At 35.1% G+C, this 60,948-nt stretch overlaps 7 protein-coding genes across 7 annotated transcripts; 5 read left to right on the top strand and 2 right to left on the bottom strand.

Annotated features, from left to right (window-relative positions):
* Positions 1–10,144: 10,144 nt before the first annotated feature.
* LOC130940320 (aspartic proteinase nepenthesin-1-like) lies at positions 10,145–12,892 on the top strand. Its single transcript, XM_057868433.1, has one exon. The coding sequence runs from the start codon at positions 10,517–10,519 to the stop codon at positions 12,176–12,178; it is 1,662 nt and encodes a 553-aa protein (XP_057724416.1). The 5' UTR covers positions 10,145–10,516; the 3' UTR covers positions 12,179–12,892.
* A 9,666-nt stretch (positions 12,893–22,558) lies between these two features.
* Positions 22,559–24,794, top strand: LOC130940321 (60S ribosomal protein L18a). Its single transcript, XM_057868434.1, has 4 exons — positions 22,559–22,794; positions 22,884–22,999; positions 23,514–23,577; positions 24,184–24,794. The coding sequence occupies exons 1-4, from the start codon at positions 22,780–22,782 to the stop codon at positions 24,523–24,525; spliced, it is 537 nt and encodes a 178-aa protein (XP_057724417.1). The 5' UTR covers positions 22,559–22,779; the 3' UTR covers positions 24,526–24,794.
* An 887-nt stretch (positions 24,795–25,681) lies between these two features.
* Positions 25,682–28,206, top strand: LOC130939126 (cytochrome b561 domain-containing protein At4g18260-like). Its single transcript, XM_057867221.1, has 3 exons — positions 25,682–26,401; positions 27,210–27,358; positions 27,855–28,206. Exons 1-3 carry the CDS (start codon positions 26,198–26,200, stop codon positions 28,165–28,167), a joined length of 666 nt encoding a protein of 221 aa, XP_057723204.1. The 5' UTR covers positions 25,682–26,197; the 3' UTR covers positions 28,168–28,206.
* Positions 28,207–28,982: 776 nt separating this feature from the next.
* Positions 28,983–30,519, bottom strand: LOC130941821 (uncharacterized). The gene is made up of 3 exons (XM_057870422.1): positions 30,257–30,519; positions 30,000–30,074; positions 28,983–29,355 (listed from the first exon to the last, which is right to left on the bottom strand). Exons 1-3 carry the CDS (start codon positions 30,435–30,437, stop codon positions 29,057–29,059), a joined length of 555 nt encoding a protein of 184 aa, XP_057726405.1. The 5' UTR covers positions 30,438–30,519; the 3' UTR covers positions 28,983–29,056.
* Positions 30,520–35,542: 5,023 nt separating this feature from the next.
* LOC130939132 (GDSL esterase/lipase At4g10955-like) lies at positions 35,543–37,828 on the top strand. The gene is made up of 2 exons (XM_057867228.1): positions 35,543–35,924; positions 36,615–37,828. The coding sequence occupies exons 1-2, from the start codon at positions 35,824–35,826 to the stop codon at positions 37,666–37,668; spliced, it is 1,155 nt and encodes a 384-aa protein (XP_057723211.1). The 5' UTR covers positions 35,543–35,823; the 3' UTR covers positions 37,669–37,828.
* Positions 37,829–39,756: 1,928 nt separating this feature from the next.
* LOC130939131 (uncharacterized) lies at positions 39,757–42,466 on the top strand. The gene is made up of 2 exons (XM_057867227.1): positions 39,757–39,888; positions 40,261–42,466. Exons 1-2 carry the CDS (start codon positions 39,794–39,796, stop codon positions 42,434–42,436), a joined length of 2,271 nt encoding a protein of 756 aa, XP_057723210.1. The 5' UTR covers positions 39,757–39,793; the 3' UTR covers positions 42,437–42,466.
* Positions 42,467–44,311: 1,845 nt separating this feature from the next.
* On the bottom strand, positions 44,312–45,250 carry LOC130939244 (uncharacterized). The gene has a single exon (XM_057867364.1). The coding sequence runs from the start codon at positions 45,248–45,250 to the stop codon at positions 44,312–44,314; it is 939 nt and encodes a 312-aa protein (XP_057723347.1).
* Positions 45,251–60,948: the final 15,698 nt, after the last annotated feature.

Below are 60,948 nucleotides of genomic sequence, written 5' to 3'. Positions count from 1 at the left end.
GATATGCAACACTGAAAGGCTGCCACCCCCAAGACCTATTAAAAACAAAAAAGGGGGAAGTCGCAGCGAGTATTGTGAGTACCATAAAATATATGGTCACTCCACCAACGACTGTTACGACCTCAAAAATGTGATAGAAAAGTTGGCTAGAGAAGGCCGGCTTGATAGATATCTCATGGAGAGGTCGGACATCCATGGAAAGAGAAAGCGGGATGACATGGACAGGAGAGATCCGCCACCACAAACCCCAGAGAGACATATCCACATGATCTCAGGAGGATTTGCGGGAGGTGGGATCACCAAATCTTCTCGCAAAAGACATCTCAAAAGAGTCTATCAGGTCGGGGATGAGACACCCGACCTCCCCACTATCTCATTCACGAAAGAAGATGGGCAAGGGATAATCCCCGGGCATGATGACCCGTGGTGATAACTATGATCCTAGCCAACGCCCATCTCCACAGAACCCTAGTAGACCAAGGAAGCTCGGCGGACATCCTTTTCAAGCCCGCCTTCGACAAACTAGGGTTAGATGAAAAAGAACTGAGAGCTTACCCCGACACTCTATATGGGTTAGGGGATACGCCAATAAAGCCACTGGGATTTTTACCCCTTCACACCACCTTTGGAAAAGGGGAAAAATCAAGGACTCTGAGTATAGACTTTATAGTCATCGATGAAGGGTCAGCCTACAATGCCTTAATTGGCAGAACTACCCTTAATCGACTTGGAGCAGTAGTGTCAACTCCTCACCTCTGCATGAAATTCCCGACTCCAGGAGGAATAGCAACGGTGAGGGGAGACCAAAAATTGGCAAGGAAGTGCTACAACGAAAGCCTGAATCTGAGAGGAAAGGGCAAAGAAGTCCACACCATAGAGTTAGGTGGGACAAGGACAAGAGAAGAGCTACGACCCCAGCCGGGTGGAAAAACCGAGGAGATACAAGTCGGTAAAGAGGAAGGAAAAACGACTTACATAGGAGCCAACCTAGGGGAAACCCTGAAACAAAGGTTGGGTGAACTCCTAAAAGCTAATTCCGACCTCTTCGCCTGGAAGGCTTCCGACATGCCCGGGATTGATCCCGAGCTCATGTCTCATAGGCTCTCGGTTTACCCAGGGTCCCGACCTGTACAGCAAAGGAGACGCAAACTCGGCCCAGAGAGGGCCTCCATAGTAGAAGAGCAAGTACAGGCGCTCCTGGAAGCCGGCTTCATCAGAGAGGTCAAATACCCAACATGGCTAGCCAATGTAGTGCTAGTCAAAAAACAAAACGGTAAATGGAGGATGTGCGTCGACTATACCGACCTGAATAAGGCCTGTCCTAAGGACCCTTATCCCTTACCAAGTATTGATACCCTAGTAGACTCCAGCTCAGGGTACCAATACCTATCATTCATGGACGCCTACTCGGGATATAACCAAATCCCGATGCACGAGCCCGACCAAGAAAAACATCGTTCATCACACCAAAAGCCAACTATTGCTACGTGGTCATGCCATTCGGACTGAAGAATGCAGGAGCCACGTACCAAAGGCTGATGAACAAAGTATTTTCCCCCCATTTAGGGAGCTTAATGGAGGTATACGTCGACGACATGTTAGTAAAAACCAAGCAAGAAGTCGACCCCTTAACCGACCTCTCACAAGTCTTCAACACTATAAGGTCGCATGGGATGAGACTAAATCCCGCAAAATGCGCCTTCGCAGTAGAAGCAGGGAAATTTCTAGGCTTCATGCTAACACAAAGAGGGATTGAGGCCAATCCCGACAAATGCAGAGCCATCCTAGAAATGAAGAGCCCGACTTGTTTAAGAGAGGTTCAACAGCTCAATGGCCGACTTGCAGCCCTCTCCAGATTTTTGGCAGGATCGGCACTAAAATCCCTTCCATTATTCTCCTTGTTAAGGAAGAGATGCCAGTTTGAATGGACTCCAGAATGTGAGGAGGCGTTCCAAGAGTTCAAAAAATTCTTAAGCCAACCTCCTATCTTAACCCGACCAATACCGGGAAAAGACCTCGTCCTATACCTATCCGTGGCAAACAGGGCTGTCTCCTCAGCCCTGGTCCGAGAAGACGAGGTCGGTCAACACCCGGTCTATTTTACCAGTAAGGTTCTACAAGGCCCTGAGCTAAGGTACCACAAACTAGAGAAGTTTGCCTACTCCTTAGTGATAGCCTCACGAAGACTACGACCTTACTTTCAGGCTCATACAATAAGAGTCCGTACGAACCAACCCATGAAGCAAATCCTCCAAAAGACGGATGTTGCAGGGAGAATGGTTCAATGGGCAATAGAACTCTCCGAGTTCGATTTGAAATATGAAACTCGGACAGCAATCAAAGCCCAGTGCCTTGCCGACTTTATTGCAGAGTATGCAGGAGAACAAGAGGAGAAACCGACTACATGGGAACTCTATGTAGACGGATCATCCAATAAAACAGGGAGCGGCGCAGGCATAATATTGGTAGACGGAAAAGGAACCCAGATAGAGGTCTCCTTAAAATTTGAATTTCCGGCTTCAAACAATCAGGCAGAATACGAAGCCTTGATTGCCGGATTAAAGTTAGCAGAAGAAGTTGGCGCTACAAAGGTGATGATCTATAGTGACTCACAAGTGGTGACTTCCCAAATAAGTGGAGAATATCAGGCGAAGGATCCCAACATGAAGAAATACTTGGAAAAAACCTTGGAACACCTAGGGCACTTTGCGGAAATCGAGGTCAAGCATATAACTCGGGATCTAAATAGCAGAACCGACGCCCTATCCAAGTTAGCAAGTACCAAACCTGGAGGGAACAACAGAAGCCTGATTCAAGAAACTCTCCAAGAACCCTCGGTAACAAAAACGGAAGATGAACAAGAGGTACTTGAGGTAGTCGGCCTAAACCTCGGATGGATGAATCCCTTAGTCGAATACCTGAAATTCGACATCCTCCCTAAAGAGGAGAAAGAGGCTAAAAAGATCCGAAGGGAAGCACAACATTATACATTGGTGAAAAATGTCCTTTACAGAAGAGGGATATCAACACCATTACTGAAGTGCGTACCGACCTCAAGAACCACCGAGGTGTTAGAGGAAGTACATAGTGGAATCTGCGGAAATCATCTCGGAGCAAGATCGTTGGCCAGGAAAGTAATCCGAGCAGGATTCTATTGGCCGACCTTGCAGAAAGATGCTACAGACTTTGTGAAAAAATGCCAGCCATGCCAGATGCATGCGAATTTCCACGTGGCTCCACCAGAAGAGCTCATTAGTATAACTTCCCCTTGGCCTTTCGCAAAATGGGGAATGGACTTGTTAGGTCCTTTTCCCCAAGCACCAGGACAAGTCAAATACTTGATCGTGGGAATAGATTACTTCACAAAGTGGATAGAAGCAGAACCACTAGCCACCATCACAGCTCAAAGAAGTCGCAGGTTCCTCTACAAAAACATTATCACAAGGTATGGAATACCTTATTCCATCACCACTGATAATGGGACCCAGTTCACCGACGCCACCTTCAGAAGTTTGGTTGCCAGCATGAAAATCAAACATCAATTCACCTCGGTAGAACACCCACAAGCCAATGGGCAAGCCGAGGCAGCTAACAAAGTCATACTGGTAGGACTAAAGAAAAGATTACAGGAAGCAAAGGGAGTTTGGGCTGACGAGCTCCCCCAAGTGCTATGGGCTTATAGGACGACCCCCCAATCCGCCACAGGAGAAACACCCTTCCGATTAGTCTACGGCGTAGAAGCCATGATTCCTATAGAAATCAGTGAGCAAAGCCCAAGGGTAATTCTCCACGATGAGGTCGGAAATGTACAGGGGCACAAAGAGGAGCTTGACTTGCTCCCCGAAGTCCGTGAAAACGCCCAGATCAGAGAAGCAGCACTAAAGCAAAGGATGACTACCAGGTACAACAAGAAAGTCATTCGAAGAACATTTGCCTTAGATGACTTGGTCCTAATCAGAAACGACATTGGAGCCAACAAATCGGGAGATGGAAAGCTCGCCGCAAATTGGAAAGGGCCATACAAAATCAAGGAAGTGTTAGGAAAAGGTTATTATAAAATAACCGACCTGGATGGCGTTGAACTACCGAGGTCGTGGCATGCTTGTAATTTAAAAAGGTACTATAGTTAAAAGCGAACTCTGCTCCCTGGTGTACTCTTTTCCCAACTTCATGATTTTTTCCCAAAAGGGTTTTTTCTGGAGAAGGGTTTTTAACGAGGCATCATAGTAGAGGCTAAGGGAAAATATGCTATCAAAACCCTTAGTAGCAAAAAGTACCTTCTCGATTAATAAAGATCTTTTTCATTTCATAATATCTCTTATAATATCCTCCTTTATTTTTCTAAGTCTTTCTACGAAACGCGCCGACTTAAGCTCGACAAAACGTGAAAATCCCATGAACCGACCTAGATGGTCGTCAGGATAAAACGACGAGGTACAAGTCGGTGTAAAGAGGTTATACAAGTCGGTCGTAAAAGCTCGGTAACTAACCCAACTCATAAGTCGGAAAGAGATCCCGAGTAGGAAAACTTGGAAAAACTTTGATCCGCAGATCGGAGTATAACACCAAGTAGAAGAAAAACGCATGGCAAAAATAACCTAAGTCATAAAAACTCACTAAAGCAAAGTCGAGTATAAAGGATAACAAAAGGGATATGACAACCTGAAAAGTTTAAAGCTTGCATACAAGCCTTTCCACGAAAGAGGCTCGAAAAAATAATGCAAGCTAACAGAAGGTTTTTCGAAAAGATCAAACATATTTCAAAAAAGAAAAGCATGTGCACGCGTAAAGTAACGTAAACCCTTATCCAAAAAGGGCACCTACTTCGATTAGATAACCCTTATCCAAAAAAGGGCATTTATTTCGTTTAAAACCCTTATCCAAAAAAGGGCAACAAACAGAATATTTTGTTTACGGCCTCAAAAGGCCAAGAAGCAAATTGTTCAACACCACCAGAAAATAAATAGAAGTTTAAAAAAGGGGGGACCCACAGGCCGGGCCCCCATATAGCCATAAAATTAAAGAAGTTATTTTTTGGAATCACCACCACCATGAGGAACATCACCAGGGCTGGAAGGAGGAGCCAAAGAAGAAGTCGGAGCAGGAGCTGAAGAACTCGGTGCATCTTTAGAATGAGGAGGAGACTCTATAATTCTCTGCCCCCGAGTCTTTAGGTCTGACTCGGAAAGGACCTCGGGAGCAGGAGGATCAACAATGACGCCATCAATCACCACTTTGTCAGGATGTAATGGAGAAAGATCCAAGTCGGGGGCTATAACCCTGACCTGCTCTAGGAAAATTCTCCAAGACTCCTCGGCACCATCGGCAATAGAGTCCTCCAACTCGGCGTATGCGTTCCGAGAATTCAGCAAGTCCTTCCTCACGGCCACAATATCTTGAAATAAGCTGTGGTAGCTGTCTTGCGCCGTTTTCCTCAGATTCGCCTCCAAGGTGCATTGGGCCCGCAGCTTACCCTCCTCCTCCTTCAGGTGATCCCTCTCCTTCCTCAATTTATCCCTCTCCTCCTTCAACTCCTTCTCATGCTTTTCATAAATAAGAATCCTCCCCTCTAACTCCTCAACCCTCGAGGATGCCCCCAAAGAGCTGAGGGGAGCCTTCTCAAAAATGTCCAAAAGTTTGCCACAAACACCCGCCGCCCTAAAACTCTCCTCAGCCATGGTAGTGAGGTGGTTTCGAACAGAAACATCATCCATACTGATAAAAGGATAGATGTTCTTTCGGACGAATGCCATAGCATCCGCCTTAACCCCACCATCGAAGGAAGAAGAGCCAGACTCTAAAGTCTTGCGCTTCTTCTTCTCGGGCTCGGAGAGAATTTGGGCTGAAGGGGGTGGTCGGGGCAAACTCGAGGAAGAAATTACAATGGGTTGAGAAGGAGTGCCAGTGTTCTTAGGAGGAGGAGGTGGAGGAGGAGGAGAGGTGATCGCCCCGGACCTAGCCCGGGACTTCGCCTTGGCCTCTCGGACCCTTTGGTAGGCCTCCTGAGCGTTCTTTTTTGCCATATCTACAAAAGAAACAACAAAGTTACAAGTCGGTAAAATATAAGTCGGCGGAAACTACTCGGAAATAAAGAATGCATGCACTACCTAGTTGAGATTGAACGAAAGTCGGTGTTCCCTGAAGAATTTTTCTGGTATCCAAGTACGGGGACCTCCCCCACGCTTCTCGGAAAAACCCTACAATGGCCGCCTCCACCTCATCCAGGTCATCGGGACCGTATTTTTCACAAGAGGAAGGCGGCGACCAATAAAGGGGGAAGCGGGGGGAGGAATGCTCATCCAGAAAAAAGGGATGGTGACCCTCTACAGCTTGAACCTTGAAGAAGAAGTTTTTGAAATCGTGGAAGGACTCGTCAAAAAGGGTGAAAATCCTCCGACCTTGAATGGCTCGGAAGGACACCCATTGTTGCTTGTTGTTTAGCCCACTGAAGGGCTTAGTCATATGGAAAAGATAGAAGAAGATTCTCAAGGAAGTCGGAAAGTCCAAAGCGTGGCTTATAAACTGGTAAATCTTCAAAAAACCCCATGAATTGGGGTGGAGTTGAGTAGGGGCAACCTTACAGTGGTGCAAGACGGATATCTCGAAATCAGAGAAAGGAAGAAAAACACCCAAACGGGTGATCATACATTCATACATGAAGAAAAAATGAGGGGCCGCCTCATTAGCCCTTCCAAAACAGACCCGGTCTTCAAGACCGGGATTATCAGTTCATATTTGGGCTCGTTCTCGTCCGAAGTACAGAGCCTATGGTGGGTACGAAGGTGGGTGATAAACTCAGCGTCAACCAACGGTTCCTCCCCAAGGACCGTATCGTCAACCCACTGAGAAAGAATGTCTACAGAGGCCATTTTTTATAAAGAAGAAAGTGGCAGAAAACCTACAAAAAGGAAAAAGAAAAAGAAAATCAAAAATTACGGCCACTAAAGAAGAGAGATTCGAAACTAGAATCTACAGGTCAACCTATCTACTCGCGAAACATGCAAACATAAAGCATGGCATGAATAAAACAAAACTAACCTTTATCCGAAAATGGAGGTTGGAGAAGAACGGAAGTCTTCGAACGCAAGGATACAGTACGAACAAGATAAGGAGAAAGTTTGAAAGATTGCAGAAACGGAAAATGGAAAGAGAGGAAAAGTATTTATAAAAAAGGCTAAGGGGCATAATGGTAAAAACGAGGCAGTCATTAATGAGACTGCACCGTTACCAAAGCCCTCAAATCCCTAAATAAACCCTCAACGGACACGACGCTTGAATTGACGTAACTGTCAGAAACCAAAAGTTGCGAAAATCACGTCGGTTTCCAAGATCCGTGTTCTTTCAAACAAGTCGACTACGAACCCGAGTTAAATACTTGAACCCAAACTTTAAAAGATTTGGGCTCAAGTAGGGGCACTGTTCATACCCTGGCCCAATGTTAAGGGCCCAGGACCAATCGAAAGGCCTGATCCACTAGGTTAAGCCTATCAAAGCACCCACCTCCATCCAAGAGGTCGGTGTTAACCCCGACTTGGTATGAAGAAGTCGGTTGCGAGATTAGCTGGCAGATAAATACTCATTCAAATGAGTAACCGCCCCTGAAATCTCTCCAACCGCTTCATAAAGCCATATCTTAACCTCCCTAAGATAATGGGACGGTTATTATCCTAAAGATACGGCACTACTCCAACGGTGGTTATTGGCTCACCACTATAAGTACACTGACACGCCTCAGGTATTCCTAAGTCCAATACTCTCTAAGACCCGCTCACACCCTTGCTAACTTAGGCATCGGAGTGTCTTTGCAGGTACCACCCCCCATTCACGCGCGAGCACAAGTCGGACGGAGCCTCCCGAGTTGCGGACCCACACGGAGTCCTCCTCCATCATACACTTGGGCCGCCGAACGCCATCCATTGGACTAATCTCCGGTTACCCATCGTAACACTCTTAAAATTTTCTGATATTATAATTTTAAAACGAATCTATCGATTTTATAAAATTTGCACTAAATCTGACGATTTTACGATTTAAATTTTATTAAGATTTTATATTTTATGTTTTATGTTTTTAATTTACTTTTTCGATTTTACGTAATATTAGTGTAAAATTGTCACCGTAAGTTAAGTTTTTAGTTAAATAATTTATTTGTTATTTAACAAAATGTACACAAATAACCAATAATGTAAGTTTATAGGCTGTGAAAAGAAAAAGAAAAAAAAATATATGAAACAGTATTTTCCAAATTAAAGAAAAATGTATGAGGCAGCAGTATGATAGCCGCCTATGAAAAGGTGATAACATAAAATTGAATTCAAACATATATTTTATCAAATCTTTTTGTTGGTAGGGTTAGGTGGAAACTGTTTGTTATTTAGTATACTGTACTACCCATATTAACATATTATTAATGTACAAACTTTAAAATTGACATGCCGTCGTATGTTTAATCAAGTTGTGTCCAAAACAGTTATAATAAACTAATTAAGTGATGCATAACTCAGTTGCGTAAATTTTACATATGAAACAGTCAATCGATTTTTTTTATGTTTTTATTTTTGACTAGTTAATTAATTAGTTGGTGAAAATTCAAGTGCAGTCAACTTCACGTGAAGTTGATAGATGAGAGCCGTTAGATAAAAATTTAATCAAATCAGTCATATCATCTAACGATTCTCAATTATCAATTTTAGGTGAAGTCGATTGCATCTGAGTTTCCACCTAATTAGTTATCTGCTTAAAAATATTATTAATATGTAAAACTGGAATTTTTTTTCATTGTTTTGATAGAATTTCTACGGAATACTCTATGGCCCGTAACCTAGGGATAATATGTTTTGATCTTATTTTTAAATATGACAAATTCTTGATTTCTTCTAATTGAATAAAAGTATACTTTGCATAACTAATAAATTAAAACTCTCTTGAGTGAGTTATCTGTATTTGGTGCAATTCATTATTTTAAAAGTTACAATGAATTACGCGCAAATTATACACAAAATATAATTGATAAATTATTACTAAAGATATAATATCATAAACTATGATTTGATTATGTTTTTATTTGTAAAAGTTTTAAGATTATTTTTCATATACTGAGTCAATATACATAATAAATGAGTCAATATACATAATAAATGAGAAATAATATTTATACACCTTATATATTGTATGCAAATTTGACATTCTATTTAATATAATAATAAAAGCATATTATTAACTCAATTTATATATGAGATAAAATTAACAAAATAAAATATTTGAATTTCCATTTATTAGTATTAATAACACTGTAGCAGAAGGAACAAGACTTATTCAAACCAAAACCTTTGACCAGAGACCAGAGTGAGTTATTAACTTATTATATCATCACTTTGCACTGTTGCAAATGGGTATTAGTGACAATGTGTTTCGTTGCTTTTGACTTTTGGTAGCTGCATTTTCATTTGCCCAAATCTCCCAATATTATTACAAATAGTAATATTACTTTTCTATCAAAATTGCTCTAATTTATAATAATAATAATAATAATAATAATAATAATAATATAAATTTTAGAAATATGATTTTATTTATTTATTTGCAAAAACTTAGATTAGTTGACAGAATAAAAATTTGTGATTCATATTCACATATTTTAAATTATAACCCAAAGTTATTCAATAGCTTAAAATTGTAGAAATAATATTAGAAATTCTATATTCTTATTACTATAATTCTACAAGAGGCTATGACCCAGGAAGCAGATAGGAAAAATCCCCTATAAGAACAAGACCAGGTATACTTTTTAATTATTTATTGTTATTACTAATTAATTAATTTAACTATTGCCCTCACATTGATCATTTTGCAATAAATATATGATTTCAAAAGCCTCATGAAATTAAAAAATTTATTATTATTATTAAAATTTATTTCAGACTCTAAAATATTACAACTTTTTTTTAGTTACTCCCAGTATATATCGATCCAACAGGTTTAAAACTTATTCGTAGTTAATCAGAGCTTTATTTAAGAGTTCGTCACTAACTAATATAAGTTGCCTTATGTTGAAAAAGAAATTCAAATTCCAAATTTTTGTTTATGCAAACTAATGAATTAACTACTAAATCAACCAACCGGATACTAAAAGGATTACAACTTTATTGTGAATCAAACCGCGTTTTTGGGCACTGGACTTGACATTTGTATTTCCAGGTCTTTGTTTCCAATTTTCAATTCTCATTGCTACTAATAAAGTCACACAAACTCAACCTTTTGAACCATCTTCTTCTTCTTGTTCTTCCTCTTCTCAGAAGAATAGAAAGAAAAAAAGCTTTGGGGTTTTCAAAAGTTCACATTTTTTTGGTTTTGGTTAGATTTCCCATTTTTTTCAAATCCTTGCCAAGCTCAGAAAGTTTGATAAAGTTCTGCTCTTTCTGGGTTTTTTATTGCGTCCCAGATTTTCATCTCTGAAATTCTGTGTCTGTAAGGTGTTTGATGTTGTGACTTTCTCAAGGGTGAAGCTCTGATTACTATGGTTTTGAAGAAAGTTTCTTTGGTTCTGGTTCTACTTGTCATATGCAACTCTGTTGTAGAATCCTTTTCAAGTAGGAACCATGATCTCATCAACAAGAATGGTTCCTCTCTTGCAGCCATAAAGTTCCCTAATCATCCAAGCTTCAATGCTGTGACTTCTTCTGGGGACACAGGGTGTAGCTTCACAACTTCTGCCATGAATTTAGGTGAAGAAACCAATGATGATGATGGTGATAGTGATGATGAAGGTGAGGCTTTTCTAGAAGCAAAGCCAAACAAGGAAATGGTGAAGCTTCATTTGAGACACTCAATGAACAAAGATGATGATGATTTCACATCAAGGGATTTGACCAGAATTCAAACCCTGCATAGAAGGGCCATGGAGAAGAAGAACCAAAACACCTTCTCAAGGCTGCAAAAGGCACAGGAGAAATCCAGACCAAAGACAAAGCATCACCACAAGCCGGAGAAGTCTCCGGCCGCAGCGGCTGCGCCACCGGATTATCTTGCAAACCAGCTTGTGGCAACCTTGGAATCTGGTGTCAGTCTTGGCTCTGGAGAGTACTTCATGGATGTGTTTATTGGTACACCTCCTAAGCATTTCTCTCTAATACTAGATACTGGTAGTGACCTTAATTGGATTCAATGTGTTCCTTGTTTAGCATGTTTTGATCAAACTGGTCCTTATTATGATCCTAGAGAATCTAGTTCCTTTAAGAACATTAGCTGTAGTGATCCGCGCTGCCAATTAGTAACCTCGCCGGATCCACCTAGGCCTTGCAAGGGTAAGGATCAGAGTTGTCCATACTTCTATTGGTATGGAGATAGCTCGAATACAACCGGTGATTTCGCCCTCGAGACCTTTACAGTTAACCTCACCACACCTTCAGGGAAATCCGAGCTAAAGCATGTGGAGAATGTGATGTTTGGCTGTGGACATTGGAATAGAGGATTGTTTCATGGGGCTGCAGGGTTGTTAGGATTGGGGAGAGGGCCATTGTCATTTGCATCTCAGCTTCAATCCCTTTATGGCCATTCATTTTCCTATTGCCTTGTGGATAGGAATAGCAATTCTAGTGTTAGCAGCAAATTGATATTTGGTGAGGATAAGGAGCTTTTAGGCCACCCTAATTTGAACTACACTTCATTTGTTGGTGGCAAAGAGAATTCAGTTGATACATTTTACTATGTTCAGGTCAAATCTTTGATGGTTGATGGTGAGGTGTTGGATATTCCTGAGGAAACTTGGAATTTATCAGCACAAGGTGCTGGTGGAACAATCATTGATTCTGGCACCACTTTAACTTATTTTGCTGATCCTGCTTATGAGATCATTAAGGATGCATTTGTGAAGAAAATTAAGGGATATCCAATTGTTGAAGGGCTGCCACCTTTAAAGCCATGTTACAATGTGTCTGGGATTGATCAGATGGAGCTGCCAGATTTTGGGATCTTGTTTTCAGATGGAGCAGTTTGGAACTTCCCTGTGGAGAATTACTTCATCCAGATTGATCCAGATGTCGTTTGTCTGGCGATCTTAGGGACTCCCCGGCACGCCCTTTCGATCATCGGAAACTATCAGCAGCAGAATTTCCATATCCTCTATGATATGAAGAAATCAAGGCTTGGTTATGCACCAAGGAAGTGTGCTGATGTGTGAACTTTTGCTTGTGTTGGAAGGTAAAGAAATGAAGAACAATTGTAAACATGGCAATTTAGGAGAGGTAGATTCTGTAGATGGAAAATTGGATAGTGGTATATACAGAAAAACAAAAGAAGAAAATTAGAAAAGAAAGAAATAAAAGAAAGATCAGGTTTTGATTTTTCAGATTATTTATAGAATTAGGAATCAGGTAAGCAATTACAGAGGGAAAAAAAAAAAGGGTCATGACATTGTTTTGTACACATTTTTTTAACCGCTTCAATTTTTGTTGTTTAATTTTAGTTATAATATTTTGTTCTTTCAATTCTATATGGTGTTCCCTTGGACTAATTATCATGTTTGGTTCTTATTCTGGTTTATATATTCTCAAATCTCAAAAGGAAAATTGCAAGCTCAGAATCCTGACTAATATTTTTTATTATTTTTTTTAATTTTTGGTTCCTGTTCTTTAGATTGAAGTCTGAAGACATGATCAAATAATGGCTCTGGTTATTTTCATTATGTGGCATAAATATATTATTCAATTCAAAGGCCAATTTGTTAGGTACACTGCAAAATTTATTTAATAAAAAATGAGTAACACATGGATTCCAAGAAAGAATGGGTCAACCATATTGTTCTATGATTTTATATCATACAAGTCTGCCATTATTTTTCTATTGTCTCCGATAATTTAATCATATTATAAAATAATTCGTTCATTCTCTCAAACTTTACTCAATATATTCTTGCACTTTTTCGTCTCTTCTTGAATAGACTTTATTTATTCTTACTTATTATACTATATATTTTGGTTTAGTGGTAATACTAAAAGAAAGTTTCAAAGGAGAAAATAGCTCTAACCATATAAAATTCTGATTCAAAATTATATGGTATATTATTAAACTTTGCAATTTTTCTAAGATAAATAATTTATTTTATTCTATTTATTAGAACTAGCATATGGCCATGTTTGTGTGTTTATGGATCAGATCCGATTCGCATGTCTGTGGTGTTTATCCGAATTCGATTCGAAAATTGTGGATATAGATTCGATCTGCAAGGCTATCGGATTGGATTACGCATTTTGTGTAGCTATCTGTATATCTGCGTGTCTACAAAAATAAAGAAATAAATAAGTAAATATTCTTTTTATGTTTGATTTTAACTAATAATTATCATATATATTGTATTATTTTAATTTATTATTTAAAAAAAGTATATTTAATATTATTTTAAGAGTAAACATATTTAAAAGAATAGAAAAAATGAATTTTATTGATATTCTTTTAACAAAAATAAGCTTTTAAAAATATTTTTGTATTTTGCGGATATGTTCTGATTCAACCCGCACGGATCCAAATTTAAAAACGGATATTGAATCCGATCCAATAATTTTAACATAGATCAAATAAAAATTTTGGATATATCCAATCCGATCCGATTCGATCCGCGTTTACTCTATGGACATGTTCCTCATGTAGACAACAAGAATATGGTTAATTCAAACTTAGGCCATATCAAATAACTATTTAAGTATTTATAATTCAATTTAAGACCTCTGTCCCAAAAAGTAACAGAAAATAAATGAGGAACCATCTTCCCCATAAAACTATTGACTTCATTTATATTAGAGAATTCCTTAAATAATAATTTTCTTCTTAGGTTAAGTTTTAAAATTTATCATCATCATAATAATTGGCTGTCAAATTTAAAGCTTAATCTGTAGTGTAGTGTATCTAGTTTACAAAACGAAAATGGTGGATGCTACGGCAAAATTGCCAATTTCATCTTTTTGTAAAGACGTTTTTTATTTTGTGGTTGTTATTGATTTAAAAGTGTATTATTAAAAGTGTTGTTTAAAGAGAAAGTGTTACCCTTAATCGTTAACTTGGCTCTGATACCAATTTTCAATTTTGACTTTTCTTTTAATTCCTTTTTCGAAATTTCTACTAACTCTTCATATTTTGCTTCGAATAAGTTTAACTTTTCTTTTAATTCCTTTTTCGAAATTTCTACTAACTCTTCATATTTTGTTTCGAATAAGTTTATAATTTCTTAAATCCTCAAAAACTTCTTTTATTTTTACACTTTCTCTTATTTCTAATTATCAACAGTTTTAATTCTTTTAAATTGTAATATGGTTTTCCAGACATTTATAAATTTCCTAGATTTAATTCTAACTTGTTTATATTTATTCTTATTTCTATCATTTTTATTATAAGGTCATCAATTTCGATCTGAAGATTGTTTGATTCTCTTTTATACTCCTCTATCTTATTTTTTTATTTTTTCGCTCTTTTTCTTTTTATTTTATTTTCTGATTTTTCAATCTTTTTATGCTTCATAAATTAGGTAATCTTATTATAATTCCTACAATAGTTTTGTTTATCATTATTTATTTTAGAATTTTTGCAAACTCTATCATTGATTCATCACTATTTTTTAGAGATTCTATTAATTTTTCTAGCTCTTCAACTTCTCTTTTTAACTTGTTATAGATTACTTTTAGAGCTTTAAATGCTCTTTGATTTATTTCAGAAAACTGCAAATAATTCAAACGATTTTCTCTTTCAAAGAGCTCTTGTTTCTTATCTTGATAAGTTACATATATTTCTTCCTTATTTATTGTCATAATTTAGTATTTAGAGTTTCATTTAATTTTTCGACCTTTTTTGTTAATTTTTTTTTATTTCAGAGTTTTCTTCTTTAATTTTTAATTTAGATAAATTTAAAGGACTGCTGATTTTAGATTCTCTTATTTGAAAATTTGATGAAACCGATCTTTTTTATGGTCTTTTAATAATAGAACTGAGTTTTCAATAACTTTATATTTTGGTATTTCTGTTTTTACAATTTTCTGAAATAATTCATTAATATAAATTCTTTCTCTATTTTTAAATATTATACTATGATGGCTATTTTTTAAAGAATAATTTATTGCATATGTAATTAAAAATGGTTCATCATCTTGTTCCATTAAACTTTTTCTATGAAATTTATAAGCTAAACTTATAGATCTACCAAGATTTTCAGTTGATAAAGGTATGGCATATCCAAGATGGGCATTAAATTTAACATTTATATTTGCCAAATTTCCATGAACAATTCCAATTATTTAATCTATTGGGTCATCAGTAATTCTTTTATCACAGATTGCTAAACTTATTAGTGAATTAATTCCTTTCATATATGTAGATTCAATTAAAACTTGTATGGTACTAATATGAATCCATCCAATTTTAGATCTTTTCTGTTGATCCTTAATTTTCTTAATCTGTTTACTTAATTCTTCATCATTTATCAAAGCTATTTCAAATTCTCCATTAGCAGATTTTATTTTTACAGGAGCTTTAAGTTGAATTTTTTCATAGTATATTATATTTTTTCTATTAAAAACTTCTTTTAAAAGACTTTGTTTATTAAAATTTTTATTTGATTTGAGATTTAGTTTTGTTTTTAGAACAGCCTATTTTTCATTATCTAATAAAGCAATTAATCTATAATAATCAAATTCTTCCATTAATTATAAGCTTTCTAAATAATTCATAACTAAGAGATTAGGATAAAGGCGTACCTTTCTGGAGAAAAACTTCCTTTATTTAGTATATTTTACATAATGTGTTTTTATCTCCAGAGAGGAGATTGTAGATATTAACTCCAGAGGGGAGTTTAAAACTATTTTTTCCTAAGAGAATTCTTTTGTCAGACTACAGAATCGCCTCGGCAGCTTCCTCCTTGCTCTCCTAGCATATGAGTACTCTTAGCCTTCTGCTTTCTGTTTTCTGATGCCTTCTACAATTACCTAAGCAATCTATTTATAATGGTTGGGTCTGATGGACAATTCTCATCCTTACCCTTCTTATGACGTCATTACTTACGTCATTGTTTATTATCTTACACCAGTTACATTGTTGGTACTCTATGACCTAAGCGCTTACGTCATTATACAATAATATTGAGGGATGCTTCAGATGCACTGTCCTCTTCTTTTATCATGTGGGTGGATGCCATTTCATTATTGCTTTCTTCAGATATTTCCGAAGCACATAGCTGGCACTTGTGGTCTTCTCTGTCTTTTATCAAATAGCAGAGATTCCTTTTTATCCCTTCAGGGAGCTTTTCTAAGAGTCCGGATAAATTGTAGAATGCAGATTCAAATTCCACCAAGAGTCTCATCTCTCTTTCTTCAATTTCATTTCTTTTGCTGGATACAAGCAGCGTATTTCTGCTTTTATAATTAATTCTTGTGTGAGATTCCCTTGTTATTTTTTGAGTTCTTTCAAAAACCCTTGCTAATGTGCTGGCTAGTCTTCCTTCATGACTGTAGATTGTTAAATCTTGAATTTGATCAATTGGTTGAAAGTTTCCTGGGAAGACGAACATGAATATTACTTGGTGTGCTGGAACTAAGCATTCTTCTTCTTCACTAAAAATAGGTTGACTATTTGTAAATTTTAAGGATATATCCCTTGGATTTACATTCTCAATCATATTTTTAAATCTCTTTACTGCATCAACGAATCTTGCAAGAAACTCACTAATAATTTTTAGATCATTAAAAATTAAAATTGTATCAATTAATCCATACTGAAAAAACTGATAAGTGTCAGATGGGGAAGCCTCTGGAAAAATAACCAGCTTTGTTAGCTGTTCTTTGGCAATAGGATAGTATCCCAAACTTGCCCTTTTTTCTTCAGTCCAATTCAGGACTATATTAAGGGTTTATCTGAGATTTGATCTACAGACTCTTTTCTTTTCCTTGATTTCAGTCCTTGTAGGAATGTTTCTCATTATTCCTGTTCTTTGGGCTTGAATTGGAGCTTTATCTGCTCTTTTTAGGGTTTGCTTTGAAGAGCTTCATATTCCCTAAAGGATTCCTTTGCCTCTTCTAGTGTTAAAAGTCCTCCTTTATGAACTATCTTTGATTGATGTGTGAATGGTGCTGCTTTTTCTCAGGCATCATATACTCCTTTCATGGGGCCATTATAAATTACATAATATTTTTTTATCTTGTGTGAATTTTTTAATAATTTCAGCAATTATTTTATTTTCTGAAATTTTTTCTTCACCTGGTTTGTCCACCATGCTTAGCTGGCTGAACTCTGATGGTTTTGCTTGTTGTGTTGATTTCATTGCTTCAATGACTTTCTTGAGGTATTGGATCTGTGCCTTTATTTGCAGACAATGCTTGCATTTTTCGAGTTCTTGCTAATATTTTTGAATTTCTTGATTTAATGCGTTGTAAACGAACTCCATTCTCTTGTCAATGTATCTGCAATAATATTTTTGTCACCCTTAATATATTCAATTTTTATTGGATATTGTAACAAAAATAATTGCCATCTTACCAATCTCCCATGATTATAATCAACTTTTAAATTATATCGAATGAAACCTATTAGGTAACTTGAATCTGTCCTTAATGTAAATTCTTTGGGTAGTAAATCAATTTTCCATTTTTTAAGAGATTTGATTGCTGCTAGAGTTTCCTTTTCATGAGTAGTATATCTCTGTTCTATTGGAGTAAAAGTCTCTGAAATATACCTGCAAAGTAATTCCCTTGGAGAATATTTAGAATCTAGTGATTTTTTTTCTTGTTCTAAACTTTTTATAGCTTTCTTAGCTCTTAGACATCCTGACCAGGTTATGTCTGAAGCATTTGTTTCTACTATTAAGTAGTCATTTTCTACTGGAATATGAAGTTTCAGAAGCTTTTCACATAATTCTTTGATTCTTTGAATTTGCATACTATCTTTTTCTTCCCATTTCCATTCTTTTTTAGTACTTATTTTTGGAAATAAGTTTTTTGTGTATTCTGTTATATTCTTTAAAAATCCTTGATCAGAAATATAATTTATACACCCTAAAAATCTTTGTAATTATTTTCTATCTTCTATTTTATTAGGAAATAAATTTACCTTTTCTAAAATATTTGATTGAAGTTTTAGCTTTCCTTTAGTAGATAAAATTAACCCAAGAAACTCTATTTCTTGTCTTGCTATTTTTGCTTTCTTTTTGCTAAGAACTAATCCTTTTTCTTTACATCTTTCTAAAACTATTAATAATTTTTGAAGATGATCTTCTTTATCTTGTTTTGTAAAAATTAATATATCATCAATGTAAACTAGAATAAATTCATTTAACTCTTTTAGATTTTCTTCCATAAATCTTTGATAGATACTTGGGGCTTGTTTTAATCCAAATGGTAAAACATTCCATTCATAGAGCAACACACTTGTTGATTCTTTTGTTGGGCAAGTAAAATCAGTTAATTTCTTTGTTTCTTCGTCTAAACGAAGTTGCCAATATCCTGATTTTGCATCAAGAGATGAAAACCAAGTTGCTCCTTTGATTTTTTCCAAAATAGAATCTTTTCTTGGAAGTTTATGAGCATCACCAACAATTGCTTCATTCATTTTCTTATAATTAATTACCATTCTTCGTTTTCCCCTTTTAATTTCATTATTGTTTTCGACATAAAAGGCTGGAGCCGTATGAGGACTTTTGCTTAGTCTTATAATTCCTTTTTCCAAAAGATCTTTACATTCTAATGAGAACTCTTCTCTATCTCTTGCGGAATAAAGAATTTTATTTAGAACATTTATTTCTTTTTGTAGGATCTTTTAATTTAATGCTTACTAATTCTTTATTTGTATTTTTAACATCTAAAAGATTTTCAGCGCAAGTTTCATCCAAAAGTTCTTCTATTTTTATTTTAAGATTATCTTTTGGGATATTTATCTGAAAATATAAATTTAAATAACATGTTTCTAATATAGAAAATATTTTAAATTTTAAAATCTTATCTATGGTAGTAGTTGGTATCTTTATACGTTTTGATTTTTGATTTATTGAAGAATCGTGTGGAGCTTTTAAAACTATATATGTTAATTCTTGAATGAATGGATGATATAGCTTTAAGAAGTTATTTTCTATGATAAAATCCATCCCAGAATCTAACATATATATGGATGGAACAATGAACCTATAATTTTGAATAAATATTTCAGCTATTTCTGCTTTTTGGTCAATTTTATGTATTGATTTGTCAGCTATTCTAACTCTTAATGGTTTCTTTAATTTTTTCCAATCAAGTTTTATATTTGTACTAGCAAAGCATTGTGTTGCTCCAGTATCTATGAAAGCATTTATAAACTTTTCTGTTACTTTTATAGTAATAAATGTGGCATTATTGCTCAGTCTCTGAGTCTGTTTCTGAGACATATTCAAAAATATAGTCTAAGTTATCATCTGATTCTTCTAATGGTTCTATGAAACAAGACTTAGCAACTTCTAATTGTTTGGTAAGGTCTTTTTTATCCTTCTTTTTTGGACATTCATTTGCATAGTGTCCTTCTTCTTGACAATACCAACACTTACAATTTTCTTTTTTATTTGGGCAATAGTCATTTTTTTGTTTTTTGTTTTTATTGTTACTTCTTTTTCTAAAATACCTCTTTTTTCTCCAATTTGGATAGTATTTTCTTTTTCTAAATTGATATTTTCTTTTTCTTTGAAAATTTTTATTAAGACCATATTTTTTAGGTATTTCTTCATTATCTTGACAGCAAATTCTAATTATATTTTCAAATCTTTTTTGAGTTGTTTCTTGCATACAACGTTCTTTTATTTCCTCTCTTATTGTAGAGGTTGCTCCTCCAAAATTATTTTCAATTGTTCCGCTATTTATTTCTCTTATAAATCTTCCCATTATAAATTCATTAGCAGGGTATGGAAGTTTTGTTATATACATACTAAGATAATGGTTTTTATCTTCTTCTTTTAGTTTATAATAATGTATTCTATATTCACATATGTAAGATTCCACATTACATAAATCATATATTTGAATATTAGCTAAATGGTTTTTTGCTTCTTGATATTCTTTATTATAGACTTCTTGTCTATGATCTATAATATTTTTTCCAAAAAATTCTTTATATAGAATCATCATTATATGTAATATCTTATCGTAAACTGTTGTTTTTGTTGCTAATTCTTCTATTTTTTGGTTTTCTATTGATGTCATATAATCTCTTACAGTTCCTTTAGTATGAAATCCTATATAATTCCAGATATCTCCTCCAGATAATTCACTAAGTTTTGGATTAGTAAAGGCTTCTAATAAGAAGGAGTTCAACCAGTTCTCAAAAATTTCTTTTTCATTTTTTTTACAGTCTAAATCGAGCATTCTTTCTCCTTCCGTTTCCTGGATTTTAGGAACGTACTTTGATGGTATTTTTGTATACTTTGAATTTTTATTTATAAATCCTTTTTTAAAAGCATAATTTTCAAACCCTGTTCCCCATTTAAATTGAGATTGATTATCCTTAGATATTCCAGCTTCATTTTTTACTTGTATTGGAATTGTTGGTTCTTCATCACTTGAATAATCTAGGATGTGTTCTTCATTTTCTATATTTTCAAAATTTACTAATTCTTCTTCTATTTGAAATTCTTGTTCTATAATATTATTTTCTTGAGCCATTTTTAATTGTTTAAAAAGTATTGTAACTTCTTCTAATTTTTTTCAATATTCATAATTTTAATGGTGGTTTTACTTTTAGTTTTGTTATATTGGCTATATTTTGAATTTTTTTTTCTTTGGGATTCTCTTTCTGAAAATATTTATTTAATATTTGTTTAATTTCGTTTATATTAGGTTCCTCTTTTTTCTTATTTATTTGAAAATTTATGGATACTAATATTTTTTCAAGCATATCTACTATAGAATTTAATTGTGGGTTAAACGTATGATAGAGATGTGGGGAATAATTTCCATGTGAAATATAAGTTTTTTCAGGTTTTTGAAGTCCTTCAATAAAATTTATAGTAAAATAAAGATTTTGAAAAAAATCATTTTGTATTGATTTTAAGAATTCGGTATCATTACAATTAACATTAGTTTTTGATCTATTAATTTTGATAATTTAATTATTTCTTCTCTTAAATCTTTTAATTTACTTTTTTCTATTAGGTGACGCTTTTCTCATAAAATGTTATAGTTTTAAGTGTTATGTAGTTAAAAGTATGACTTTAAAATGTATGATTGAGGTTTTACCACATAGGCGTCTTTAAAAAAAGTTATTTTTGAGATCTTTATTTGAATGGTGCCTCACGAAAATAATCTTGTTTTACACTTTCGCCTACAAATTTTGACTTATGATCTCACATACACCAATTTCATTACATAATAATCCAATTATTTATTAATTTTATATCTTTGTAGATGCCCATAATGCTTTAAACTCTATCAAATACATGGCAAGATAAATTTTTTATAAACATAATCTCTCTCTATATATTTCATTCACACACTAATACTACTTTAGAAGAGGTTGTGTTGAATTAAGATTGGATGTATAAAAACACTACATCTATATATTTGCATTTTCATTTTTCTAAGATATGTTGGTGGAAGTGACTAGGCAGGTTCTTAGAATTAATATTTAAATTTGAATAGGATTCAAAGTTGTTGTTTGCCACTTTGCATACGTTGGACGTGAATCAAGTGTGGAATGTTCCTCTTCTCCACTTCCACTATTCCATGTTCAAAGTTGAAAAATCTCGATGCAAGTTCTTGAATAAGAGTTTTAATTTTTAACCGTGTAAAATTTGTTAAATAGTCATTCAATTATGTTTGTTTATTCAGATAATTAATTATGAAGTAAATAAGAATAATAGTTATTTTTAATCATGCAATAATACATGATTGAATACACATTAAAAGTTTTTTTATACTAAAAATACTTTAAAATTAAATTCTTTTGAATAATATCTATTTTACAAAAATATATACATAATAAATATAGGAAAAATTCTTATTTTTTATACATTTTAAAAAGATGACTATTCACATAAAGTAAAGCTAATATTTGAGAATCATTAGATAGTATGATATATTTAAATAAATTATTTAAAATAACACTTTTTAATATATTAATTATCATCCTTAGTTAAATTTTGGTTTAATTACTCTGTCGATCCTTATAGTTTCACTAAATTTTCAATTAGATCGTTATATTTTTTTTTTCTTTTTGATCAAGTCCCTATATTATATCAGGTTTTGTAATTAAGTTTCCGTTGTGACAAAAACACTGGAATTAACGGAATATTCTGTTAAACAAAATGGATATGTCTAACACTTAACACTTGACTTAATTACAACATCTGATGTAATATAAGAATTTAATTAAATAGAATAAAAATATAAAGACCTAACTATAGAGACTACAAAATAATTAAACCTTAAACTTTTTATATATTTATTTATTTTGGACAGGCTTAAATTTTTTATTTGAGTAGGATCTTTAGCTTGTGTTTTTGGTCAGAGGATCTTTAGCTATCTTTTAAAAATGGGGAAGAACTCCTCCGATATAAAATAATTGGGCCAAAGTGCAATTGGTCCAACGTAACACTTATTGGGCCTTGAATTGGGCCACACAAGCGGGTTTTGAATGGCCCAAGACTCCACCAGTGTTAGGGTTTTTCGTACGCTTTGTATATCTCTCTCTTCTTCGTTTTATAGTTGAGGCTAAAACCTAATTGGGACTCCGTACGCGCCGGTTCGTGATTCAACACTGCTGCTCACTCAGCTTCTCCCTCCGGCGCTGAAAATGGTTACTTTCAGGGTCCGTAATTCTAATTATCATTTCAATTTCACCTTTATTTTTTTGCAATGTTGAATTTGTACTGAATTTGAGGAATTGCTGGGTTGCAGTTTCACCAATACCAGGTGGTGGGTAGGGCTCTTCCCACAGAGAAAGATGAGCATCCTAAGATCTACCGCATGAAGCTTTGGGCCACCAATGAGGTTCGTGCCAAATCCAAGTTCTGGTATGTGATCTCTGTGTTCTGATTTTTCACACTTTTGCATCTCCAATATTTTCTGCTTTTAATTTTAAATGCTAAAGTTAGTACTTAAATCACATATTCTCTATATCAAGCTGTTGAGGTTAGTAGAGTGATCACAAATGATGAAAGTTATAAATTCAATGGTGATTGACTCTCTCACTGTATCACTTTACCAATCTCTCACATTAGAAAATCTTTTTCCAGAGATTCTTGACATAAATTGAGTCATCTAATGTATGTTTATGCACCAATTTGATTGTTAACTTGGTGAATATTTTGTATTACTAAAGTTTCAAATTGATTTTAAAATGTCTTTGAAGAACTATTTTGATGTCTTGTTTTCAATCTTTATGGGAGAAGCAATTTGTACATTTAAGCTTTAATTTTGATATGCTATTATGTGTAGATGACATGCAAATGTTGTTTTAGATGTTTTCCATTTCTCCAGGAATAACCAGTTATATTGCTTCTTTATTTTCATGTTAATTTCTTTTAGGTACTTTTTGAGAAAGCTAAAGAAGGTCAAGAAGAGCAATGGGCAAGTGCTGGCCATCAATGAGGTATGCACTTATGAGTTAAGAGGAATGCTAGAGGGCCAAGAAAATTTATTATTTTTGGCTAGTAGTTAGCCATCAATGTTTAAAAATGTAGGCTAAAAATATGTTGTTGGATTACTAGACTAAATAAATTAGTTTGATGGCTAAAAGTGATGGCCAAAAACAATAAATTCTTATGACCCTTGATCATTTCTCATGAGTTAATTGTTATCCCACTTTAATAAATTACTTTGATGTTTAGTTAGCTAGTTACTTAGCTGTTAATAGGTCTCAATGGAGCATCATTTATGGTTACAAGCATTTTGGAGTTTCTGTTAAGAGCTGCTTTTATAAGAGTAAATGACAGATTATAGCTAATTTAGTTCCTAATCAGCTAAACATTAGGTTAAGCATTTATAATAGCCAAACATTTTACATGCATTTTTTAAAACCTTGCCTCCGATAGCTTGCAATTGTTTTGCTTATAAGTTATAACTGCCTAATTGAGGTGAAAGATATTTTCCTAATTTATTGGTTGGATCATGATATTTTCTTGTTTGTTAGCTTCATCTGTATTTTAGATTGCAACCCCATTTTGCATTAAATTGAAATTTTGTTTACTGATTGCAGATTTTCGAGAAAAATCCTACCAAGATTAACAACTATGGAATCTGGCTCCGATATCAGAGTCGCACCGGTTATCACAATATGTACAAGGAATACCGAGACACTACCTTAAACGGTGCTGTTGAACAAATGTACAATGAGATGGCGTCCCGTCATAGGGTCAGATTTCCTTGCATCCAGATCATCAAAACGGCAACCGTCCCCGCCAAGATGTGCAAAAGGGAGAGCACCAAGCAGTTCCACAACTCTAAGATCAAGTTCCCATTGGTGTTCAAGAAGGTGAGGCCCCCAACCAGGAAGCTGAAGACAACCTACAAAGCAACCAGACCCAACCTGTTCATGTGATTCGAGTTGATTTGTTTTCTGTGCTTGTCATTTTGAGGCTGTTGGATTCATCAGTAAAACATAGGGATCACTTAGAGAAGGGTAATTAAGCAGTAACAAACCTGATTACCTGGAATCGCAGACATAGTTTTCTTCTCATTAACTCTCAGAGTGTGGTTTCTTTTGACAATTTTGTTTTGCATTTTTCTCACCCGGAGTACTCTATTTTTCCATTCCTGATGTATTTGTTTAAGGTTGGTTTCCAATTTAGTAATTACGTTTTGTTTGAATGTTGACTTATCGTTTACAATACAATAATGAGACTAGCCAGAACTACAAACAAATCAAATTGTTAATCTCTCCTGAAATTCAACCTTGGAGTAAGATTAACAATACTTAAGTTTTTGTGTAATATTAAATCTGAACAAAGTTTACTCTGAAAACTGTAACAACAATGTAGATATAGATATATGAAAAGTTATAAAACGGTAGGAAAGTGGTCATAGGGAGGTAATTTGTGAAACAGACTGTCTAGAAACTTATCTCTTGATTAAAAAGGATTCATCCCAGATGCGGAGAGAATGCACAGACTGAACTAGGTAGTTGACTGTTTATCTAAGACAGCGGCTAGCGTCCTTATACTGAATTATACTGAATTCTTAATTCCTTGTAGTGTTGGACACTGAATTCTTAATTCCTTGTAGTGTTATTGATCAGATCATTAGGAAGTAGATGATATCTCCATCTTAGTTGCTCTTTGTTTCTTCTTTTATCAGACACAAAAAAAAAAGTATTCTGCATCTTTATTATTGGTTTGCGTTCTGCATACTCTCTAGATTATTCAAACCAATATCTGAATCCAAATCAAATCATTGCTTAAACAGCTAAGTTTTTTTCAATTAAAATAAGCTTACCATGTAACTTAAACCGTGCATGTTTTAATAAAGAAATTTGTAGCAAGCAAATGAGCAATGAAGAACAGCATTGGATTATGTGCTCTCTTAGCTTAGAGATTCCAAATGTATACAGCAATATGGTATTTTCCAAGAAGGAGAACCACATGTGCTTTCAACAAGGCACTCTTGGATCTACTCATAAAGACAACCTTATTGGCCTCTGTTCACTCTTTACTCATTCTATTCTTTAATTTTGGCAAGTGCAAGTGGGGATATAATTGTAAATTTTGAATGCACTACATAACATAGATATGAGTTATGTCTCTCTGTTGTGTTTTCCATAGCCTATCATCCTAGCTTGTCACCTACCACTGCCAAGAATATGTGATGTATAAATATAGGAAGTAAAAAACAGTAAAACAAATTTTAAACATAGGTGAAAATATCAAGTGTAGTTAGTAGTAAAAGCAACATCAAATGAAAAGAGATGAACTAGAAGCTTATGTCTATGTGATAGAGAGTTTTCAATCTTTGATCCAGGCTGAACTTTAATGTTTATCAAGAAAGTCTATTTCTTTGCCATTCTATATATATATATACTAGAAAAGGCTGCAAATGCTTAACCCCACATGTTTATTTTATGCCATTATGCATAATATATATTAACTTAAGCTCAAATTGTATCTACCTTCTCCCTTCCCTCACATTAATCTCATTCTCTCTGAATTGGTGACAACTTTTTAGTGATTGTGTCATCTGTGACAAGGGAAAAGTAGAATATTTAGCTTGGTCAACTTATGGGGAATGACACACAATCTTCAGAATGGAAAATGTTCATATTCTCAACAAAAGAAAGGGGAATCAGAGTTCAGCAAAAGCTCATTGATTTGCTCTTCCAAGCAAGTCTTGTGTTCATCATGTTTCCACTTGTTGGCTCAGAACAAGATCACAAGAAAATCAGAGGCATTCATGCAAGCAACAACAGAGGCCACAACATTAAGGTAAAATCCATTATTCCTAGTTCATGTTCTTCTTATAGTCCTTAAATTTTTATCAATCAAGTTGGTAGTGTCTTCTTCTTATAGTCCTGAGTACTGAAAAAATTGGTGTTTAGAGGGCAATGCGCCTTATCGAATCTCGAATACTCGAACAAAGTATGTGAAGCTAACATGTTTTATTTTGGTTGCTTAGCATATGAAGATGAATCCTAGACTTGAGTTTGAAATCAAATTGCATGGATTTCTTCTGTGGAGTTCTATGGCATTCTTGATGCCTCTTGGTATAGTAGCAATTAGATTCTCAAACAGACAAAGAAGTCAAAGGAGGCTTAGAATTACATTCTATGTTCATGCAATTTTGCAGGCAAGTGTATTCTGAACTTCTGTTACATCATAATTTTCAAATGCAAGATTTTGCATGTGCATTTTTTGTTAGCTTATTTTCTTTTCCCTTTACTTGAAAAACAATAAGAATAACAACTATTTTTCTTGTTCTAAAATTAGTTTTCAAGGGTCAATTATCCCACTAATTAACCTCTTTGTGTGGTGGCTAAATTAGTTTATTTTTCTTAATGCTTGTTAGTTACTTCATAAGATCAAGGGAGGGATATTGCCTAGTTGGTTATTGAAGAGTATCATAATGAATACTTTGAATTCAAGAATTAGTGCATGTGAAGAGAATAATATTGCAATTATGACATTAACTAAAATCTCTGCTCAGGAAAGTTAATTCCATAAGTGAATATAGTTAACCCCATCATTAACAAAATTAACATAGTTTTTTTTTTTTTTTTAAATTTCTGTTTAGCAGAAGGCTGCTGTACTTATTGCCACAGCAGGGGCAATCATGTCCATAAAGAATTTCAACAATTCCTTTAACAACAACCATCAAAGACTAGGGCTTGCATTATATGGTGCTGTCTGGCTCCAAGTCATAGTTGGTATTTTTAGGCCACAAAGGTATTTTATACATCAAAGTATTTCCTTTTATTAAAAGTGTACAATAATTTCATCTGAAATTTAAGTTACATGATACTCAATTTTCTTGTATTTTATAGGGTAAATCACCAAAAAATACATTCAAATTATTTTGTTGTTGACAAAAATGCCCCCAAATTTTGTTATTGATAAAACACCATCAAATAATTTGAAACGTGCCAAAAATGCACACCCGTGAACCGAGACGTTCTAAATCAACGAAAAAGAGTGAGGGCATTTTTGTCAATAACAAAATTCAGGAACATTTTTGTCTGTGCCAAGATAATTCAAGTACATTTTTGGTGATTTACCTTATTTTATAAAGTGTGACAGTTTTAGTGAAGTCAATATAGATATAACAATTCAAAGAATATCGTATGTAATATCACCTAATTTCACAAAAGAACATTGTAATTTACCTAATTGCTTTTCTAATAAGGAATTAGTGCATTGATTATTTTCTTGTTCCTCCTCACAGGGGATCAAGAACAAGAAGCATGTGGTTCTTTGCACACTGGATAATTGGAACTGCAATGTCCTTATTAGGTGTTATAAATGTATATCTTGGTTTACAAGCCTACCAAGAAAAAACATCAAGAAGCATAACAACTTGGAACATTCTTTTCACTGTTCAGATATCTTTGATTGTTTTCTTCTACCTTGTTCAAGAAAAATGGGACTACATAAGAAAACAAGGAGTAGCCTTAGGCAATGAACTATTGGATTTGGATCCCTCTTTGCAAGAAATTGGTTCAGATAACAAGAAGGGATTCAAGGCAGAATCTGTTTAAGGAAAGATGAATCAATGCCTTACCATTGTTGATCTTCAAATTTACAAAGGATACATGTTTTTGAAACATCTTTGAGTATTGATGAATGAGAATTTATTTTTTCATTTAAGATTATTTATATTAATTCCTTTTTCATATCAATAGATAAAATTTCAACCAGAAAAATATCAAAATTCAGGTATATATCACTTAACCAACTAAACTACCAATGAGGTCTTTATATATCACTTACTCTATTAGTCCTTATAGTTTTCTTAAATTTATAATTAGGTCCTTATATATATATATATATATATATATCCTTTCTTATGGTAAAACGTTACAAAAACGTTTCTATCTATCTTACACTACTAGCGAATATGTTCAGTATATTCCGTTAAATAAAACATTTTTGGAACAGTAAGGATGTGATTATAAATTTAAAACTGGTGTAAAGATCCAATTAAAAACCTTTAAAGTGTAGACATTTGGTTATAAATTTGGTGAAACTACATTGACTAATAGAGTAATTTAACCATTTATATATAATGCTATGATAGCATGGATATGTTTATGTTCCTATTGAGTTCACTTGATTTTCTACTGCTGTAGAACTAATTCCAAAAGCAGAATATCAAAATTCAGGTTTCAAACTATTGTTTGCAGATGCTGTGTCAATGTTTATAATTCAAAACAAAACTAATTTTTACCCAAAACTTCACTCAGTATTAATTTTCAAGCATAAGGTGTATATATTATGTACTAATGACTAACAAGTGTTACTCCTAAAATCACTTGAAACAAAAATTATTCCTATGACAGACACCATATATATAGAACACTATAAAATAACTTAAAAACTAAGAATTTGGAGTAATCATCATTTATAGATTATATATATCTATATGTGTCAAGGAAAAAGCTGTACATAACCGGTTAATATAGCAATTCCTAGTATTATAAGTGGTGGGAGAAGCACAAATGCTCCTATGGTTGCAAAGAATACTGAATCATTTCTCTGAGACACTTCATTTAGGTAGTTTTGTCTCCTGATATTTCTCCTTTGTGAAATGGTTAAGAACTTTGCACTCACTTTCTTCAAGTTTTTCTTGCCTAGGAGTATGGTGAAATCATCATCCCTTTCCCCAACTAGTTGAGCAAGCTGCTCGCGGATCGTGAGCTTGCGCGAGCCGCCATCACTCTCATATCCTAGAAACCAAAAATGTTTGCATACTTGTTAAACCAACAATGCAAGGTGCTACAAATTCATGTTTTTAGCAGTGTGGCAAAACCATGGTCATTTTAAATCTTAGAACATCTCCAATACTTGGTTTCAGTTCAATTTTTATTTTGAGTTTCGCGAAATACCAGATCAGTATTTGTGGAATTATATGTCATAAAAAGTGATTTGAGACTAAATATGAGATTTGTCACTCTAACATTTGGTTTTAATTCAATTTAAACTTCATACAAGGTGACAAAATTTAATTGTTTCTCTACCAAAGTAAAATCAGTCTCTTCATATTGAGATCAGTCTCTTCATATTGAGACCAGTCTCATTTCATCAATCATCTCTAATGCAAGGTGAAACTTAAAAACCATCCACTTCCAATACATGTCAGAATTGAAACACCAAAAGCACTCCATTGAAGTTGCTCTTATGATTTCAAATGTAACACTCTTAACTTTCTGCTCAACTTCATCATCCAAAGAATATTTGAAATTTTCCACAAAAAATCTTACTTCAACATGATTTTTCAATGCAAAATTTCCAGAAATATTAAGACATTCCACTCCTCTAGTGGCATGACAATGAAGAGAATGATGAGTAATAAGTATAGTTAGTTACTTACCATTGAGAGGTATTGAGCTTGTAGATGTAAGTTGATCTAAAAGATCCAATTGTGCACGAGAAGAAGACAAAGTTCCTAAGCATTCATAACAAAAAACAGGGTTCCCCAAAAATCATATCAGCTAATTTCCCATTAATAAAAATCTAAACTTTGAAAAAATATAAGAATTTAATTTAAATACACAGTAACTATTTAAAAAAAATATAACTATACAAACATCATATTGACATAAATTTTATTAGTAATAATTGAGATACCAGAAGAAGAATCCTCCTCAGAAACTCCAGTGTCAGTTCTTTCTGATTGAGCACTTGTTCTGATTAAAGAAGAAGGATGGTAGAATTTGAGGAGGTTGTTATGTTTTCTTGTGACAAAGGAAGGTTTTGGATGAAGAGAAGCAGTGGTGGTAATATTCAAAGCCATGGAATCTTGCTTCATGAGAACTTAACAACAAACATCACTGTGTTTTGGTGAAAGTCTCATTGGTTTTTTGATGTGTGAGGTTTGCATTTTTTTAGTTAAAAGTATTTTAATTCAGCAAATGCCAAAGGGAGAGAATAACCGCCACAAATAATATTTATGGACTAAAGTAGAGGTTTCTAGTTTTTCTAGCCGTAGTTGCTCTTCATATTTCTTAAAGGTTTAAAACAACAAAAATTTGAAGTTTATTAATTATTAAGGGGAAATTAGTAAAATATCTGGCTGAATTATTTAATTGTTGACAAAATATATTCTTAATTTACGATAATGATTAAATAACAATAACATATTTAAAAATAAAAGTATTCAAATGTAAAAAAAATGTTTTTGTTAACAAAAATGACCGAAGTGATAAATGATAATATTTAAGTATTTTTAATGTTTTTTAATATTTTAAAAATATTTTTGTTGTTATCATAAATTGAAAGAGTTTTTTTTAATAGATATTTTGAAAGTGCCAAGATAATTGAAAAATATTATTAGCTAATTAATTGTCAAAAATAATAAATTTTACTAACTTTTTAATATTATTCTTTGAAAATTATTATTAATAAGAAATTTTAAATTATTTTAACAAAGGCATAACTTATACATTAAAAATTTGAATTTTGTTGTGATAAGAATGGGACGTGAATACCCATTTCTATGAGGAGCTTATTTTTTTAAGGAAGAATAATATTAAATGCACGTTGAAATTAAGTTCCCAATATATGTATAAATAGAGGCAAAGTCTTTGCCTGTGAGAGAAACACAAGCACATAATAATAATTTTCTCTCTTTCTTTGAGCAATATCTCTCTTATAATATATATATCTCTCTCACTTTTATATAATTATATACACATTACTTCATATAATATTAGTAAATACATATATGAATTATTATTGAGCTAATTATATTATATTAGAGTCTTCTATTTATACATCTTTATTTTATATTTAGTATATCTTTTATTTATTTTATAATACGTTATTAGCACGAGACTCTGATCAAATTTATAGGAAGACTCAGAAAATGGCAAGGATATGTAATGAAGATGTATGCCTTGCGGATAGTGCAAGTTCCCACACTATTCTCAAAAGTGATATATATTTTACCCATCTTGTGCCAAAAGAAGAATGTGTTAATACTATTATTGGCTCAGACAATGTGATTGAAGGCTCCGGAAGAGCTATAATTTTATTTTCCGGAGGAACAAAATTCATAATAAATAATGTACTATTGCCTACCAAGTCTCAAAGAAACTTGTTAAGCTTTAAAGATATTCGCCGAAATGGATATCATATTGAGACTATGAATGAGGGAAGTCATGAGTACTTATGTATCACAACTCATGATTCAAATAAAAAGGTTATATTAAAAAAGTTGCTCTCACTTTCATCTGGGTTATATTATACAAAGATTAGTACAATTGAATCACATGCCACTGTAAACCAGAAGTTTACTAGCACAAATGAATTTATAGCTTGGCACGACCGATTGGGTCATCTGGGAACAACCATGATGAAGAGAATTATTGAAAACTCTCATGGACATTCACTAAAAAACTAGAAGATTCTTAAACTAGTGAATTTTGTTGTGCTGCATGTTCACAGGGAAAGTTAATTTTAAGGCCATCACCAGTAAAGGTTGGATTTGAGTCCCCTGAATTCCTAGAAAGGATTCAAGGTGATATATTTCGACCTATTCATCCACCATGTGGATTTTTTAGATATTTTATGATCCTAATAGACGCATCTTTGAGATGGTCACATGTGTGCTTATTATCTTCTCGCAACCTGGCATTTGCGAGATTACTGGCTCAAATTATTCGATTAAAAGCACAATTTTCAGAAATCCAATCAAAGCAATTCGTCTTGATAATGCTAGTGAATTTACTTCCCAAGCATTTGATGCATATTGTATGGCTAATGGAATAAGTGTTGAACATCCAGTAGCTTATGTTTACACACAAAATGGGTTAGCATAATCACTTATTAAACGCCTCCAATTGATTGCTAGACCCTTACTTATGAGAACAAATCTCCCAACCTCGGTTTGGGGCATGCTATTTTACATGCCACAACACTTATTCGTTTGAGGCCAACGAGTTACCATCAGTTCTCTCCTATGCAATTAGCTTTTGGCCAGCAGCCAAATGTTTCCCATTTAAGAATATTTGGGTGTGCGATATATGTTTCCATCGCACCACCTAATCGCACCAAAATGGGACCCCAAAGAAAATTGGGGATATATGTTGGATATGATTCTCCCTCTATAGTGAGGTATCTTGAGATACAAACTGGAGATGTATTTAAAGCTCGGTTTGCGAAAAGGAACTTAATTGAAATGCATCATCCTTGATGCATTTAGATCCTCGATCAGGACAATGTGAACTAGAAGTTCAAAAGATTATACATTTGCAAAGAATAGCAAATGAATTGCCTGATGCATTTTCCGATACAAAGAGGATAACTAAATCTTATATACCAGCAGAAAATGCCCCAATTCAAATTGATATCCTAGTAGGACAAATAGCCACTGAAGCAAATACACGCCAAAAGAGTGGCAAGCCTGTCGGTTCTAAAGATAAAAATTCTCAAAAGAGAAAAGAGGTAAATACTATTCCTGTTGAAAAAGACACAGTAAAGACACCTGCAGTTGTCCAAAATTCTGATATAACGCTAGAAAACATTCAGGTATCTGAAAATTGTAAAAATGACGAGATCTCGATAAATTATGTCTTTACATGAGAGAAATGGGACCGAAATAAGACAATTGTCAATGAAATATTTGCGTATAATGTGGCATTGAATATCATGCATGAAAGTAAGGATCTTGAGCCAAGATCAGTCGAAGAATGTTGACAAAGGAATGATTGACCAAAATGGAAAGAAGCCATGAAGGCTGAATTAGACTCACTTGTAAAACGTGAAGTCTTCGGACCTGTAGTCCGTACACCAGAAGATGTAAAACCTACTGGATACAGATGGGTATTTGTGAGAAAACGAAATAAGAAAAATGAAATTGTGGTAACAGCCTATTTGTACGGCTCATTAGATCGTGATATCTATATGAAAGTCTCTGAAGGACTAAAGATATCTAAACCATCCAATGAATATTCACAAGGGTTATACTCAGTCAAATTGCAAAGATCTTTATATAGTCTAAAGCAATCTGGACGAATGTGGTATAATTGTCTTACTGAGTATCTGGCAAAAAACGGATTCAAGAATGATGATATCTGCCCCTGTGTTTTCATAAAGAAATCTACATCTACATCTGGATTCATTATAATTGCTGTGTACGTTGATGATTTAAATATTATTGGGACTCCTGAAGAGATTCCAACGATTATAAAAACTCTAAAAAGAAGAGTTTGAGATGAAAGATCTTGGAAAGACTAAATTTTGTCTCGGCCTGCAGATCGAGCATACAAAAAATGGGATATTTATTCATCAAAAAACATACACATAAAATATCTTGAAGAGATTTTATATGGATAAGTCACATCCATTAAGTACCCCAATGATTGTAAGATCTTTGGATGTGAAAAAGGATCAATTCCGTCCTAAAGAAGAGAATGAAGATATCCTTGGTCCTGAAGTGCCATATCTTAGTGCCATTGGAGCGCTAATGTATCTTGCTAATAATACGCGACCTGACATATCATTCGCGGTGAATTTACTAGCAAGGTATAGTTCCTCTCCAACCAGAAGACATTGGAGTGGAATCAAGCAAATCTTTCGATATTTTCATGAAACGGTTGATATGGGATTTTATCCCTATGGATCTAAGTCACAACTAGTTGGCTATGCAGATATTGGCTACTTGTTTGATCCACATAAAGGGAGATCTCAAACAGGATATCTGTTTACATATGGTGGAACAGCTATATCATGGAGGTCCATGAAACAGACGATTGCTACAACCTCCTCTAATCATGCTGAAATACTCGCGATACATGAAGCTAGTCGCGAGTGTTTTTGGCTCAGGAGTTTGATCCAATATATTCTGTTATCACGTAGACTGATTGATCATAAGATAGCTCAAACTGTTCTGTTTGGAAATAATACAGCATGCATTGCTCAACTTAGAGGCGGATATATCAAAAGCCATAGAACAAAGCACATTTCTCCTAAATTCTTCTTCACTCATGATCTTCAAAATCAATGGACAATTGATGTCCAACAGATCCGCTCAAATGACAATCTAGTAGATTTATTCACAAAGTCACTCCCAAAATCCTCATTTGAAAGATTGGTACATGAGATTGGGATGTACCGATTTCGAGACATTAAATGATGTCGACAAAAGGGGGAGACTGTACTCTTTTTTCCTTGGTCAGATTTTTTTTCTATTGGGTTTTTCTTGACAAGGTTTTTAATGAGACAGTCTCCATCACAAAGGATATTGTACTCATTTTTTTTTCACTAAGGTTTTTCCCACAGGATTTTCCTTTAGTAAGGTTTTAATGAGTCAATAATCCTAAATGGGCATCCAAGGAGGAGTGTTGTGATAAGAATGGGACGTGGATGCCGATTCCTATGAGGAGCTTATTTTTCCAAGGAAGAAAAATATTAAATGCATGTTGAAATTAAGCTCCCAATATATATATAAATAGAGGTCTTTGTCTCTGAGGGAAACACAAGCACACAATAATAATTCTCTCTCTTTCTAGCAATATCTCTCTCACTTTTATATAATTATATACACATTACTTCATATAATATTAGTAAATTCATATATGAATTATTATTGACCTAATTATATTAATATTAGAGTCTTCTATTTATACATCTTTATTTTATATTTAATATATCTTTTATTTATTTTATAATAAATTTAATAATTTTTCTATATAAATCTTTCACATTAGTAACCTTTAACTAACAAAAAGTCAAAAACAGTTAAAGTGATTGATATAAAAATATTGTACTTAAATTTTTGTTATTACAGGTAACTTTAACAAGTATCTTTAATAAAAAAATTCTAAAAAGAATAGATAGCGTAGCATTACATACATGCATTGAGATTTGAGAACCAACCATTCGTCATGGACCAATGGTTCGATCCGAAAGATATGATTATGAACAGTGCCTTTATATTATTCGTTAAGGAAAAATAAAAAAAAAAATGTTGAATTCGATACCAAGTTGCCAACTTTTGCCACCAAGCTTCCACATTGGAAAAGGAAAAGAAACTTGGCACCACTTTTGTTCCCCATATATGCAAGCTACTATTTCTCTCTTTTTCATTGCTAATTGTTTTTCTTCAATTTCACTGCATCATCACCATGCAAAGGTTACTACTTTAACTAAGAATCATTGAGGGTGAGTTGGTGTTCTTTTGCTACCAATTGTTGATGGCAAAACGCAGTGAAGAAGCTCACCCTTACGCCTTTCATGTTTCTGGCCCAAGAAATTTAACCACTCTTAACTGGAAGGACCTCATCAATTCTACTTGGTAAACAATAACACCAGCAACCCCATTTCAATTTTTCATGAATTTTGCTTTTTTCATTTATGGATTTGGTGATTTATTGGCTATAATTTGTTTATGTTTGAGGTTTGGTGTGAAAAGTCTGCTACTTTTTTGTTGGGCATTTGAAAGAGAACAACTTTGGTTTTTTTTTTCTTGTTTAAAGTATTGATTTTGAAGATTTTGGCACAATGGGTTGTGACATATGAGTGTAAAGTTCTGTACTTTTTACCTAATCTGTATGTAGGGTTCTTTAGGTTACTGTTTTTTTTATTGAAGGATCTAGCATGAAAATGAGATATATAGGCTAAGATAATATAGCATAGTTTATTAGCAGTGTTGATTGGATATTTAATTAGAGATCTAAATTACAGAACTTAAGGGCTTTTCCATAATCAAATTTTCTTGAATTTTAGCTGCAATGAAGGTTTTGCTTTACTAGTTGACTTGGAACTATAAATAATCTTAACTTCTTAGCTTAGGGATCCTGGGGTTGTGCAGAGCCATGATGTAGAAAAGAAAGTGTTTCCATATTATGTGGAAGCCTTCATTGTTAATTTTGACCTAACTATATTTAATTTCATATTAGCTTCATTTGCCATAATAAATCTGATGAAACTTTTTAGCACTTGTTTGATGTGTATGTTGCTGATGGATCTTATTTTTTGCATATAGGAAGGATGAGAAGTACAAGCGAACCGTCATTGCCTGCTTTATACAAGCAACTTACTTGCTTGAACTTGATAGGCAGGAAAACAGAACAAATGGAAATGCTCTAGCTCCGAATTGGTGGATTCCCTTCAAGTACAAACTCACACAAACCTTGATTGATGAAAGAGATGGGTCAATTTTCGGTGCAATATTCGAATGGGATCGATCTGCAGCACGGGCTGACTTGATTGTAATGAGACCTAGTGGTGCCCCAAGAGCTGTTTTAGCACTCAGAGGAACATTACTCAAAAGCCCCACGATGCGGCGAGACATTGAAGATGACCTCCGCTTTCTTGCTTGGGAAAACTTAAAAGGCTCTGTCAGGTTTAAGGTAGCTTTGGAGGTACTGAAATCGGTTTGTGACATGCATGGAAGAAGTAATGTATGTATTGCAGGGCATTCCTTGGGGGCTGGATTTGCTCTTCAAGTTGGAAAGATGCTAGCAAAAGAGGGGATTTATGTGGAGACACATTTATTCAATCCACCTTCTCTTTCACTAGCCATAAGTCTCAGAAATCTTGGCAACAAAGCGGAATTTGTTTGGAATAGGCTTAAATCTATGCTTCCTTTGAGCGGCGAAGCACAGGCAAGCACTGAAGGAGATAAGACTAATACAAACACAAACACAAACACATCGAGCATAGCTTCGTCAAAGGGTTGGATGCCTCGACTACCTAGTTTTGGTTCTAAGGATAGTGTTGCTGTCGGAAAATGGGTTCCAAATCTTTATATCAACAGCAATGACTATATATGTTGCTCTTATACTTACCCTGATGGCACGGCAGTGAAGATCAGCAGCAAGGAGAATCTCAGTAAAACAAATGCGCAAATCGCAGCGAAGTTGTTTGTTGTGTCAAAGGAAAAACAGAAATTTCTTGAGGCTCATGGATTGGAACAATGGTGGTCAAGTGATGCAGAACTTCAGCAAGTTATTCAGAATAGCAAAGTCATTAGCAGGCAACTTAGGTCTCTATACCATGTTACTCCTTCACAAGTAACACTGATAAAACCAGTGTAACAATCCAGATTTTAAGCTGAAGTAAATCATTTTCAATCTTAATAACAACCTGATTTTGTGTTAATTCTTAATTCAAGTTTTGTAACTTGTTCTTTTTTAACTTAGCAAAAGTTTTATAATTATACTAGATTACTACTTGAGGATATTTTAAGTTTTGTATAAGGCTCACTGCTTTTATTTTATTATTTTTTTAGCCTCCCATAATGTTAAAAATGGAGAATAATTTTGTGCAAAGATTCTACTTTCTAGAGCATATAATGCTTTTTTCAACATATTGCCATGCCACAAATAAAATGCCTTATTTATCATGAAGTATCATATGCTAAGAGCAATGGTATTTTGTTTCTAACTTTCTTTAATTTTGCGTGTTGACAAAGCTAAAAAGTGAAGGTCTAATTACCTTTTAATTAAGATAGAACTTATTTATTATGAAAAAATTATAAATTCAATAGTAATTGATTTATCACTTTATTATTGTACTAAGGTTTTCATTTTAGAGAATCTTTTTTCAATAAAGTAATATCAACACAAACAAAGGGTTTAGATATTTAATATTAATTTCTCATATCCATTAAGCATTCTTTCTAACTTAAATACCCATTTTCTAAAAATATAGTTACTAATAAAGTATGTATAGAAACAAACAATTATGAATACAGTTTATGATACATTATAGTATGCTAGTTATGAACAGGATAATTACAGAGACATTAGTGGGATTATTTGGCTATAAAACAAAGACTTTTCGGATGATCTTCCATGAAAGATGGAAAAGTCCACTCAACTAAGGTTCAATTTGGGTCAACTTAAATAATTTTTTTTTATTAATAGTAGCTTATAAATAAGTTATTTTGTATTTGAATTTTTAGCTATAAAAGTACTTATTTTAAAGTTGTAGCTTTTGGATAAATAACTCAAAAAATACAATTTTTTCCACAAAAAATAGATATTAAAACATCGATAATAACAAATACTTTCAATATTGAATGTTGATTTTCTATAACCTAATCACTAATATTACAATTGTTTAGGCAATTAATTCTTTATTTACTTTCTTATTAGTTCCATTTTTCAGGTAGAAACTGGTTCTTCTACTTCATCTTCACTCATAACGGTGTTCTTGTATGTGGTAAATAGTAATAAAATTTTAATTCACAATAATCTTGATGACAATGCCAAAGAAATTATTGTGTAGTTAGTGTTTGATGTTTTATTGTGTATGATATGGTAGATAAAAATAAAAAATAAATGTAAAATGTGTGTCAATGTATATTTTATTGCTGTTTTTATTTTTTTTTATTTCTATTAGAATTTTCTCCTCTTTTATTGGGGTCAAGAACTTGCTATAACTAATTATAAAAATAATAGCAGCTGTATAAAAATAAAATCACATGAAAAAAAATAAAATTAAAATTGAGATTTTATACCACACACAATGTTAAATACAAATTTAATAATATAAACAGAGTGGTAAAATGATAGGAAAAATTTTTTTTAAAAGAATATATGCAATAGGTGGTTCAGATGGAACATTACTTTAAAATGGTAGTGGAGGACGTGAAAATGATGGTGGAAGGCATATGTTAAAAGCATATGAAACCTTGGGTGAAAATAGTGGTGGACGGCAGTATTTTCAATAGTTTTACAGAGCCAAGAATATATATTTTTCTTTGTTTTGAGGTATTTTTTTTTGTGAATGCTATAGTGCCTAACACTTTGTACCTAAGTTACTAAAAAAGGTAAATAAATTATATTTAATAAATTTTACATGATTTGTTTTTTATTTTAAATATTTTATTTTTTATTTTAAAAAGGAAGTTAGACAATTTAAGCACCATATCAAAGGCATCATAGAACTCACATTTTTTTTACGGATAGAATGACTTATTTAGGAGAAAAAGTCATATATTTCAAAAGTCAGAAAAAGTACCTTCTGCTGCTTTCTAAATGGACTCAAGTCTAATAAAGTCTACATTCTTATTTTGCTTTTCCCTTTCCTTGCCATTTGCTGTGGTTAAGTTTCCACAATGGAAAATTAGCACTTAAAGAGGGCTTTGCCTATAGCATCACTGTGTCAGCAACTCAATCAAGTAACAAACAGTGTCTGGATTCTTAACTTCTGTTAATGGCAAACCATGAAGATCACAAATATGCTTTTCATGTCTCTGGCCCTCAGAACTTGCCTTCCCTTAATTGGAGAAACAACTTCAATTCCACTTGGTCAGTGTATAACTAACAGCCTTAGATTTGTGTGGAGAGAGAGATCTATACTAGTAGCATGCATGGTTTCTGTTTTGATGACCAGTTCATAAAATCTTAGCAGCAAACGGGTTGTGATATATGAATTTAAAGTTGCAAACTTTAACAAATGGGTTTTCAAAGTTTTTGACTTTGCATATTTTGTTACTATTTTAGCCTTTTTCTTATTTAGTTGATGTTTCTAGTTGTTTCTAATATTCATTTAATTTCCAAAGTTTTTCTTGTTTTCATTAACAAAGGGAACTTTCTTTACTCTTCATTTGTCATCCTAAATTAAAATTAATCACATTCTTACATGTAAGTATGGCGCTAATGATTGTTTTATGGACATAGGAAGGATGAATATTATAAACAAGCTGCCATATCCTGCTTTACACGGGCAGCTTACGCACTCGAAGTTGATAGACAAGATAACAAAACACAAGAGAATGCTTTGGCTCCAAAGTGGTTGATTCCCTTCAAGTACAAGCTCACAAAGACATTGATTGATGAAAGAGATGGATCCATTTTCGGAGCAATATTCGAATGGGATCGATCTGCAGCATTGGAAGACTCGGTGCTAATTAGGCCTCTTGGTAACCCCAAAGCTGTTTTAGCACTCAGAGGAACATTAACCAAAAGGCATACAATAAGGAGAGATTTCGAAGATGACCTTCGCTTTCTCTTCTTAGAAAGCTTGAAGGGCTCTTCTAGGTTCAAAGTAGCTATGGATGCATTAAGATCACTTTGTGATGAATATGGAAGCCGGAATGTGATTATTGCAGGACATTCCTTGGGTGCTGGATTTGCTCTTCAATTGGGAAAGGAACTAGCACGAGAAGGGATTTATGTTGAAGCACATTTGTTTAATCCACCTTCTGTTTCACTAGCCTTGAGTCTTGAAAATACTAGAGAATATGCAGAATATGTGTGGAACATGCTTAAATCTATGCTTGTGTCAAATAGCAAAGTTGAAATCAGCAATGATGAAGAGAAGAGTGCTAGATTACAATTGATCAGTAGGATACCTTATCTATCTGGCTTGATGGATTCCAGTTTTTGGGTGGACAAATTTGTTCCTCATCTGTATGTCAATGAAAATGACTTGATTTGCAGCTTTTATGTTGATCCTGATGATAGCATAAGAGTGAAGAACACCGAAAAGGACAATACAAACTCTGCGGATGGAGAAATTGTGGCGAAGTTGTATGTTGTTTCCAAAGAAAATCAGAAATTTCTTGAGGCTCATGGCCTAGATCAATGGTGGTCAAGTGATGCTCATAGTACTAGACTCATGAGGAGGCAACTTAGATCTTTAGATGCTGCTTCCTTTTTAAAAGTAACATGTTTACTTTATCCGAAATCTATTTCGCTATTGAGGAATAATCTTCAGTATATTGTATGCTTGGAGAATTGGACACCTCAGTTATCTTGCTTGAAGGATTCTTTCTTTTCAGTTCCTACTGAGTTTTTTGTTGTCTACAAGGAAAAACTGAAATTTCTTGTGGCTCACGGCTTGGAACAATGGTGGCCAAGTGATGCAGAACTTCAACAGGCTATTCATAATGGCAAACTCACAAGTCAGCAACTTAGATTGTTATATGCTATCTCACCCAAGGAAGTTTATCGTTTATTCGATCCATCTTCTGTTTTGCTTTCAATGAGTCTCAGTGGTATTGCAGAAAAGGCAGAATTTCTTTGGTTTTGGAATAGTATTCATCATATGTTTTGCTCGAGTGGCAAAATTCAAGTCAGCCAAATTTGGAATAGATTCAAATCATTGTTTCCTTCAAATACAAAGGCTCGAATCGCCAACAATGCAGATAAGATTCTTCTGTTGTCTGGTTTGAAGGATTATGTTTTTGGAACAGCCAAGTGGGTTCATCATCTGTATGGTGTAGGAGAGAAAATGATTTACAAGGAGACAATTGATGTTACAAATGCTCAAACGCCAGAAGATTTCTTCATTGTCTCCAAGGAGAAACTGAAATTCCTTGGGGTTCATGGAGTTGAACAGTGGTTTTCAAGTGATGCAGAATTTCAGAAATCTATCCATAGTAGCAAATTCATAAGTCAACAACTTCGGTATCTATATTCAAGTTCTTGCGAATTAGCACATTTGTTTAATCCAAGACTTCAAGACAGGAATAATGCAGAGAAGACTTCAAGTGTAAGTTCTCGAGTGGCGAAATCAGTTCCTGTCATAGAAGAGAATATGGTTGATAGGGAGAGCACTGATGATCCTTTAAATGTGCAAATCGGGACAAAGTTGTTTTTCGCCTTCAAGGAGAAACAGAAATTTCATAGGCTGGAACAATGGAGGTTAAAGGATGCAGAGAATGGGAAACTTGATGTGCAAGTAACAAATTTGTTCAATCCACCTTCTATTACCCTGGCCAAGAATCTCATAAAGGCTTGTGGCTTAGAGCAATGCTGGTCGAGTGATACAGTTCTTCGACTCGCTATCCATAACAGCAGATTCTTGAGCAAATTTAGATCTGCACAATCAACTCATGGAAAGCCATGGTAACAATGGATTTTTACTCTGATATGGTTTGTATAATGACATGTTTTAATTACCAAGAATTTCTAAAAATGAAGGTATTAAATAGCTTTATATATTATATAGTAACAATTAAGTTTTCTTGATTTTCATTTAATTGATACTAGGGGAATATAAATTTTTTAAGATTACAGTCCACTTTATTTTGATAGTATATATTATGCATGGTATAAAAGAATTATAAAATCAAACTATTTTTACAAAAAAAAAAGTCATAAGTTGACAAAAATCTTTGGCGAAGAAGACCAAGATCTCTGTAGATAAAAAAATTAAATAACAAAATTTTTTAGTTATTATTTTTATATGAAAAAGTCTAATTTTTTATTTGAATTATATTATTTTGTTAATTTTATTTTTTGTAGAACAAAAAGGTAGAAAAAATAGAGAATGAGAGAAAAGAGAGAGAGATAAAGATGAAGAATGAAAGTGAGAGTAAGAGTTTGTTAATTTTGGAAGAAAAATTTTTATTTTAACTGTAATAAAAAAATATCGGATGACATATTTTGATTTGTCAAATTACTAATATAAAATATAAATCATATATAGAGTGAAAATGGTAGAGAGAAATAGAAAGATGGAGAGAGGTATATGAGATAATTTAAGAAGGGAGTTTATTAATTTTGGAAAAAAAAATATTTTCTCTCAATTTTAATAAGAGAGTGTCATGTGACTCGTACGATTATTAAATTAGATAATATATGATACACAATATAGGTATATTTCAATTTCAATTTTAATTTGAATGTAATTAAAGAATGATATATTGCATATTTTGATAATCAAATTAGTAAATTAGTCATTGATATTGATAATGATATATAAAATAAATAGAATGGTTAGAGGAATGAAAGAGATAGAAAAATAAAAAAAAAAGAGGAGAGAACTCTTTAATTTTAGAGAAAAATATTTGATTTCAATTGTAACGAGAGAGTGACATATGGCTTAAGTACTGCAACACTCCATGGAAGATAGTAGCTTCAATTGCTGGAATTTTTCTCCTTATTCTCACTATTATTCACAGTATTTTCTATCCTCCAAGTAGTACTAGCTTAATGCATGTGCTGTGTACCTTGGATGATGATTATTATATATTCAATGCTCAATATGGTTATAGCCCATATATTATATATATAGGGCTACTCTGCAGTTGTATCAACATTTGAATATAATATTTTTTTTATTGTTACTTTCTTTACATTATTTACACGTTTATTCTGAAATTATTATTCAAATTAAACATCATGTTCTATTTTAAAGAAAACAAGAGAAGCTATTAAGTAAATAAATAATGGCGAGCCTGGTTAAACATCAAAGTAACTTTAATTTAATTTGGCAAACATATGATATGCTTCAGCAAATTAAGTAAATAAATAATATTATAGGAACTCATTTTGTTAGTTCTAAATTCTAATAAATTTAAGACAATTTTTAAGTACTTACAAAAAATTAGGAGAACATTAAAGAGAATAATATGCTTTCTTATGGAAGAGTTAATGACATAAAAGCAAATAAATCTAAAAAATTATAATTGAATAAAAATTAACATAAAAATAAGAACAATTAAAATATTATTAACAAAAAAATTAAAACATACATCAGTGTGATAAATGAGTAAGTCAAAATTTGACTGAAGCTAAAAACCAAAAGTACAGATTTCACAATTTCATCAAACTAAGATGAATTAAAAAAGAAAGTAGTTGGCTCGAGTTTGTTTTTGGTAAAGAAAATTGTGGAAAGAATAATATAGTACTTAGCAAAAGAGTTGAATCCAACACGTTGATGCCCACGTGACCTTCTTCCACTTTCTGCTTCTTCCTTTGATAACAGTTTCAGAGCTTTGTACTAAAACTTTTGGTGCACCGCTTTATTATTCATTCTTCCCCTTTTGAAGATCTTGTTCCTTCTCCTCTCTTCAGTGGACCACTTTTCCGTCAAAGCCTTCCAAGTAATTTCAAAGCTCTCACTGAATCTCCTTGCAACTCTATGAATCTGATCCCTTTGAGGGTACATGAATCCATAAGAAAACAAAAGCCTCATATCCTTTGCAAATTCATGAGGCCCTGAATACACGAATTTGTGCAGCTTTGACTCTATTTCCTCAAACCCTATTGGCTTCAACAACACACTCTCACATTTGTTACCAACAATCCCTAACTTCTTGGGATCCACAGTCTTATTGAAAGCCCAGCCGTCTCTTCCAACCATGAAGCGCTTCAAGATCACCCAACACTGCATCTTTTGATAACGATCCATTCTCTGCTCATTCCGAACCACCTTCATCTCCTCTTCCTTCTTCGAACCGGTTCTTGGGATTCTTGAACATGCATTGTGATGTTCTTCCTCTTCCTTCTTCGTGTTCTTCGAGTCAAGCACCTTAGAACCGGTTCTTGAGACTCTTGAACATGCATTGTGGTATTCTTGCACGGAAGATTTTGTGGAAACAGAAACTTCAGAAGTTGCCAACTTTCTTCTCTTTCTGCCTCCGCGAGAATCAGCACCATCATCGTCCTTCTTCTGTTTGCACTGTGCATCAGTTGACAAGGTTCTACAACCTTCTGCATGGCTCTTTCCCACTACATTCCACGAGTATTCAGTAGTACTGCAATGCTGATCTTTCTTCCTCTTCTCGCCGCATGAATCAGAAGCCATAAATTCTGGTCCACGCTTTTCAGTATCAGCATCATGCTTTAGTGTGCATTCTTCAGATGACACTGTTCTTGAACGCGGCAAACGAAGCTTAATTATGAGTCTCTTTCTTGGGGCAACCTCTGCCTCTGCCATTGAAAAACTTGGTTGTTGATGTTTCGAGTGAACAAGGGTTTCAAGACTCGATCTTTGGTAGGATTAATTACGGAAAGAAGAAACAAACAAGTTCGTGGGGGTACAATCAGTACTACAATGTGGTATAATATAGGATTAAAAGGGTTTGCTTTACCATTACTTGTTTACTTACAAAACAAGGCAAAATAACATATTGTGGTAGTTTTTTTAATATGGTTTGTTTGAGTTATCTTTTTTTGAAAGAGTTATATTCTTTTAAAAAATTTTATAAAAAAATAAAAATAATTTTATGTTTGGATATATTATATAAAAAGATTTTTTTTGTTTATTAATTATATTCAGGTATAATAATATAAAAATATATTTTTTTATTTATTATGTAAAAATTATCTTTTTTTAAAGGAAAAAGATGTTTAAAAAAAATATAAATTATAGCATTTTAAGTTATACGAAAAGATCTTTTGGATTAACTTAAATGAAAAGAATCACTTTTGTGTACACCTTTCTTTCATATAGAGTTGTTGCATCTGTTTTGTTTTCTCAAGCTCTCTTCTGCTGTTATTTGTTCTTCAAGCAAGTTATCTAGTTGGTTATCAGTTATTCTGTTGTGACTAGTCTTGGAGTTAGCAAGCTGACTCACCTTTCATTTAGCATAGCTTATATATGTTGTACTTGAGACACCTTCCATTTTCTGCACAACTCATCCCTAATGTTTATGTTTGCTATGATTTCAACCACTCTTACCTAAACACGAATTCTGGTGCTAAGTGCTATCATAGTAACACTATCATCATGGTTCTGACTTTGTTACTCCCTCTCTCCATGCCACTCTTATTCATTAAATTGGTGCCTTTCTGCTTATTTTTGTCATAATTGAGTTAAGACTGTTAATCCTTCTTATGCAGTTGTTAAGTGAGTCACCCTATTCAGCCTTGATTTCATTTCATATCTGAAACATCACTTATTTGAATGTCATTGTTATTATTATGTATCTGAATTACTTCATTGTTTTCTATATCATTCTGTATGTGAATGGATTTATAGCCATGTATGCAACCCTTGCAAGCAGAGAATTCCAGAATCACTTTTATCTTGGAGTTCATTGAAGGAAAACTTAGTAGAATAATAAAATTTAAAACCAATTCAACAACAATTTCATAAGAACAACTCACAATACAAGCAAATCAAGCATAATTTTCATGCATTATTGTTAGATTAGTCTTAATTTTTTTGAAAATTTAGCTAGTAGGGGTATATTTGATGCAAATCGAAAACTTTTAGGACAAAATTAAAACAAAATAAAACTTAGAGATATTTTTAAAATTTTTGTCAAACTTCAGGGACAAAAAGTATACTTTACCCTTTTATTAATTATCCCGTATAGTGTACGAGAACATACACTAGTTTTGGTTGTAAAATTAGTAAAGAAAAGAAGAAAATTTCTTAATGTTAGAAAGAAAAATTTGATTTCAATTACAATGAAAAAGTGAGATGTGACATATTTTGGTTGTAAAATTAGAAATATATAATAAATTTAAAATTTTAAAATTAACTTTACAACCATATAATTGTCATTTCAAATTTTCTAAATATATATGTTTATTGTTATAGTTTACTCCTTTTTAAATTAATATCATATTTCTAATTCAATATAAATGACTTTAATTTTAAAAGATTTTAATTTTTAAAATTAACTCTAAAAGGGTGTAATTATAATTTCAGGTCTTCTATTTTTTATTTTTATTTTTTTGTTTAATTGTATAATAGTAAAAAAATACCAAAATAAAAAAACTCTTAGCCCAAATATTTTTTTAAATCACTATAATATCAAATACTAACAAAAATGGCCATCCAACTTAAAATGGGTCCAAACCCAAAAAAAAAACTCTCTTATTCCTTCTTATTTATGGAGCTTCAAAACTCCAAATATATACTTTTGTAGGAGTGTGCATGGATCGGGTAAAACTGGGTTTGATGTGACTCAGACCCGACCCGAAATATGTATCGGGCTCATTTTTGAGACTCGAACCCGACCCTTGACCCGATGAAACCTATACCCTTTTAGGCCACAACTATACTAGGTGAAAATTGGGCCGTTAACATTATATTACCTTGATACCTTCTTGTAAGTTAGCAACTTAGCATATAAAAATATCCAAATTTCCAAGACTCCAACCATTATTTGACATGGTAAAATTTACTTAGAAAAATGTAACAAGAACCAACTCTTCTCTAAAATTAAAACATAACCATAATCAATACTAATATTGCCTAATAACACCAAATATTTAAATCAATACAAATAACACAATATTATGCATTAGTCTAAAGTCTTATACATTTTAAATATAAAACATTAACTTATAGTCTTATATATAATGACTAATAACACAAAATATTAAGGTTTACAATACTTAAATTCCACATAATAATAGCCATCATCCATCACTAATAATACAAAATATTTATTGTGTATGGTGACTGGGCCACGGGGCCGATTTAGGGTGACCCGAGCTATGACCCGGACCCGACCCGAAATAATGACCGGGTCAAATTTTGAGACCCTTACCCGACCCTTAACCCGTTTAAATCACACCAAATTAGCCTTTAAAGTGTTCGGAACCGTGTCGGGTCTTCGGGACGAACTGGGCCATGTTCACCCCTATACTTTTGCATTGTATTTTGTTTTTGGAGCATTGAAACTTCATTCAAGTTAGAAAGATCAAATTGGGCGCCTAGTAACTATGTTACATACCCAAAATATTATAAATAATAAATAAAGATATATTATTAAGGGTAATTTACCCAAATAAATAAATTTGTTGAAAACTTTACTCAAATACACAAAACAGATATTCCTTATATAATTGTGCATTTAACACTTTTATGTAAACCGTGGTAAGTTACCACAGTTTCTGATTATAACATAAACCGTGGCAAACTACCACGGATTATGATGTTTGTGGTTTGTGTGTAAACTGTGGCAAGCTCCCACGGTTTACGAAGAGAGAAAGATAAGCATAAACCGTGGCAAGCTCCCACGGTTCATGAAGATTGCGACGTGAACGTAAACCGCTATGGGTTACCACAGTTTACGTGTGAGTGCCTATAAATACATAATTCGCTGAAACTTCTCACGGATCATTTGTGACACAAAGCCAAATTTGGGGGTTGTTGGTTTGAGAGAATCTGTGGAAAGTAAAGAAGGTTGGAAAGAGGTTTAGTTGGTGGAGCATGAAGGATGAGGATCGCTTGTACCGATTAAATGGCGTCGCTCACGTGGCTGGATACATCGACGCCGAGGTTAGTTGTTATGATTATTATTAATATTCTTATTATTACTATTTATGTAAATATTGATATTATTATGGTTATTGTTAGTAAAATTATTTTTTTCATTTAATTTTTGTTGTTATTGTGAGTGCATAGTATTAGTAGTTTTATTGTTATTATTATTATTATTGTTAGTCCTCATTTCTGATAATGGTAGTTATTATTGTTACTCTTAGATTTTGTTAGAATTGGACCGCTTATTATTATAATCACTGTTATTGGTATAATTAGGGAATTAAGAAAAATAATGTGAGGCTTGTAATAATTTTTTATAAATTACGTCTGATGTTATTAGTAATGGTTGTATGTTGAGGGATTTTGTTGCCCACATTTTGCAGCCTGCTAGGGTGATTAGCGGCGTTAGGAGACAACAGAATATGCTCTTACACGATTGGATTATACCCTACCTGGAGACGACGGGCTTGTATCATTTGGCTAGGCTGAACAGCCAGTGGTTCTGGTTTGATGAGCCTCTCCTTAGCGCATTTATTGAGTGGTGGCGTCCTGAGACGCACACCTTCCATATGCCCTTTGGTGAGTGCAGTATTACTTTGCAAGATGTGACATATCAGCTGGGTTTGCCGATCGATGGTGAGCTCGTCAGCGGGTGCCTGACTGAGTTTGAGAATCTGATGGAGCATGGTAGACCAGCATGGGTATGGTTCCGCGAGTTGTTTGGGGAGTTACCTCCGCAGAGTAAAGTAAAGCAGATGACAGTGTGCTACACATGGTTCCATGAGAGGTTCCGAGTTCTCCTAGCAGATGCTACTGATGAGACCGTGCGTATATACGCACGTGCTTATATTCTGATCCTATTATCGTCTCAGCTGTTTGCGGACAAAAATGCAAACCGGGTCCACCTTCGTTGGTTGCCTTATTTGGCATCGTTGGACGACTTGGGCAGATATAGCTGGGGTTTGGCTGCACTGGCCTGGTTGTATAGATGTCTTTATCGTGGGACGAACAGAAATGTTGTTAACTTGGCCGGGCCGCTACAACTTTTACAGTCTTGAATTTTCTGGAGGTTTCCCACGTTGAGGCCTAGTGGGTTTGATGTATTTGGGTTTTCTCTTGCCTCCAGGTACGGTTTATTATTTTTGGTTCACAAGTTGTTCAACAATATGTGTTATTTCTAGTTATGACATGATTTCAATTAAAATTGTAGCTGGGCTACGTTTCTGCCGAGGAACGATACAGAGGATCAAAGATTAGTGTCTGCACGTCTTTCCTAGGATCGATTGCGTGTCCACGATATGAGTCATTTAGTTATTGCTCTTAGTTTCAGTGGTTTATGTTAAGTATCGTGGTCTGACGAAACCCTTACTATTTCGATACAGTTTGTGTGGGAGCCTTATTCTTCTGTCGAGGTTGGTGCTGTTATTCACCCGGAGATACTAGCTGACGAGCACCGTAGGCTATGGACGGCCGTCACTAGCTTGATATATTTTGCTGTGATTGAGTGGCATCAGGTCGACCGGGTTCTGTAATACCCGATTTAACCGAAATTGGTTAAATAATAAGTTAAATAGGAGCGAATATGGTTGGAAGATTTGGCAATTGGAATTTGATGATTTAAATATGATAGTTGGATTCAGTGAATTTTTCCGAGTCAGAAAACATAGTTTTCTGCGTAAAAGCGCGCAGTGGAACTTTGACCGGAAGTACTGGCTGAGATATGTCTGGTACTGCAGCTGAGAAAGTTGATTATGAGTAAATAAGATTAAGAAATGAGGAATTATAATTAGGGGAGGTAGAAATATTTGAAGTGCGATTTAGAGCGCTAATGTTAAAGGTTTTGGTCCAAAATTGGGCCAACGGACAAAAATAAGTGAACTGGGCCTAAGTGGGCCCAAGACCCAACATATATAAACATTAGTTATGAGCATTTCAGCTCATTTTGCCCTAAAGAAGGGGTGTTGGGCGCTGAAATTGGGAGAGAGAAGAGAAGAGAGAAAACCTAACTCTCTTTGATCTTTAAATCACCATAACTTGAGCTACGGAGCTCCGATTGACGAGCCGTTTGCGGCCACGCATCGCTCTTCTCATCCTCTACAATTCTATCTAAGTTTTGTGGTGAGTATTCCATTCATCTCTGCCCAGTTTTCGAAATTCCCCACTGTTACACGTTTTTGGGAAGTTAGTGTTGAAATCTTGTGATTTTGGGTGTTTAGGGATACTCCAACATGGATTCTAAGTGGGTTCTATCCCTACTTCATATGGGCTGAGGTAAGAAGTGCTCAAACCCTTGTGATTTATCATCTTTATGAGCCCTAGGTTGATGTATGTATGTGATATTGGTTATGTTAGTGTATTTGGTGATTTTGATGCACAATTGGGAGGTTGATATTACTTGTGGAGCTTTGGTGAGGCTTGGAGCTAAGAGTTGGTGGAGACTTCCATAGAAGAGGCTCAATTGATTTGGCTACAAGAGGTACGGTTTAAGTTTCATTTAAGTACCGTGTGGTGTGATGAGAATTCCTAGGCTAGATGCCCCTAGGATTAAGTTTGGATTGTGTAAATGGTTGATGCTAATATGCATAGTTGGTATGTAATGTGAATTGATGATTGGGTTGAGAATTGTGTGGCCTTGTATGCTTGGTGTATTGAAAATTTGATGTATTGGGTAATGAGTATTAATTTGTGGTTTATGCATTTAAATTGTGAAATTGGGCCGGAGGCCGTAAATTTTGGGCCGGAGGCCGGAAAGAGGTAAGGGAGGTAAGTTGATGTGTGCATTGTATGATGACACAAGTGATTGGATAAATTTCATATAATGAATATATGAATGATTGGGTTGGTTATTGAATAATGAGGTTTGAGGAGTTGAAGTGTGGAAATTGGTAATTTTGGGTGAAATAGTATAGATGAGGTATGTTTGATTTTGGTTGAGATATATTATGTGGTCATATATGTGAGTATGATTATTGATGCCTTGATGGTATGATAATGCATGAGAGATATGTATGTTGTGATATATGCTTGAGGAATGATTAAGGTTGATTTGTGGGTGAAACCACGTGATAGTGATTATGATATTGATTATGTATAATGATGGTTGATTGGAAATATTATTGTTGGAAATTGAGATGAGGAAGGATGTATGACATGTTGATATGTCTGTAATTTAGTCATTTGCTTGAAATAGGTAAAGATGGTTATATGATGGTTTTGTGATTCGTGGTAAAGTGTTAAGGTATGAGTTGAGGAGGCTTGATGTTGATTTTGGTATATTTTGGTTGGTTTCAAAAAGGGTTGAAATTGGCATATCTTGGTTGATTTTGAAAAGAGTTGAAAATGGCTTATTTTGAAAATGGCACTTTGTGGTTTTGTATGAAAAACATGGTTTTTGGGCATACTTTGACGGGACATAACTTGGACTACGAATCTCTGTTTTGTGCCAAATCTGTTTAGAAATGGAATTGGATCCGGGATGTCCATGCCGTTCGAAGAACGGGCGAAAAACGATTTAAAATGAGAAAGTTATGTCCGTCAGAAGATTGGGGGTTGAATCTGTGAATTCTGCAGTTTTTTAACTTAGAAAACTTTTAGCAGAATAACCCTCCACGCGTAGGCGCACTTGGCGCGTACGCGTCGTTCTTCAAGAAGGCACCATCCACGCGTGCGCGTGGTGTGCGCGTGCGCGTCGATGCGCTGCACCCATTCCCCAGCTATTTTCCCGAGAGTTGTGCCAGAGTTGTGCCAGTCTTGTGCTTGGGGCGCAAGTGTACCCACGCGTACGCGTGGCTGACGCGTACGCGTCGTTGTCTATTTTTCAATCCGCGCGTCAGCGTGAATGGCGTGTATGCGCCGATGAGTTTTGTGGCCATCCACGCGTGCGCGTGGAGTACGCGTACGCGTGGCCCTGCTTTCATGCCAAAGTTGATTTTTGAGTTCTAAGAGCCAAATCTCATACTTCTAAGCCTCCGATCTCACCCCTTATGTATTAAATCATTATGATATGCTTAGTAATGAGAAAGGAACTAGGGGATGTGTAACTTGCGAGTGAAGCAAGGGGAAAAAGTTATGATCAATGGTGATCAACGATGATTATATGAGATATGGAGGATGACGGTAGGAGTACCGTGTATGCCATGAGCCGAAGGGCTATATCTATTGATAAATGGCTGGTTCTTGATTGAACCATGAGCCGGATGGCTGAGTTATTGCCGGGTCACGGCAAAGCCATTATTGATTATGGCTGAGTATAAATGCATATATGATTAATGAATGAATGTGTTGAATGGATAATAATGGAAAATGTTGAAATGTGATGTGTAACCCCGGGTAGTAGGCAGTGGCGTTGTCCACTTGCTCCGGGTATGAGACGGAAAGGGATGTTTATAATAAATGAGTTAATTATGGAGTTTTGAATGAATGTAACTCTGATACCTGGGTAGTAGTAAGGGTTGGGGTTCGTCCCACTTGCTCCAGGTTAATGTTTGAGATTTGATAACAATGAGAATTGATAATGTGAATTGAGATTGAATGAATATATGTTTAAGATACCTGGGCAGTAGCAATGGTTGTGGTTCGTCCCACTTGCTCCGGGTTAATGTTTAAGATACCTGGGCAGTAGCAAGGGTTGTGGTTCGTCCCACTTGCTCCGGGTTAATGTTTAAGATACCTGGGCAGTAGCAAGGGTTGTGGTTCGTCCCACTTGCTCCAGGTCAGAGATTGTGACGCCTGGGTAGTAGCCGCAGTAGTGGTTGTTCCACTGGCTCCAGGTTGAGCTGTTAAACACCCGCCTGGGTAGTAGCCGCAGTAGTGGTTGTTCCACTGGCTCTGGGCTGAGCGGGTAGTAGCAAGGAGGTTGTAGCTCAAACCTACTTGCTCCGCAAGGGGTGTTTCTGTCCATGGTTAGCTACCAGGACGTGTCGGGTTGGCTATATAACCGACAGATGATATCATCAGCCATAGGGCAGGCATACATCATTTGCATATGTTTGAATTGTTTGGGTTTGCCTATTTGTTTTGGATTTCTATATCATATATGCTATGTTACCTGATTACATGCTACTTGTTCTACTTGTACCTTATTTGTGTATTACTTGTCTGTATTGCTTGTGTTTGTACAACTGAGAGATCCCTCATGATGGTGTTGGTGGATGTTGGGGGCTGTTCTTGATGAGATGAATTGATAATGCGATTGCATAATGATGACGATTTTCGAATGAGATCATTTGAGCCCCCTGGGTAGACGCAGTGATGTGATTTCACTAGCTCCAGGCGAGGGTATGATGTATTGATATAGAGTTGCTGAGGCAGAACAATTGGTGATAGTTTTGCTTATGATTCTGAGTCTGATTCGTGGAAGAATCAGCGAGTTGGAAAACATGTGTAACATGAACTAGATTTAGTATCCCCTTACGACAGATGCCTATTTATGGATTAGTGAGAATCTAGGCATGATACTTGGTGAAAAGGAGTTTAGGATGCTTAGTGAGTTTTTATTGCAGTGCATTGTATTTATTTGGCACTTTTACCGTACTGGGAACCCATGGGCCCGGGGTTCTCATTCCGTATATATCTCTTGTTTTTCAGATACAGGTTCAGGTGCTCAGAAGTGAGCTGCGGTTCGTCTGAGAGACGGCGAAGATATTTATTTTCTCTACTTTGTGTTTTGTTTAGAATCTCTCCACCTTTGTTTTGAAAAGATTATATTATGTGTTGAACTCTTTTGGAACTTGCCTATAGAGGCTCTTATGTTTCCTTTGGGAGAGATTAGGATGTACTGTTGTCAACTACTTTCATACTGTACCCTAGCCGGCCTAAACTTCGCGGGTCGCGACTAGTGGCTATTACTTATGTTATATATATCTATCCGTTATCTATCTCTTAATCTCCTTTATGCCTTGTCCGTTTATCGCTTTCGGCTTCACAGTTTAACTTTTCGTTGTCGAAACGTGAGTGATACGTCTTCGCAATTTTATTTCTACTCTTTTCAGGCTTCTCGAATAATACTCCTTTCGAAATTAACTATATTTATATATTAAAAATCCACCTGAGAGTCGTACCACCGTAATATCATTGACTTATGACTCGAGCATAAGGATTTGAATATTAGGGTGTTACATTATGGTATCAGAGCAGTTCGTCCTCGTGAGCCTGAGGGATGGAACTGCTTATGCTTCAATGCATACTCTGAGTCTGTGCCTGTGCTAGTTAGGGTATCTAACCGATACATCTAGCATGAAGTGCATGAGTGTACCTTTGGTACTTTGAAGCACTATACTTCCGATATTGAGACTGATCAACTTGATATCGATTGTTTGGTGTGTATAGGAACCAGATGGCGCCTCGTGGACCCAGTCAGGGACGTGAGAGAGATCGTACTAGTACGCAGGAACCGGAAGTCAACCCGAATAACCCGGTAAACCTTATGGCGGCGTTGGAGAATATGGCTGCGGCTATGCAAGCCACTGCGGAGGCTCTTGGGCAACAGATAAACAATAATGGCAATGGCAGAAGGGAAGCTCAGGGCCCGATGACACTGGCAACCTTCTTAAAGGTTAATCCACCTAAGTTCAAGGGAACCACCAATCCGACTGAAGCTGATACTTGGTTTCAGGCCATGGAGCGAGCATTGCAAGCGCAGTTGGTGCCTGAAGAGCAGCGTGTTGAATTTGCTACCTATCTGCTCATGGGGGAAGCATCGCATTGGTGGCAAGGGGCTCGACGTCTCCTGCAACAGGGAAATGATCATATCACTTGGGATGCCTTCCAGGTGGAATTCTATAAGAAGTACTTTCCGAATTTCGCCAGAACAGCCAAGGAATTGGAGTTACTGCAGCTGAAGCAAGGTGCTATGTCCGTATCTGAGTATACAGACAAATTTGAGGAGCTATTCAGGTTTTCCCGCATGTGTCAGGGAGCTCCGGGAGACTTCGAGGAATGGAAGTGTATTAAGTATGAGGGAGGACTTCGAAGTGAAATCCTGAGCTCCGTTGGACCGATGGAGATTAGGGTCTTCTCCGAACTTGTGAACAAGAGCCGTATTGCTGAAGAATGTGTGAGGAAGGCTGTTGAGGCGAAGGATGACCGTCGGGAGTCCCACCGCAGGGAGCACAATCAAGAATACCCAACAAGGGGTCGAGAGTTTAAGAGAAGAGGATACCCACAACGTTCTCCTCAAAGGCGAAATGACTTTGCGACGAGTGAGGAGTCCCAAAGAAACGGTAAGGGAAAATGGGCAGCGGCTACTTCTGATGTTTTGAGCTGTCAGAGGTGTGGAAGTCATCACCCAAATAGGCCGTGCCGATTGGGGTTAGGTGTATGTTACAAGTGCGGGTTACCAGGGCATGTATCAAGAAATTGCCAACAAGGAAGGAGTCAAGATACGGGCCGATTGCGACAGTAAGATTGAGGTAATTACTATCATCAAGCTTAAAGGACAGTGCATGCTTTTATAATACCGCCTGTACAGTAGAACTGGGACTGTCGAACTTAATATTAGACTGAGAAGCAAACCGGATGGTCCGAGTAAGGATTTACCTTGATACAAATGGATAAATGCCTATGATGTAAATGATTTTCTGTTGAGAATGATGTGTTGTGTTTGTTATGTAGTTGGTTGATTTCTATATTTTTGGTAAAACGGATTGAACCTGTGACTTTTAGATCCTTTGATTTAAATAGATAAGAAATGGTCCTAAATGATGGGTTTGGAAACGTTGATTTGAAATGCCAGTCATGCTAAGTTGTGGTTGGGTACTTGAGGAAATAAGTGATGGAGCTAATACTTGACGAGAAATCAAAGTGGCATAGCGGAAGCTCGCTAAAAGCGTTAGCATAGTATGGTAATAATAAGGAAAAGTGGGGTATGATTAGAAATGCTTTATGCTTTGAGTACTTAAAAGTTTAGTGAGCTTATACAGATAATGATTCTAGATAATTGGAATTAATTGTGGCTGTAAGCCTTGATGGTTCTGAAACGGATGAGGAAATTATCATTGATGCGTAGTCGGATTTAGATGAGGATTGAGTGCAAGTTGTTGTGTTCGAGAGATGAGTGCTATGATGTTTGGTCATGGTGACCTTGGATTTAGATCAAGATTTGTAATGATCGGTTTCAGAGGAATCGTTTGGAAACCTTTAAATTGAAATGTTGATGCAGTACTGAGATTGGTTTGAGGGAACCCGTGACGGGTGGTAAACTCCAATTTTTAGGGAGGTGCTGTTGAAAATTCTCCCAAGAATTTGAAGGAGTGTTGGTTATATTTTTGAAAATGATTTTTGATCTGAGTAACTTCAACAAAAGAGATGTGCCTCGAAAGCTTTTATAGATTATTAAAGGAAAGCGGATTCATAAGAGTTTGTCAGCTTGTTAGTACAAACTCATTGGGTTCTGAAAACGAAGAAAGCTTTGATTGATTATAGTGATGTGGGATGATGGCTATGATTAACGATGATAGCAATATTATTGATGAGATTTAATAGGGTGTGGGTTGATGAGACGGTAAAAGTAAGGAACGAGGCTGTTGGTCGGCGTTGAACGAACGACCGAGACCCTCAGAAATAGAAAAAAAATCAGAGCGCGGCAATGGAAGCGCGCAGAGTAAAAAGACCTTGGAACTGTTATACGTTTGATATAAAGACAGACTATGCTCGCGTACTCGTAGTGATGGATGGAATTTTCGAGGGCGAAAATTTCTGTTAGGGGGGTAGAATGTAATACCCGATTTAACCGAAATTGGTTAAATAATAAGTTAAATAGGAGCGAATATGGTTGGAAGATTTGGCAATTGGAATTTGATGATTTAAATATGATAGTTGGATTCAGTGAATTTTTCCGAGTCAGAAAACATAGTTTTCTGCGTAAAAGCGCGCAGTGAAATTTTGACCGGAAGTACTGGCTGAGATCTGTCTGGTACTGCAGCTGAGAAAGTTGATTATGAGTAAATAAGATTAAGAAATGAGGAATTATAATTAGGGGAGGTAGAAATATTTGAAGTGCGATTTAGAGCGCTAATGTTAAAGGTTTTGGTCCAAAATTGGGCCAACGGACAAAAATAAGTGAACTGGGCCTAAGTGAGCCCAAGACCCAACATATATAAACATTAGTTATGAGCATTTCAGCTCATTTTGCCCTAAAGAAGGGGTGTTGGGCGCTGAAATTGGGAGAGAGAAGAGAAGAGAGAAAACCTAACTCTCTTTGATCTTCAAATCACCATAACTTGAGCTACGGAGCTCCGATTGACGAGCCGTTTGCGGCCACGCGTCGCTCTTCTCATCCTCTACAATTCTATCTAAGTTTTGTGGTGATTATTCCATTCATCTCTGCCCAGTTTTCGAAATTCCCCACTGTTATACGTTTTTGGGAAGTTAGTGTTGAAATCTTGTGATTTTGGGTGTTTAGGGATACTCCAACATGGATTCTAAGTGGGTTCTATCCCTACTTCATATGGGCTGAGGTAAGAAGTGCTCAAACCCTTGTGATTTATCATCTTTATGAGCCCTAGGTTGATGTATGTATGTGATATTGGTTATGTTAGTGTATTTGGTGATTTTGATGCACAATTGGGAGGTTGATATTACTTGTGGAGCTTTGGTGAGGCTTGGAGCTAAGGGTTGGTGGAGACTTCCATAGAAGAGGCTCAATTGATTTGGCTACAAGAGGTACGGTTTAAGTTTCATTTAAGTACCGTGTGGTGTGATGAGAATTCCTAGGCTAGATGCCCCTAGGATTAAGTTTGGATTGTGTAAATGGTTGATGCTAATATGCATAGTTGGTATGTAATGTGAATTGATGATTGGGTTGAGAATTGTGTGGCCTTGTATGCTTGGTGTATTGAAAATTTGATGTATTGGGTAATGAGTATTAATTTGTGGTTTATGCATTTAAATTGTGAAATTGGGCCGGAGGCCGTAAATTTTGGGCCGGAGGCCGGAAAGAGGTAAGGGAGGTAAGTTGATGTGTGCATTGTATGATGACACAAGTGATTGGATGAATTTCATATAATGAATATATGAATGATTGGGTTGGTTATTGAATAATGAGGTTTGAGGAGTTGAAGTGTGGAAATTGGTAATTTTGGGTGAAATAGTATAGATGAGGTATGTTTGATTTTGGTTGAGATATATTGGTCATATATGTGAGTATGATTATTGATGCCTTGATGGTATGATAATGCATGAGAGATATGTATGTTGTGATATATGCTTGAGGAATGATTAAGGTTGATTTGTGGGTGAAACCACGTGATAGTGATTATGATATTGATTATGTATAATGATGGTTGATTGGAAATAGTATTGTTGGAAATTGAGATGAGGAAGGATGTATGACATGTTGATATGTCTGTAATTTAGCCATTTGCTTGAAATAGGTAAAGATGGTTATATGATGGTTTTGTGATTCGTGGTAAAGTGTTAAGGTATGAGTTGAGGAGGCTTGATATTGATTTTGGTATATTTTGGTTGGTTTCAAAAAGGGTTGAAATTGGCATATCTTGGTTGATTTTGAAAAGAGTTGAAAATGGCTTATTTTGAAAATGGCACTTTGTGGTTTTGTATGAAAAACATGGTTTTTGGGCATACTTTGACGGGACATAACTTGGACTACGGATCTCTGTTTTGTGCCAAATCTGTTTAGAAATGGAATTGGATCCGGGATGTCCATGCCGTTCGAAGAACGGGCGAAAAACGATTTAAAATGAGAAAGTTATGTCCGTAAGAAGATTGGGGGTTGAATCTGTGAATTCTGCAGTTTTTTAACTTAGAAAACTTTTAGCAGAATAACCCTCCACGCGTAGGCGCACTTGGCGCGTACGCGTCGTTCTTCAAGAAGGCACCATCCACGCGTGCGCGTGGTGTGCGCGTGCGCGTCGATGCGCTGCACCCATTCCCCAGCCATTTTCCCGAGAGTTGTGCCAGAGTTGTGCCAGTCTTGTGCTTGGGGCGCAAGTGTACCCACGCGTACGCGTGGCTGACGCGTACGCGTCGTTGTCTATTTTTCAATCCGCGCGTCAGCGTGAATGGCGTGTATGCGCCGATGAGTTTTGTGGCCATCCACGCGTGCGCGTGGAGTACGCGTACGCGTGGCCCTGCTTTCATGCCAAAGTTGATTTTTGAGTTCTAAGAGCCAAATCTCATACTTCTAAGCCTCCGATCTCACCCCTTATGTATTAAATCATTATGATATGCTTAGTAATGAGAAAGGAACTAGGGGATGTGGTAACTTGCGAGTGAAGCAAGGGGAAAAAGTTATGATCAATGGTGATCAACGATGATTATATGAGATATGGAGGATGACGGTAGGAGTACCGTGTATGCCATGAGCCGAAGGGCTATATCTATTGATAAATGGCTGGTTCTTGATTGAACCATGAGCCGGATGGCTGAGTTATTGCCGGGTCACGGCAAAGCCATTATTGATTATGGCTGAGTATAAATGCATATATGATTAATGAATGAATGTGTTGAATGGATAATAATGGAAAATGTTGAAATGTGATGTGTAACCCCGGGTAGTAGGCAGTGGCGTTGTCCACTTGCTCCGGGTATGAGACGGAAAGGGATGTTTATAATAAATGAGTTAATTATGGAGTTTGAATGAATGTAACTCTGATACCTGGGTAGTAGTAAGGGTTGGGGTTCGTCCCACTTGCTCCAGGTTAATGTTTGAGATTTGATAACAATGAGAATTGATAATGTGAATTGAGATTGAATGAATATATGTTTAAGATACCTGGGCAGTAGCAATGGTTGTGGTTCGTCCCACTTGCTCCGGGTTAATGTTTAAGATACCTGGGCAGTAGCAAGGGTTGTGGTTCGTCCCACTTGCTCCGGGTTAATGTTTAAGATACCTGGGCAGTAGCAAGGGTTGTGGTTCGTCCCACTTGCTCCAGGTCAGAGATTGTGACGCCTGGGTAGTAGCCGCAGTAGTGGTTGTTCCACTGGCTCCAGGTTGAGCTGTTAAACACCCGCCTGGGTAGTAGCCGCAGTAGTGGTTGTTCCACTGGCTCTGGGCTGAGCGGGTAGTAGCAAGGGGGTTGTAGCTCAAACCTACTTGCTCCGCAAGGGGTGTTTCTGTCCATGGTTAGCTACCATGACGTGTCGGGTTGGCTATATAACCGACAGATGATATCATCAGCCATAGGGCAGGCATACATCATTTGCATATGTTTGAATTGTTTGGGTTTGCCTATTTGTTTTGGATTTCTATATCATATATGCTATGTTACCTGATTACATGCTACTTGTTCTACTTGTACCTTATTTGTGTATTACTTGTCTGTATTGCTTGTGTTTGTACAACTGAGAGATCCCTCATGATGGTGTTGGTGGATGTTGGGGGCTGTTCTTGATGAGATGAATTGATAATGAGATTGCATAATGATGACGATTTTCGAATGAGATCATTTGAG

Source organism: Arachis stenosperma, chromosome 7 (assembly GCF_014773155.1).
Source record: "Arachis stenosperma cultivar V10309 chromosome 7, arast.V10309.gnm1.PFL2, whole genome shotgun sequence".
NCBI lineage: Eukaryota > Viridiplantae > Streptophyta > Magnoliopsida > Fabales > Fabaceae > Arachis > Arachis stenosperma.
The sequence above is the reverse complement of the archived record's forward strand: the minus strand, read 5'-3'. Positions and strand labels throughout refer to the sequence as shown.

Bases quoted from the DNA above. Each gene is read 5' to 3' on its own strand.
- LOC130940320 (XM_057868433.1), top strand. From the start codon at position 10,517: ATGGTTTTGAAGAAAGTTTCTTTGGTTCTGGTTCTACTTGTCATATGC.
- LOC130940321 (XM_057868434.1), top strand. The intron at 23,000-23,513 runs GTATGTGATCTC...AATTTCTTTTAG, and splicing joins CGTGCCAAATCCAAGTTCTG to GTACTTTTTGAGAAAGCTAA. The intron at 23,578-24,183 runs GTATGCACTTAT...TACTGATTGCAG, and splicing joins AAGTGCTGGCCATCAATGAG to ATTTTCGAGAAAAATCCTAC.
- LOC130939126 (XM_057867221.1), top strand. From the start codon at position 26,198: ATGGGGAATGACACACAATCTTCAGAATGGAAAATGTTCATATTCTCA. The intron at 26,402-27,209 runs GTAAAATCCATT...TCTGTTTAGCAG, and splicing joins ACAGAGGCCACAACATTAAG to AAGGCTGCTGTACTTATTGC. The intron at 27,359-27,854 runs GTATTTTATACA...TCCTCCTCACAG, and splicing joins GGTATTTTTAGGCCACAAAG to GGGATCAAGAACAAGAAGCA.
- LOC130941821 (XM_057870422.1), bottom strand. From the start codon at position 30,437: ATGAAGCAAGATTCCATGGCTTTGAATATTACCACCACTGCTTCTCTT. The intron at 30,075-30,256 runs GTATCTCAATTA...ATGAATGCTTAG, and splicing joins TGAGGAGGATTCTTCTTCTG to GAACTTTGTCTTCTTCTCGT. The intron at 29,356-29,999 runs GTAAGTAACTAA...TTTGGTTTCTAG, and splicing joins AAGCTCAATACCTCTCAATG to GATATGAGAGTGATGGCGGC.
- LOC130939132 (XM_057867228.1), top strand. From the start codon at position 35,824: ATGGCAAAACGCAGTGAAGAAGCTCACCCTTACGCCTTTCATGTTTCT. The intron at 35,925-36,614 runs GTAAACAATAAC...TTTTGCATATAG, and splicing joins GACCTCATCAATTCTACTTG to GAAGGATGAGAAGTACAAGC.
- LOC130939131 (XM_057867227.1), top strand. From the start codon at position 39,794: ATGGCAAACCATGAAGATCACAAATATGCTTTTCATGTCTCTGGCCCT. The intron at 39,889-40,260 runs GTCAGTGTATAA...TTATGGACATAG, and splicing joins AACAACTTCAATTCCACTTG to GAAGGATGAATATTATAAAC.
- LOC130939244 (XM_057867364.1), bottom strand. From the start codon at position 45,250: ATGGCAGAGGCAGAGGTTGCCCCAAGAAAGAGACTCATAATTAAGCTT.